The sequence below is a fragment of the Chiloscyllium plagiosum genome, unplaced genomic scaffold, assembly GCF_037043375.1.
Source record: "Chiloscyllium plagiosum isolate Xiang-an unplaced genomic scaffold, Cpla_swu_hap1 HiC_scaffold_38, whole genome shotgun sequence".
In the NCBI taxonomy this organism is placed as follows: Eukaryota; Metazoa; Chordata; class Chondrichthyes; order Orectolobiformes; family Hemiscylliidae; genus Chiloscyllium; species Chiloscyllium plagiosum.
In genome coordinates, this window is record NW_028270176.1 from 52627162 (window position 1) to 52699250 (window position 72089).

Sequence of the window (72089 nt, forward strand, 5' to 3'; positions counted from 1 at the left end):
CTGTCCCACACAGCAAACCCGGTCTGTTCTGAGCAAAGCAATACCCGCTGCGGGACAGATATATGGGTCTCTTGCCCCAATTGTTTTTCTCCGAGGGATTAGTTAGCTCCTTCACCACTCACGGCAAGGACTGGTGCTTCAAAATGTGGGGTGAAAGATAATAGGCACAAAAGTTTGGACAGGTTAGGTCAAGGGTTATTGTAAGCATCAGTGGAGTCCCTGCTTCAGAGTCTGAGTTTTAACCGCACAGACCTGGATCCAATTCGCATTCAGGAAATAAAGTTTTATTTCTCTTCTTTTGGTTTATCTGAATGAAAACTATTTCCTGCTTCCACACAGAGCACAGACGCGGATCTGCCAGAATCAATCCAGTGATTGATTGCATCCAACTGGAAGGATCATTGTGGCAGATACACGAGACATCTCTCACCGCAAATCGCCTCTAAGAATCTCGCCTTTCTCAGCTGAAACTATCTCACTGTTCCTTCAATGTCGTTTGTTTTAATTCTCGGAACTCCCTCCCGAGCGACATCATGGATGCATCTCTGTGCTGAGTACTTCCACGATACTGTAAAGTAACTTACTATCTCAAGCTCTGGAGTAATTATAGATGGACAGTGAAGCTGATCCCAAAAAGTGACGTTCATACTCCAGAAATTCGTTTCAAACGGCTGCAATTTCGAAGTGGAAACCCGAAAGTAGTCGGGAACAAGTGAGAAGTTTCGAAGGGGGAGTAGGATAAACTGAAAGTCAATGATGACTGGGAGACGTGAGGCAAGACTTGAGTTTGATGCTGTTGGTTCAAGGCTCAACGTCAGTGCTAATGAGTTAGCGCTTACTACCCACTGTTAACACCGACTCACACACCACTCCTGGCAAATTCACCACAATTACCCTGATCTTTTGGTATGAGATTCCTTCTGTGCATATTCACGCGTTTTATCGGCCCCGAGAGGATGAACGCATCCCCTTTACCCTGTCAGATTACAGAGGTGAAGACAATAGTTTGAAAGCAAAGCAAGAAGAGATTGCCCCTTTCGGTGCATTTTCAGTGAAGGAAGACCAGCTGTGACCTGTACTTTCCTGCATAAACGCAGATTGATATATATTCTCATCGAGCAGCTTTATTACTGCAAGGAAGTCCGAGTTACTGTGATCAATAGCTAATTAAATGCACAAACGGATTTGAAGAACACCATATGTGGCTTCGTCAGTTAAAGCATCTGGTAATAACCAGGCGAGTATGGTGTCAAATGCTCTGAAGTGTTCCGTACATTGAAAGTCCATTGCATAAACTTATTGTAGAAGCCGTGTTGTTGATCCAATATCGCGACAGTGAGGGCTCAGCATGCTTCTTGTGTTTGAGCTCAGCCCGTTGTTATTTGGTGAGAACAAGTCCTGCCGCCTGCTGTGGACCCATTAGTCAATGTTCTATCCTGCTCATCCAACGGCGAGATTCTGCACACTGTTCAACAATGGTCTCTCCATCGCTTCTACTTTTAGTCTCTCGCTGTCACAGCAAGTCTTTTTTTAAATAATGAAGTGAAGCAGGAGACACTGCACACTTGCCAGGAAATGTTGTGGGAATAACGCATCCATTGCGAGATGACAGCTCTCATTGTCTGTTGTCACCATTCATAAATTTTAGGCAAACTGCAATGACGTCATTGAAATCCTATAATTGGAGAGAAACTGCTTTTCTTCTGGTCGGTTAGGAATTCTAATTACAATTGTAAATGATCATATTTTGAGTGAAGAAATGTCACCTAACCTCAGACCTAAGTGACAGAGATATTACCTGGAGACTGTGAGCCCAGTTCTACACACTCTGGCCGGGGCGGGTTGGGGGTGGGGCGGGTTGGGGGGAGGCGGAGCTAGCCACGAAACAGGTATACTCTCAAACTGTCACCGAATGTCAGACTTTTCTAAGAGTAGGAATAGAAATTGAGGGATATTGACAGACAGAGAGTGGGAGAATGTAGAAGAGAGTGAGATGGTACAGAGAGACAAAGGGAGACAAATAGATAAGCATATGAAGGTAGACACTGAAAGCAGAAGCTCTCCATTCAACGTTGTTGCTCATGGACAGAAAGGACAAGATAAAGGTAATGAGTAAGGCCAGCCTTTCAGCAACTCAGGAGAACAGCAACAGCATTACAGCCGATATCACATTTTTCATTTTACAGATGACGCATGTCAGCTAATGAGAGATTCTGATATGTATGCTGATTCGTGAAGTGAAACTGGCAATTACCCTGGAATTAAAACAATAAAATGCACAAGTAACCTGATTCTGCGATATGAAACATTAAATCTCTTTGTCTGCACGGATGCTGTCAGGCCGGCTGAATTTGTCTGTCAATTCCTGTTGTTGATTCAGATTTCCAGGATTCGCACTTATTTGTTTTACGCCAGTCTGAATCGTGTTTGTGACAAACCTCCATCAATTGCCAGCACCATACAACATTCCCTGCTTTGGGAAGGCTGTCAACAAGATAACCGGTCAGAGGAAATCTCCCATTGCCACAGCAGTAAGAGTACTGAATCCGAACCACTAGACGTCCAGGGAAATTGAAATATGGCGCTGCATGTTTCCTTAATGAATCCCCTTTTATTTTTTTCTTTTGTGATCATTTTAGCTGCACATCAATTTCGTTCTTTCTTCCATTCCTTTCAGCGTGGAAAAGGCCTTTCCGCCTATCTGCAGTGCGGGAGACCGGATATTCATCTACTCTAGTCCCAGTTTCCAGCATGAGGCACTTAACCTTACATATTCTGATGTTTCCAGGGTAAATTTCAATGAGATACCCCCTGTGCTTTAAATGACACAATCGTAGGACTGAACGTTGACGTGGTCACATTCTATGGTAATCGCCCTGAGGAAATTATCCTCATTTTCATCCACACAGGTGGACAGACAGACAAATCCCCCGAGAGCAGGAGAGATGTCAGGATGAGACCAGTTTAACGTGCTTCACATCTGCCAGTTTCTCCGACCACCTCACCGCAGCATGTCAACGATTTCTGCAGCACAGAAAATGTACTTCGGCTGAACAAGTTTGCACCAGTCGAACACAAGTCTCTGACTGTTCTCGTCTCATTTTCCAACAGTTGGCTCACAGCTTCAAACGCAGTTGGTGGTCGAAGTGTACACCTCAATGCGTCTCAAATTTCTCTAGAAATTTCTGCTTGCTGCACCCTGACAGGCAGTGGGTTGCAGATTCCCACCATGCCCAATTTGCCCGTTTTTGTTTTTAAGCTGACTCTTCCAGTCGAAGTCAGAGAGCAATTTCACTTCGCAATTATTGGCATTTCTTCATCACCATCAGTAGGATTCGAGGCTGCATGGTGAAAGCCATATGAATTTCAATTCTATTGCCTTAACTACTCATCCAGGACGACAGGACGACACTGTGCAATTCACTTCCCAGGTCTCTTTCCTTGTGGAGCTGAGGAAGAGTAAATCATTATTGGGTTTGTTTGAATCCAATCATTTCGCAGCTTCCAAACGTGGAAAATTTCGGTGCGAGGTGAGGCTGGCTGCATCATCCTGTGGATGAAATGGGCATTCAGTTATAATAAAAACAGAACTTGCAAGAAAACCTCAGCAGGGCTAGCAGCATTTCTGGAGAGACAATAAGAGGCAATGTTTCAGAACGTCATCAGCGCTGTGTTTTCTCCCACAGGTACTCCCAAATTGGCTTGTTTCTGTAGCAGTTTCTTTTTGGTTTCAGATTCCCACAATTCACAGTTCTTGACATTAATCTTGACAGCAATGCGGAAATGTCATTGTGATTAGTCACACGATAGTGTTTCCATTTGGAAAATACCTGTTGACCTCATTAGAAAACGAAACAGTGCAGCAAAGCAAACAGATGCATTAAGTGCAGCAATCGCTGTCGCCCTGAGGGCTCTTGAATCAGCTATCTTTCATTCAGCAGACTAATGCGCTGACACGTGCAATCCAGCACATCGCACGATCCTCCAAAGTTGGCGGTTACTGAATCTGAACTTCAGTCTGCCCTTCCCAGAATGACAACTGTCCTCTATCAGATGTACTTTTCCAAAATAAAGCCTGGGACGCTCATTATGGAGACCTAGGAACAGTCTGTTCCCACTCACTGCAGACGTACCCATGTCACTGGGAAGCCTCTCTCCCACAATCAGGACAGTCTGGGTTCCAGCCTCTCAGTGTTTGTCTGGCCCGAGCTTTTTCAATGTCCTGGAGTCCTCATATACAAAAACGAGAAATCCTTCAATGTCTCAGACCAGTTCGTGTCCCGAGAACATCAGAGTTAATGTCCCGTCCCCTTAAAGAGGGGGAAGCTGTCTTGATAGTTTCTGCTCAGTCCGACAGTTCACCCTTGCTCATTCCCCTCCGATTCCACTTCCCAAAAAGTTTCTGAAGATCCAGAAAGCTGGAGACTGGTTTCCATGTTTTGCCTACTTAACATTGTTCCACTCTCAAATGTCAATATTTCCCCAAAATCTCTACACTATCCTCTGTCTTTCACCATGTCCAGGGATGAGAATTCCCTTTATGAGGAGAGAGTCCAGAGGCTGGTAAGTTTCACTTTGGAGCGAAGAAGGTGAACCATAGATTTCCTGAGCCTGTTTATAATGATGTGGGAGGGAGCGGTGGGGATGGCCGCTTTGACGAACAGGAAGAAAACTTGCCACCGTCCAGGGTCAGTACATAGAGGACTGTGATTAACGGAATCGAATGTAAAGTTGCTCTTTTGCACAGTACATTCAGAGGATACTGCAGAAACTCGATGTGTCCAGCAGTATCCGTGGGAAGAGAAACGGTCAAGGTTTTGATCGTGGTACAGTTCTGATTAAGAACTCAAGGTTACAAAATCAAATCGAACAACTGGCATGGTTTGTTGAGATTGTTTTTTTTTTCAAGTTTGAGCGCGAAATCGTCCTTTCGGAAATCATTGAAAACGTAGTCGGCAGAATTCGAAACTGCGTAGGGATTCCCAATGGATATCTAACCCATCACCTTTCCCACTCGGACGTGTCTACACATTTAACTTCCGTGCTTAATACATCTTATGAAATGAATGTTTCCAAAGTGAACCACTAGTATTTGGCTTGCCCTGTCCGCAGCCTGACCGCAGTATTCGCTGTCCCCCTCTCTTGGTTCAGAACGGAGTAGGATGCTGGGAGATCCAGTTGAATAACACGCGTTGATGAGAGATAATTGTGGCTCAGCAGTTAGCACTGCTGCCTCGCATCACCATGGTCCCAGGTTTGCTTCCAACGTCGGGCCACTGTCTCTGTGATGTTTGCACATTCCCCCCCGTCTGCCTGGGTTTCCTTCCACAGTCCAAACATGTGTTCGTCAGGTGAATTTGCCGTGGTAAATTGCCCTTACTGTTTGGTGCATTACTCACGGGGAAATCAGTCTGGGTGGGTTACTCTTCAGAGGGTCATTGTGGACTGGTAGGGCCGAAGGGCCACACTGGAGGGAATTTTACCATTACAGTGGATGGGAAGGATCCATTTTCATGTGCAGAGAGATTAATAAACATAGCAATGGATCGAAAAAATAAAAACGTTGTTGTATTGGTCCAGTGCTTTCATCGCCAGCTGAGTTACTGAGGGTTACCTCAGATTACAACAGGATCTGTACCAGATGGGTCAATGGGCGAGAAGTGACAGCAGGAATTTAATTGAGATAAATTCGAGGTGCTGTATTTTGGGAAAACAAATCTTAGCAGGACTTATGCCATTAATGGTAAGATCCTTGGGAGTGTTGCTGAACAAGGAGACCTTCGAATGCAGGTTCGTAGCTCCTTGAAAGTGGAGTCGCAGATCGATAGAATAGTGAACACGGCGTCTGGTATGCTTTCCTTTATTGGTCAGAGTCCTGAGTACAGGTGTTGGGAGGTCATGTTGGTGGCTGTACAGGACATTGCTTAAGCCAATGTTAGAATATTGCGTGCAATTTTGTTCACCTTCCTATCGGAAAGATGTTGTGAACATTGAAAGGGTTCAGAATAGATTTACAAGGATGTTACCAGGGTTGGAAGATCTGAGTTGCCGAGAGAGACTGATCAGGCTGGGGCTATTTTCCCTCGTGCGTCGGAGGCTGAGGGGTGACCTTCTCTAGGTTTACAAAATTATGAGGGTCATGGATAGGATTAATAGACAAAGTCATTTTCCTGGGGTGCGGTAGTCCAGAACTAGAGGGCATAGGTTTAGGGTTAGAGGTGACAGATTGAAAAGAGAACTATGGAGCAATGTTTTCACGCAGAGGGTGGTACGTGTATGGAATGAGCTGCCAGAGGATGTGGTGGAGTACAATAGCAACATTTAAGAGGCATTTTGATGGGCAAATGAATGGAAAGGGTTTGGAGGGATGTGGGCCGGGTGCGGGCAGGTGTGACTAGATTGGGTTGGGATATCTGGTCAGCATGGACAGGTTGGACCGAAATGTCTGTTTCCATGCTGTGCTGTGATTCTATGTGATCTTGAAGAAGATTCTCTTTTGGAAAAACTAATGTGCATTTCATGTCTGATTGTGTCATCAGAGGTCAAGATATGAAAATGTTTCAAATACTCACAGCTGGTTCTGCATAGTGAAGACCAATCCTCCGGTGTTTATTCTGCTCTGATTTACACCTGGGAAGATGTGGGACCAGTGGCCTTATCAAAGCGGATGGGGTCACACATGAATTTCTGTCAAATACTCAATAAGGAGCCATATAATAGATCATTGCACACTGAGAGAGTTCACGGTTTTGGGTAATAAATCAGCATTAACTGTCCACTGTCTACTCACAAAAAGACACCGAATCGGGATTATTGAACAGTTTTCAAGTTGAAAACATATAATTAGTGAAATCCAGAATTGTCAGTCATCGGGCTTCAATGATTTATCTGTCTTAATGACTTGAAGGAAGTGGCAGAGTGAAATGTGTCCCGTTCTGCTGCCGATACGCAATCAGTGAGCGGGCTTATTTTGATGAGGACGTACAAATCTGCAAAAAGATATCGATAGTATGAGTGAGTGGAGAAATCTTGCAGTTTCATGTTGTGTGTGTGCGGTCATGCACTTTGTTAGGAACAATCAAAAGACAGACTAATATTAATATGGAAAGAAACCCAATAAAAGTGTGGTTCAGATGGTTTCCAAGAAAAGACGGAAACTAAGTCGCCTGTAAAGTAATCAATGACCAAGATATGGCTTGTCTTGTTCTATGGGCCATACGTATTTTATTGATTATTGTTCTCCAAACATTCTTTACAAAACACCGGGAGTGGGAGAGGGGAAATTAAGATCACCCATGATTACTGCCATCTTTTAGCACTCACACACAATACTTTTTCTTGTACGTCTTATTTCTCACTCTGGTTACTGCGAGTGGGCTTGTCAACTGCACCTGCTGCTGACTTCTTTTCTCTCTGTTCCTTATCTCGACACAAAACACATTTTACATCCTTATTTCCTGAATCAAGGCAATCTCTAATCATTGCATAAATATCACTAAAATCTCGGCATTTCGCACGCCTCTGAATGTCATCTTCCAATATTAATTGATTTTTTACTGTGTTGTAATTGCACAATGTAAGAGAAAGACAAAAAAGACATTGGTGGACCTGGGCTTCACACGCGCGTTATTGAGGTTAGAACGCAGATTACTGCCCACAATCCGATCATAGATGCACTCACTTAATCTTCAGGAAGCACAGAATAAGTGCAGTGTTGTAGGGAATGTCAAGTGCAGCACCAGAAACACAACAGACATACTGCTCTGGGCTACTATTTTGTATGTATTTCTCAATGAGCAATAGACTTTTACATGTGTTCCATCAGGAGGTACTTCACACAAGGAAGTAACCAGTGCTGCAAACGGTCATATAATCCCAGTTCCAACTCCCGGGATCAGAGATACTCAGTGTCCTGCATATCGCTATGAGGAACAGTTGTCCATGGCATTTACGGGCTGGATGAACTTTATGAATGCAGCTCGCACGTTGTCAGCCTCATTCTCTTATATATTGTTTCGTGCAGTCCCTTGGTGGAATCTCGTCAAATACTTTGTCCTGCACTTGATGGGTCTTGGGTCTTGTGTACTCAAACCCCAACAATCGGAAGCAGAAACTATTGATTGAAACTAATTCAACTCATAACACTCACAGGACCGCAGCGTTTCACCGGAGCTTCAGCAGCGCTGAGAATGTCATCGAGAAAGGGGAGGAAAAGGCTGGAAACCTTCTTCCCAGCTCCGCTGAAAATTCCAACAGCAACTCCGAGGACCGGAGCTTCACATCTTTCTGCTCCAAAATTCTATGGTTTTCTGCCGCAGAGAATTGCACCCTCAACTCTCGCGTGCAAGGTGAGGATACCAAGCCCTACACTATCAAGGATGGTAGTTAGAGCGAGGGTAACACCGGTCACTATCATATGGACAGCCACAAACACACTCTTTTCATATCGAAGTCCATTCCTTCACACTCTCTTCATGTTACCATCATCCCAGAGATTATTCTGATAAAACAGCTCTGCACTGCCTCTGTGACAAGGAGACCATTGATTTAGAAAGGTCAGAAGGTCTGTCCACAATAGCCGAAATAATGCCTCAACAACACTCCACAACTCCTCCACATGATTCATTTTGTAATGAAGGCTGACATTTCATTTCCTGTCCTGGTTAATTGATGCCCTGCATGAATTCTGTTCGTGATGTGTGACCAAGGACATTCCGGTCCTTTTTGGCAAAAGCACTTCCCAACCTTTCACCTTCTAATAAATACAACATGAAAAGCAATGTATAAGTTAACAAAAAATAACAAAGGAAATTTACAGCCCAGCAACAGGCCCTTCGGCCTCCAAGTCTGAGCCGATCCAAATGTACTGTCTAAATCTGTCGGTCAATTCCTAAGCATCTGTATCCCTCTGCTCTCCATCTATTACATCTGTCCACACGCACCTTAAATGAATCTACCGTGCCTGCCTCTACCATTGTGGGTGGAGCAGAGATATTAGAAGAGTGCAGTTACACTGTTGGGGCTGTATTACAGTGAGCATGTGGTAGAAGAACAAATAGGTAAACAGATTATGGAAATATGTAGAGGCAACAGGGTAGTGGTGATGAGAGATTTTAATTTTCCCAACATTGACTGGGATATACTTAGCGTCAGAGGTCTGGATGGGGTGGAATTTGTAAGAAATGTCCAGGAGAGTTTTCTACTGCAGTATGTCAATAGTCCGACGAGGGAAGGGTCATATTGGACCTGGTACTGGGGGACAAGCCAGGGTAGGTGTTAGAAGTTGCGGTGGGGATTTCTTTGGGAACAGTGACCACAATTCTATAAGTTCTAGAATACTCATGGATAAGGAAGAGAGTGGTCCTAAGGGAAGAGTACTAAACTGAGCCAAGACCAATTAAATCAAAATTCGGCAGAAGCTCGGAAATGTGGAATGGACACAGCTATTTGAAGGGAAGTCCACATTTGAGACGTGGGATGCTTTGAAAGGTAGGTTAAGGATAGTGCAGGATAGGCATGTCCCGTTGAAGGCAAAGGATAGGAAGTGCAACATTCGTGAACCGTGGATGATAGTAGAAATTCTACGACTAGCCAAGAGGAAAAGGGAAGCATACCTAAGGACTAGGCAGCTAAGAACAGAACGGGCCCCTGAAGAATATCGGAAAAGTAGGACAAGTCTTAAACGAGGAATCAAGCGGGCTGAAACGGGTTATGAAATAACTTTAGCGTGCAGAATTAAGGAGAATCACTAAGCATTTTATTCTTATACAAGAAGCAAGAGGGTAACTAGAGAAAGGATTGGTCCACTGAAGGATAACGAAGGAAGGCTGTGTGTCGAACCTGAGAGAATGGGTGACAACCGGAAGCGGCAGGGACAGACCACTATAAACACCAGAGGAAACATCAAAGAAGCGCTTCGCAGGAGGCTCCCAAGCACTGATGATGTCGCCTAGCCAGGGGACGAAACGTTTGCAACAAAAACTTCCAGCTCGGCGAACAGAACCACAACAACGAGCACCCGAGCTACAAATCTTCGCACAAACTTTGAGATTCTGAATGATTACTTTGCATCAGTGTTCACTGAGGAGAGGAACATGTTGAATGTTGAGATTAGAGATAGAAGTTTGATTAGTCTTGATCATGCTGACATAAGTAGCGAAGATGTGTTGGGTAGGCGAGTGGTTATTAAGGTGGACAAATCCCCAGGACCGGATTGCATCTATCCCAAGTTGCTGAGGGAGGCGAGAGGGGAAATAGCTGGGGCCCTGACAGATATCTTTGTGGAATCCTTAAATACAGGTGAAGTGCCGGAGGATTGGAGGGTAGCTTATGTTGTCCCCCTGTACAAGAAGGGTAGTAGGAATATTCTGGGTAACCAAAGACGAGTGTGCATGATGTCAGAGGTGGGAAAGTTACTGGAGAAGGTACTGCGGGATAGGATCTACTTATATTTAGAAAATAATGGGTTTACAGTGATAGGCAAAATGGTTTTGTGCAGGGGAGATCGTGCCTTACCAACTTAATTGAGCTCTTTGAGGAAGTGAGCAATTTGCTAGGTGATAGAAGGACTGCACATGTCATATACATGGACTTTAGTAAGGCGTTTTATAAGATTCCCCATGGTAGACTAATGGAGAAATTGAAGTCATATGGTGTGCAGGGTATTCTAGCTAGGTGGATAAAGAACTGGTTGAGAAACAGGAGACAGAGAGGAGTATTTGAAGGGAGTTTCTCAAAATGGAGAAAGGTGACCAGTGGTGATCCAAAGGGGTCAGTGTTGGGGCAACTGTTGTTTGTAATATAAATAAATGATCTGGAAGAGGACACTGTTGGTATGATCAGCAAGATTGCAGATGACACGAAGATTGTTGGAGTAGCAGAAAGCATAAGGGACTATCAGAGAATGCAGGAGGATATAGAGGGACTGGAGATTTGGGCAGAAAGTGACAGATGGTTTTCAATCCAGACAAATGTGAGGTAATGCATGTAGGCAAGACTAATTCTAGACAGAATTATATAATGAACGGAAGAGCCTTGAGAAAAGTTGTTGGGCAGAGCGATCTGGGAGCGCAGGTCCATTGTACCTTGAAGGTTGCTTCACAGGTGGATAGAGTAGTCAAGAAGGCATATGGTTTGCTTGCCTTCATTGGACGGCGTATTGAGTATACGAGCTGGCAAGTCACGTTAACATTGTACAAGACATTGGTTCAGCCACACTTAGAATTCTGCATACAGTTCTGGTCGCCACATTATCAAAAGGATATGGACGCCTTTTGGAGGGTGCAGAGAAGGTTTATGAGGATGGAAGGTGCTGACTATGAAGAAAGGTTGAGTAGGTGAGGTTTATTTTCATTAATAAAAAGGAGATTGAGGGGGGACCTGATTGAGGTTTACAAAATCGTGAAGGGTATAGACAGGATGGATAGAGACAAGCTTTTTCCCAGGGTGAAGGATTCAATAACGAGAGGTCATGCTTTCAAGGTGAGAGGTGGAAAGATTAAGGGGATTACACGCGGCAAGTACTTCACACAGAGGGTGGTGGCCGTTTGGAAGGCGTTGCCAGCAGAGGTTTAGATTAGATTAGATTAGATTAGATTACTTACAGTGTGGAAACAGGCCCTTCGGCCCAACAAGTCCACACCGACCCGCCGAAGCTTAACCCACCCATACCCCTACATTTACCCCTTTACCTAATACTACGGGCAATTTAGCATGGCCAATTCACCTGACTTGCACATCTTTGTGACTGTGGGAGGAAACCGGAGCCCCCGGAGGAAACCCACGCAGACACGGGGAGAACGTGCAAACTCCACACAGTCAGTCGCCTGAGTCGGGAATTGAACCCGGGTCTCTGGCGCTGCGAGGCAGCAGTGCTAACCACTGTGCCACCGTGCCACCTCCATAGTGTGCTCCTTTAGCACAGCCGTGATATCGTCCTTGACCAGCAATGCAACTCCACCCCTCCCTTTTACTTCCCTCCCTGTCCTATCTGAAGCGTCTATATCCCAGGAATGTTTAAATGCCAATTTTCATGCCCTTCCTTCAACTAAGCCTCTGTGATTGCACCAATCCAAACCCTACGTTCATCTGCCTTTCACATTATACTCCTTGAATTAAAGTAGACGCACTTTAGGCTCCCAGTTTTTTTGTGCTCATCTACTCTCTGTCTACTCTTCCCTTTATGAATGCAATCTTCATAATTCTTACAGTCTCCGGTCTCCACATCACTGCCTACTTGTTTTCTCTTCTGGTTCCCAGTCTCCTGACACATTCGTTTAAATATTCCCAAATGCAGTAGCAAAACATCCACTAAGGACATCGGTTCCAGTCTGGTTCAGATGTAGACCGTCCATTTTGTAATAGTCCCATCTGCTCCAGAACCGGTCCCAGTGTCCAACAAATTGAGCCCCTTCCTCCTACACCATCTCTCAAGCCATGTGTTCAACCTGTCTTTTTTTTATGTCTGCACTGGCTAGCACGTGGCACTGGTAGTAATCCCGAGATCACTACCATTGAGGTCCTCCTCTTTAACTTCTCTCCTAGCTCCCTGAATTCTTCTTTGAGGACCTCATCTCATTGTCTACTTATATCGTTGGTGTACATAAGCACCAAGACAACTGGCTGTTCACTCTCCCCTTTTAGAACGGTCTGCAGCTGATCGGTGGCATACCTGACCTGAGCACCTGTGAGGCAACATACCATCCAGGAGTCCCATTCCGGCCACAGAACCGCCTATGTACTCCCTTCACAAGACAATTCCCTGTGACAATGGTCCTACGAGTCGTTTTACCGCCCTTCTGAACAGCAGTGCCTGCCACGATGCCATGAACCATGCAACTGCTGCCCTCCCCCGGTAAGTAATCTCCCCCAACAGCATGCAAAACGGTATACCTGTTTTGGAGGGAGATGACGGCAGGGGACACCTGCACTGTCTTCTTACTCTTTTTCTTTCTTTTGGTCACCCATTCACTGTCTCCCTCAGCAATTCTAAACTGTGTTGTGACCAGCTCACTAAACGTGCTATCCACGGCATCCTCAGCATTACAGATGCTCCACATTGAGTCCATCCGCAGCTCCAGAGTCGTCATGCGGTCAAACAAGAGCTGCAGCTGGACACACTTCTTGCAAGTGTAAGAGTCTGGAGCGTCAGCCACGTTCCTAAGCTCCCACATCAAGCAAGAGGCACAGGCCACGGGTCTAAGTCAACCATTGTTGTTTTGTTAAAAGGTTGACATAGTACAGTGGAAGTTTATAGTATCCATTAGCCTTACAGACATCTTACATTTCATGATTTTCCCTTATCCATGGTGAGTGTGTGTGTGCTTGTGTGTGTGAGAGAGAGTGACAGAGAGAGAGGGGTGCTGACAAGAATCCTCTTGTTATTTTGGTACACTCTAATTATATTCAGGGGTTCAGCCTTTTTTACATGAATGTTCATTACTTCGGTGTTTGTTTGGAACTGAGAATTAACCGGAGTTCAGAATGGTTAGGATAATATAACTTGAGCAGCTATGAAAAATAAATCTGTATCTGCTCAAATCTTTCAAGTATTGACTCACAGTCCATGACTCACGAAGGAATTAATATAAAGCTGACATCACAAAGAAATGCTAAAAAATAACTTCAGAGGACATTGGGGCGCTATAGAGAAATATAGGTTAAGTGAGTAGTCTAAGGCCTGACAAATAGACCTTTACGTGGATAAAAGTGAAGTTGTCCATTTTGACTGGAAGAAAAGCATTTTGTTTTGTTAGAGCGGAGATTCCATAGCTCTGACATGCAGTGGGATCAGAGTGTAACATTACCTGAATCACAACGTGCTAGCAGTACGTAATTAGGACAGTGAATAATTGTTTTCCTTTTATCATGGGGGAATTTAAACACAAAAGTAGAGAGCACTGTTGAGCTTGTACCTTGAATGCTCTAATTCTTATCGGTCATGCTGTTTATGGAAGGAAGTAAATACGTTGGAGGCAATTCGGAGAATGCTTACCAGAATAATACTTACTGAATGACTTGCCATACGAAGGGAATTCGGATAGTCTAGGCTTTTGTCAGTTTGTGGTTAGGAGAGGAAGAGGCAAATTAATTGAAACAAGATGTTTCCTCTGACAGAAGGGACGGGAATGAAGGATTGCTGTCTAAATGTCAGTGGTTGCCCATTTAAAACACATCCAGATGATTTGTTTTCTCTCAAAATGTGGAAACTCTGGCACGCTATTAAAGCAGATTTATGGAATATTTTAAAGGCAAACATAAACAGTTTATTGTTGAGAGAGAGATGGCGAAAGGTTTTCGGGGGAGGCAGGAATGTGGATTTAAAGTTGCAATTAATGAGACATATTCATGTTGAATATCTAACTCATGCCTGTTTGTATGGGTTGTGGCAGGCTGATTACACTGATAAATTGGAGTTTCAATGTAAAGATCCAACAAACAAGTTTATAATGCTGAAATCCTCCATCTTCAGAGCTTTTTCAATGGTTGAATTTTTCAAGTGTTTGTTTAAAATCACTTAATTTGTGCTGTAACACTAATTGCCGATGTGGAAACTGTGACACGTCCAAGGCAGAAGAGATTCCAGTAATGCATGCAATGATCACAAAGACAGTTTTAGTCCAATGTGTGACTTAATTCAGATTCATCTCTAACACAGCAATGTGAAAGAAAATTAGTGCCACTTCCTGTAAGTTCTATGGAGGGGCTTCTGTCTGAGTAATGCCACAGCAATGCAACAAACACCAACCTACGGCAGTCACATTAACAAAGTTGCTTTAATATGTCTATAATGTTTTCATTTTTCTGAGAGATTAGAGATTTTGTTTGCTTAAAAAATAGTTGCATCAATACAAAACCTTCAAAAGTGGTCAGTGGAAAATTGCTTGCCCATACAATATTCAGATTTCATTTTGTATTCGAACATTTAGATAGCTGAACTCTGAAGAAAGAATAAATATATTGAACAATTAGGTTTCCTATATCCTCTGCTCCCCTCATTCTGCCTGTGATGTCTTTCAAAGCCCCTATGAAAGTTTTAATGAAAATACCTACCGTTTTCCATTGTCCCACTACCTCTGGAAGTTGATCTACTTAATAAATACAGTTGATCAAAGAATATAATACTGAATCCCTGAGCATCCAACAATTTTATACCAGCCATCAGCCAATTGTGCATACAAGACCGAGCTTAAAATGTCTTCTTTCATGATTAATTTCAGCTGCGTATACTGTGAAGAACCGGGAAATCTAATTTCTCCAGGGACAGTTGCAGAAAATAAGTTTGCTCCAGTTTGTGTAGAAATGATAATTGATTCAGAAATCAAAGATGTGAAAGGATATTGCTGGAGAGCTATTGTTTAGATTGTTCAAGGGCTTCCTCTCGAAAGCATGTGACAGCAGTGCAACAAACACCTTTGCAGACCAGACCACAGCAATCGCACTAAATTTGCATCCCTAATGCTTGCTTTGTTCCTACTGATTGATGCTCTTATTTAACTAGAACAACAGAAAGCATCCAAATAAAACCCGAAAGAACTGCGAATACTGTAAATCAGAAAGAAAAACAGAGTTTCTGGAAAAGCCATTGCTTTAAAACATCCAAATCTCTTCAGTGAAACGTTTCCCCTTCATCAGCCGGGTCCTGAACGTTTTACCTCCCATTGACCTCTCTGGTCTATACTGCAAGGAAAAATTCCTGCCTCTCCCCCTGTCTGTGCTCTGATTTCTTGCAAACCAGTTATGTAAGTTTGACAAAAAAAATCACCAACTCATGCAGTCATCCTTCTGCAGTGTGAGCAGTTTTTAAAAAAAACAGCTGAATACGTGTTGTAATACTGAATCCAGATACTTCAGCCGTTCCAGCAGCTGGCACACAATTGTATATGCAGACAAATGCTGATTTCAGTGACTAAACTTGCCTGTTCAATTGCAAGCCTAGTAAACGTGACAACCTAAACTGCGATGGAGGTGGAAAACCATGCCTTCCAAATCTAAGGCGGTCTCGAAAAAGTATGTTTGATACGATATGTGACCATGATTTTGCTTCATTCAGAGTACAAGAAAGTGAAAGTAAGTTGCTGGTGGGCAGGCAGTTATGGTAAGATAACGTACAGACCCCTCATGAAAACACCACACAGCAGTGCAGAGATTACCACTCCCGACCTTAGCAATCACATACTGCCTCTCCATTATCCACATTGTTCTTTGGGTTGGAGAGTTCTTTTCAAAACAAACAGTTTTAGGAGAGGACATCAAGGAAGCTTGAATTTAAAATTGCTTGCAAATTTGGGTTACTTATTCGTGATCATTTTAGTCTCGTAAAATGAATATATTCAAGAAATATGTATCCCATCACACACTCACCCTTATCACCTGCTATAGTGTCCTATGAAAGGGGTTGAAGAATAAAATCAGTATTGATTTCAGTATCCGTCTGGATTGTAAGAAGTTTAACAAAAGCAGCTGAACTCAAGCTGCACGACTGAATCCAGAGTCTTCAGCCATTCAAGCAGCTAGATTAGATTAGATTACTCACAGTGTGGAAACAGGCCCTTCGGCCCAACAAGTCCACACCGCCCCACCGAAGCGCAACCCACCCACAGCCCTAACCTAACTCTACGGGCAACTTAGCATGGCCAATTCACCTGACCTGCACATCTTTGGACTGTGGGAGGAAGCCGGAGCACCTGGAGGAAACCCACGCAGACACGGGGAGAACGTGCAAACTCCACACAGTCAGTCGCCTGAGGTGGGAATTGAACCTGGGTCTCTGGCGCTGTGAGGCAGCAGTGCTCACCACTGTGCCACGTTCTGCACATCAATCATACTCAATAGCTGACACTCAATAGTAGCTGGAGGCAAATGCTAACATAAGGACTTAATTTAACTTGCCTGACCAGTTACAGACATGTCAAGTTTGACAATCCAAACTGCTTGGGAAATATAGTTCTCCAGGATTGTTTGCAATAACTGCAAAATATGTTTGATCTTTTATGTAATTCGTGCTTCATTTGATATTATATTCTCGAAGTCAATTACTGGAGAACAAGCAGTTCCTGTGAAGTTATGTAGATATTTCCTTCAGCATCCAGGAACCATATAGCAGGCCCGAGTTACCACACTCAGCTTAACACGCAAAATATGTATTACATCCAGAAGTTGGAAGATGGTGTTCTTTCTTACACAAGCCCTTTGCAGTCATAATTTTATGAATTCTGGTGAAGCCTGCTGGTTGAACTGAGAGCTGGATTATAACGCGATGGTTGGCAGTGCCAAGGGTGGCATGGTACTGACAGTAGCTAATACAGAAGTTGCTGCCTGGTCACAAACCATTATTGAAATAGCATGATTCCAGGAGCTAACAGCAATAACAGAGTGAAGGCAGGGCAACGACGTTTCCTTTGCTGTCATTAGTGATGGGTATTGCTGAGCCTGTACGAAAGAGATTTGCAGGCAAAAGCTCACTGTGGGAGTTGAGGAGCTCTATTGTTCACAACATAGACAGACATGAGTGGCTCTCAAATGGTGCCTTCATTTGCCCACCACTGACAAGATAATATAATGGTGCAGAAGGGATTGGGCTTTGCTCCTGAACTCCCCTCCACTTGGCCTGACTCATCAGAATCTTGGCAAGAGCAATTTGACGTGGAAAATTCAGCCCTGTATGTCGAGACAGTACCAAAGATCCTCATTGGAGACATTGTAAAATTAGTTGCCTCGTCTCCATTTGGGCCTGGAGCTCTTTAGTTGAGATATTTTGAGACCTTTCAAAAAGTATAAAGTATTGAAGAAATGAATTGGTTGCATCGTATCTCCCTTTCTTTGCTCCCACACTCCAGCCTCATTACCTTGTCTTGCAAACAGCCAATGAGGGTTTTGGGGTAATAAATCACCATCTACTGTAATTGTGCCTTGAACTTGTTTTACAAAACTAGCTGTCCATGGCTTGAAATACTTACTCAATGTTGCAGGTTAATAATGATGATTTTATTGTGGATGTAGATGTTCGCTTAAAATGACTGAATAGCACTTTTCTGACCATTAGCAGGCCACCTGGCAATCCATAGTACAAGGTCGATGAAAAACTGTACACTCCAAATTATATCATGAAAAAACTAAGTTTGAAAACAATATGTGATTAATGTTTTGTTTCATTCAGATTACACAAAATAGAAAGGAAATTACTTTTTAGGTACTTTTCAGGAAACATCACACAGCAGCACAGGGAACACCACTCCAGGCAAGAGCAGTTGCATTACTGTCTCTCTGTTATCTGCATTAGAATTAGGGCTTCAGAATTTTGGTTCAAAATTATTGTATTAGGAGAGGACATCAAAGACACTTCATTGTAAGTTTGCTTACATGTTGTTATTGAAGTTTCTAAACTCTGAATATGAATACATTCAAGAACTTTATATCCCCTTTCTGTCGCTAATCGTTATCACCAGCAACAAAGGTTTTGAAGAACGAATTCACCATCTTTTGCAGTCACCCATCTGGAGTGTGACCAGTTTCACTCAAACGGCTGAATGCAGGCTGCAATCCTGAATCCAGAATCTTCAGTCTTTCAAACAGCTGGCACACAATTGTGGGATGGAGCCAAATGCTTTTTTAAATAACTTCATTTATCTTTTATGACCAATTGCAGGCATGGTAAGTGCGACAATCCAAACTGCGATGGAAATGAAACCTATAGTCCGTCAGGAACAACTGAAGAAATTAAAGAGTCAGTTAGATCCAAAGTGCAATTTAATTCCTGATTAATATTGTATTTGGAATAAAGGTTATTGCTGGAGAACCAGCAATTCCTGTGAAGTTATGTAGATATTTCCTTCTCCATACATCCGAGAACAATGTCAAATACGCTATTCCAGGCCATAGTTAGCACATGACGGAAACTGCTGGGCTCTGCCTCCCAAGTGGGTATTTTTTATAGAAGTTAGATTGTGGTGGTTTTTCTTAAAAACAAGCCATTTGCAGTAATAATGTTGTGAATTGTGGTGGAGCCCTGCTGCTTGGACTGAGAGCTGGACCCAGCGCTGCTGTGAATGATGGTACCACGAATGTTGGCATGCTGCTGATGTGGACTGATCAAGAAGCTGTTGCTGGGTCACTGTCCCAAGAAGGAAACGGCCAAATCTAAAGAGCTGGTGGATCAATTGGAGCAATAGCAGAGTGGCAAACCTTTCTGTGCCACTATTAATGTTTGCAATTGCTGAGCCAATACCCATTGATGAGGAAAAGTCAATCCTGTATGTAGAACCAGAATCCAAAGCTCTTAAGTGGAGAAATTGGACAGTTAGTTGCCCTTTTCTAATTGCCCTAAGCACTTTACTTGAGACTTTTCTAGACTGTGCAACACGTGTAAAGTATTGAAGAAATGGGTTTGTCACATTCTTCATTTCCATGTTCCAGCCTGACTGTCAGTGGCTTGAAATCCTGACACTCCTATTCAAGTTTCTAAAAATGTTTTTATTCTGAACGTAAATGTTTGCTTCAATTGACTTAATGGCACTTGATTACCATTTGCAGCTCTGAAAACATCAACTGCTGAAAGTGCAAGGGAGCTGGTGTTGCTGCTTCTCCAGAAACTAAGAAGGTCATTGAAAAGTAAGGTGAACACAATGTGTGACTGTCTACTAACAGCTTGCAGATCTGGCTGCATTTGTGGAGTGAAAGCAGAGTTAATGTTTTTCGTTGAATGACTCATGTTCACAACTTCAGATCTCTCTGAAGAAGGGTCACTTGACTCCAGGTGAACTCTACTTTCTCTCCACAGATGCTGCAAAATATGTTGGGTTTCTCCAGCAACCTCTGTATTTCTTTCAGATTGAAAACTTCCACAGTTTGTTATTTTACATTAAATAAATTATTGACTGGCATGTAATTTTTGCTCTATCGTTAGTCTTGTAAAAAAACATTTTAGGTGAAGCTTGCAGTGAATGCTGCAGACCTGATGCTGGGACTGAAACCTGGAGGTTTTGGCGTATGCTAAGGATGTTATATTGCCAGCAGTGACCAATGAAGAGATTCTTCATTGATGAAGGGCTTTTGCCCGAAAAGGCGATTTTCCTGCTCCTCAGATGCTGCCTGACCTGCTATGCTTTTCCAGCACGATTCTAATCTAAAATGAAGAGATTCTTGCCAGGGTTACTCATCAGTTGACAGCGCAGCTTAGTTTCAAGAGTTGCTACTCCAATAAGAGGGAGGACAGATCAACACATTTCTGAGCCCTACTGTTCATACTGATCATTGCTGAGGCTACACAGGTGGGCACAATCAGGGAAATGACGGAGGCAGGCTTGAAAGATTATGGAGAATCAAGATGTCAAAGAGGACTGGTCTATGTCAGCATGGCTTAGCAATGAGAAGGTGCCAGAGTCCCGACCTGCCATTTTCTAAATCCTACCACCTCCCAGTTAAAAGCCAGTGAATAATTGAGCATGCATTCACACTAAGTCGTTCAATAATCATTTCCAGATCTTCAATGTTCAGGCCTTCAGTTGTTCACTTCAAAGCACTGGACTGTGCAATGAGGCTACACATATTGAAAACACATTGACTACCTAACTCTCTGCTTCCCAATACTATTATATCGGCCACCTCCCCTCACCCATCTCTTCAAAAAGAACTGGCCATGGTTCAAGTTGAAAAAAGGCAACATATATTGCAGTCATAGCTTTTGAAAGTGGCCTTTTTGAACAGAATGTAATGTGAACAGGAGTTTCTGGAAAGCAGGAATTTCTGTAAGATTTCTCTTGACAACATCTCCCAGTGCTATAGCAAATACCACCATTCCAGACTACAGCCCCTCCCAATTTGTGCATTACTCTGGTGAGTAGAATGATTCCTCTTTTTTTTAAACAAATGTTGTATCAGCTCAATAGAGCCTTTTGGTCTTCAGGGTTTATTTCCAAATGTTTGCAAGTTGTTTATAGGTGTAAGCCTTTTGCTTAATTTGTGCTTCATTTTGACAGACCAGATTGTCAGGAGGATGGGAATCAAAGTTTGCCAGACGTAAGGGCACACCATGAGGAAGCAAGTTTGATTTGATCTGATTTTGATGTGGTTTAATTATGCTTCATTTGGAATACAATAATGTGAAAAGGGAATGTTGGAGAACCACTGATTACTTTAAAATGTTTTGTGCAATGCGACAAATGCCAGTTCAGACAACAGCAGCTACATTAAAGAGGGTGCTAGACTGTCTCTCAAGGAATTTAATATTAGTGACAGAGTTGTCTTAAACAGTAGTACCACCACCCTAAATGCTGAGATGGGAAATTACTTGCTGATCAATATTGAGGTTCTGTTTCTGGCCATTGGAGCGATAGTGAAAATACTGAAGAATTGGGTTCCTCTCCTTCACCCCACCTCATCGCTTCTCTTTGTTTCTCTTTCCTGCTCATCCTCACTCCCTCCAAAATCATTGCCATGGCTTCCAGACTTTGGTGACATTTGATGAAATATGGCTATGGATTGGGACCAGCTCCTGGTCTCCTCGCCTTGTCTATCTCCTATACAATGTCGCCATTGAATGCTTCGCACTTTTTATAATTTAAGTTGACCAGACGCCATGTGTATCCACGGAGTCAGGCACATTCCCTCGTAATAGTTATTTGTTTGAATCAAACTTATAAAGTGCTTTCATGGTGAATTCAATACAGGCAGCATCACATCCACACCGTTTCACTGATGTCATCAATTAATCGAAGCCTAAATACTGAGGTTATTACACTGCTCTGGGTCAGAGACTTGTAATTACTTCTGGGTTTATTATGGTCAGATCTTGCAGTTACCTCCGAATGGATGAAGGAGCAGAAAAAGAAAAGGAATAAAATTTTCTTTTCAACAATACAGCCAATACTGACTAATATGACATGAACCTTCAGTGAATTTGAAAAATGAGAAATTACTATATTCGGATTCTGAATCAAACATTGAGTTACAAATTGTGCTTGTAAGGGTTAAATTAGCAATAGAATGTGAAGAGCTTGAGTTTCTTTTTCTTAGATCAGGAAGTTAAACTTAAATCCTTGCATTTGGGATGTTTTCCCTCTGTCCCAGTTCAGAAAGTCTTTATTTGACCTCTTTATTCCCGATCCACCAGCTCCTGCCCTCACAGCTAAAACTCTCGATGTTGATAAGTGCCAAATATTAACTTGGGGATCATGCACATATTTAAAATGATCCAACTGGTACTTTATGATGAGTTGCAGCTGTGAAAATGTTGACACCTCACACTGTGAATTAGGTGGAAACCTAAGTTTGTCAGAAACAAAAGGAAACAGATTGGCAAGTAAGTCTGGTATAATGTCAGGTTTAAATCTGCTATGTTAGGGATCCAATATTGTGAAAGGGGAGTGCTGGCAGTTGTTGTAAGATTATGTCAGGGTTCCCTCACGAAGGCATCCAATGGCAGTGTGGTGAACACTAACACAGATGAGAACAATCACAGAAAACAACTGCTTGACTGGTTCAGAAATGCTTGGCTTATTTTGAGAGACCAATCTTGGATCAGCATAAAACATCCAAAGTTTTTCAATGGTCGGTTGAACTTTGCTTGTTTTTTAGTATGAAGGTCTTGCATAGCCCAGAAATGGCTATAAACAATGTTGACATATTAAATAAATGGTTTTCTCTTCTTTTCACCCTGTACTGTCTCTTCCACACCCCAACCCCAGCATTCCCTCAGTGTGGTGTACTGTAGACATCCTGTGGAAGTCAAAAGAACCACATACCAACACGACCACGATGGTTCATGATGCATCTTGAAAAAAAATAATGTCCAAGCAACATTTTCCAGATCATAGGACAGCATTGCCAAAACACTCCAGGGGGATGGGTGGTGATGGCAGCAATAACTAATAACATTAGCAAGATTACAAGACTGGGATACAAGGTCTACTGCTTTGTCATTAGCCCCCTCATTAACTTCACCATTACAAGGCTAAAATCGGGAGCATTGGAATCTTCACTGCTCACCTGGTGATTGGTTTAATTGCAACAATAGTCAAGAAGCTTAATGTGATCAAAGAGAGAGCAGTTTAATTGACTGGCAAAAGAACTAACGTACCTAATTTCCACTCCCTTCACTATCACTGCGCTACGATGTTGGGCTACCTAGCACTTACACTCCACGGAACGGACTACAGCAGCTCATTAGGCTTACACTGAAAAGACTTTTCCTGTCTATAATCTCTATTTCTGAAGCGAACAACGATCAGCTAAAGGCCTGTTACACCTGATTCTGACTTTGCATGGATATCTCTGTTCTTTTCTTATCACTATGACAAAATAATGCGATTTATTAAAATTGCACAGTCATTGACTAACTTAAGAAAACTAGTCGATCAGGCTTGGAATATTGAATCTCAAGTCTGCGATTATTTTTTTTTGTTAAATTGCTTTGGACTTAATTCTGGATAAGGTTACTGATGTTAAATGACTGAATTTGTGCTCTTTGATGAATTGCAGTTCTGGAAACATTGTCAGTGCAAACAGTGAGGGAAATGGGAATGCAGGTTCTCCTGGATCAAGTGAAGTAATTGCAAAGTAAGTTTAGTTGCAGTCATGACTAAGTTAGTCATTATATCAGAATATGACAAACCATTTGGAAATAACTGGTGAGCTGGTAGTTTGTGCAATGTTATACAACGATCAATGGTAACAGATCGGACGCAATGATTTGATCAGCTCTCAAAGAGGAACTTGCCTATGTTCATTCCCAAGTCCTTTTACTATGTGATACTGCAAAACCTCTCCTTACGAAAATTGTAGATTCCTTTTGAAGACCTCAGTTGAAGCTGCCTCCTCCACTATACCATTAGACAGAACATTCCAGTTTCCGATCTATGCTGTTTTTTGTATTCCTTGTCACCATTGATTTATTTTGCTGATCATCTTAAATCAGTGTCCTTTTCTTCTCAAGCCTTTTAAAAATATAATCCGCACAGTATGGAAACAGGCCACTCGGCCCAATAAGTCCACACCAACCCTCCACAGAGTAACCAATCCAGATACATTCTCCTACCCTTTACTCTACTCTATGCAAATCCCTCATGATTTTGAACACTTGTATAATGTCTTATTTATCTTCAGTTCTCCAAACAGAGCAGCCCGTGCTTCTTCAAACTATCCAAATAGTTGTCCAGTTGCTCATCTCTGGTACAAGTTTTGTGTACCTTTTGTGCACCATCTCAAATCACTTCCTGAAGCGTGCTGCATAAACACTAGACATGAGGGAAAAGCAGGACTGTTTATAACCATTTGTCATAATTTCCTTATTTTGCATGCCACGGTCCTATTTATAATGTTCAGAATCCTAATGATATCTTCAATCTGTATTGCCAACTTCATAATTTGTGTGCATACACACAATATGTATAAAATGCATTAAATATTAGACTGGGATCATTTAAGGAGGCACAGATACTTGTATCGAAATAATTTAGCTTGTGTATAAAATGAACAAGGAACAATACAGAAAAGTTCTGAGTTGGAGGAGGGCTGAATTCAATGGGCCAAGAGGGCATTTGAGCACAAATCTGGGCAATGTTCAGCTTCAGCTGTACAGTACAGCTTAACATTTCCACAAGCAGGAAATGGTGGCAAAAACAATACTCTAATTCCCTGCATAATGTTGCAAAGAATATGGATTATTGTTAACCCCAGTGAGAACCATACTAAAGCGAGACAATTCAGAGGGAAAATAAAGATTAAGGGAGACTGACAGCTAACTTTAAAACGGAATCTAAAAGTAATTATTAGTCACAAACAGTGAAAGGGTGGCAAAAGAATGAGTGGGGCCAATGATCATGAATCCTCTGTTTAAAATTCACAGGTGCAGGGGCCTGGTTGTGGTATTATGAAGAGGAAGTTCATGCCCAGTTCATGGTGAAAAAAAGTAGTTGAGACTTGGATGAGATGAAGTTTGACAGAATTTTAGAAAGGCTAAAATAAATCAAAATTGCAGATGCTGGAAATCTGAAACAAAAGTGAAACTGCTGGAGAATCTCAGCAGGTTTGGCAGCATTAGTGGCGGGAAAGCAGCGTTAATGTTTTTGAGTCCTGTGACACTTGAGCATCTCCAGCTATTTCTGCTTCATTTAGAAAGGCTGATTGTCATTGAGTGTTGGTAACTGACAACAACTGAATTGGAGACACCTGAGGATACAGAGAAGAGGAGCATTGAAGCTGAAGTGATAATATCCACAACAACCTAATCCTGTTCAAACAGAGGCATGGAATCAGAGACTGGAGAATCACAACATTTAAAATATTTTGGTTCAAAATTGTCTGGATAAATCCAGCAACCAGATTCATCTTAGTGGTGGGGAAGCTTCTAATGAACTGTAATCTCAGCCTCAAGCAACAATACTGGGAACTCATATGGACTAACTTTATATGCTGACTAGAAAATCTAATGTGTAACCTGTTTACCTAAATCATCTGATGACGGCTTATAATTCTGAATCTTCAGATTTCTTGGGTATTTAAGCCGGTTTAGAAACGTAGAAAATAGGAGCAGGAGGAGGCAGGAGAATGGCAGAGCTTGCTCTGCCATTCATCACGATCATGGCTGATTGTCCAACTCAATAGCCTGATCATGCTTTCGCCCCATAACATTCGATCCCATTTGCCCCAAGTGCGATATAAAGCTGCCTCTTTAATTGTAGTTGAAAGTGCTTGCTTGAAGTATCTTAATTTGTCCTTAGGTTCAATTGAAGCTGAGAAGCAAACATGGAGTCCAATCTCTGGCCAAATTCTGAGGAAGTTGACAATTTAAGTTCACGAGAAAAGAAAGTTACAGTCAAAAAGTAAGTTTGATCCAATGTACGACCATGTTATGCTTCAGCATGTGTTCAGTCTCTTTCTGAACCTGTGCCAACCTTCAAAGTTTAAGCCTATAGGATGTTGCTTGATTGGAACAGCATTTCCTCAATCAATATTATGTGTCGTGAGATTAGTAATTCCCAGTTTATTCCCACAGATCTCCCCATGTGATTATATTAACTCTTTCAGGTCATTTCGATTTTCATCTGGAAGTAACTCAGCAGTTTATCCCAGTTTTCCAGACCTCCCTCATTGTTCAATTTAATTTGAGGAATGTCTAATTCACAATCATCTTGATTAGCTTTTGAACAAAATACATCTCTTCAAGCCACAGAATGGTCACAGAAATAGGAGGAGCAGTAAACCATTCAGCACCTTAAGCATGTGGTGCTGTTCAAAATGATGATGGCTGATTATCCAACTCAGTACTCTGTTCCATCATTCTTTGATCCCTTTAGTCCGAAAAAAAATCTATTATGTTTTGGACTCAATCAATTTCTATGACAGTGAATTCCAAAGAGTCACCACTGTCAGGGTGAAGAAAAGTTTCCTCATCTCAGTCCAAAATGCCCGAACCAGTATTCTTCGACCGTGAGCCCTGGTTCGGGACTCCCCAGCCGTGGAGAACATCCTTCCTGGTTATCTAATTCTGGGCATAAACACTGACTTGTGCTCCATTTTGTGATCTTCGCCTGGGTCATGTATGAGGAGGGTTGTTCTCTCTGTTGCCACACTTTGACAGTGCAAGTTAACATCTTGCTGATAGTAAGCTGGAAGCAAGGTAGCCATTTGTTGCTAAAAAAAAGATAGGACTGAGTGATCACTGCCCATATTCAAAAGGGAAGAATGACCTACTGAGGAGAGATATTAGAGAACTTTTTGTATCTTTAACGGTGGACACTGACAGAAATTACTGACTCCAGTAGAACACACTGGGAATCAGCAAAGGTGACCCAAAGTGCTGATTCCTAATTACACATATTGCACTTTCCAAATGACAACAGCCCATTGGTTGAGAGGTTTGCCTTTTATCAAAATTAAAATGTTCAGCGATGTATGACACACCTCTGGAGTAGGTGGGACAGGAATCCAAGTCTACTAAATCTCATTTAGGAACTTAAGCCTACTGACCAAGGGTAGGGAGACTATCATTCTATCATCAGAGGTCTGTTTTGCATCTCATACAGAATTGATGCAATTGCCCTTAATTGCTTAATTAATCCCTGGGGATGTAAATAAAAAACCACTTATCAGAGCATTGTGTGTTGCTCAGGTGCCACTGAGTATAATGCTGATCTTTGAGTCGGAGGGTTCAAGATCTACCCTCGGGGTTAGAATACACTAATTGATACTGACACGGCAGTGCAATCCTGAGATAATCCTGCACATTAGACGTGTATGAGGCATTAAACCAACCAAAGCCACTCTGCACTCTAAAGGGACCCTTATTATTTTGAATTAAAGTGAGATTATATCTGGGTGTCCCGGCCAATATTTATCGCTCAATCCCGATGAGCAGGCGATCTGGTCATCATCTCCTTCCTGCTTTTCTCACGGTACACAAATTAGATATCACATTTCTGACATGTGACTACATGATCAAAAGTACTTCGGTTGTTGTATCGAACATCTCTGATTGAAAATTGGCTTTGTCAGAACCTGCATGTATTATTACTCAACTTGGCCGTTCATTTTTCACTCTCTCAACACTCTCTGTTGTAAGAAAGCGCTCCTTTCCAACTTCCACCAAAGGAGAATGAGACAAACTCAGTGCTGTAACATTTCACTTTGTACTAACATCTGGATCAAACTGAAATACCATTCAATGCAAATATAAAACGAACTGAACCGGTTTTAAAGGATTAAAACAAATTATATTTTTCACCAAAGGAGTGTATTGAAATATTTCAATAGTTCTCATTGTGTCAAGTACAAGCAAATAGTGGAGTCTGTTGCAATCTATTTTATCTTGTCTAAAGAATAGGCTGAGGAAAAGCATTGCAGGCTCTTTGAATTCGAGAATGAGGAAAGGAGTACAGTGTGGAACAGTAACTAACAGCAGGAAAATTATTCTTCAGATTAGAATAGATGTGTAGTGGAATATACTAAAATGATAGAATGAGAGAAGCTAAAGTGGGATATTGTCAGCAGAATGTTTTATAAGCTTGTTAATGTCGGGTCAGTCAGGATCTTATTGAATGGTGGAACAGGCTCGAAGCGCCAAGTGACATATTCTCATTTACTGTTCATACCTCGAAACAATTTTGTTAGTTACTCGAGCGTAAGTATTAAACACATTTTAAACTGTTACATGGGCACATGCTGATATTGACGTCTATGATTCCCTGGGTTTGATAGTATGTAGTTGACAGTGGCCCCAGGGGCTCTGCGCTTGCTTCAGAGATCTGGAAAGAGATGTTTAGGATACTGTGAGGTGGCATTAAGATGTTATATAAATGCGCAACTTTTCTACTCTGCTAGGGTAGAGAGGGTTTTGCTCTCTATCAAACCTGTGCATCATTTGACTTCAATCTGCTTTTCTTTGTTGCATTATTGTATGGAGTTTATTCTCTTAAGTCAATAGCCTGGGCTTTGCACAAAGTTTAAGAGGTTTTTACTCACATTGGTGAGTTTCTGTCTCCCATGAGGTAGATTCATTGCAGTCAGTAATTGGAAATATAGCAGATCAAATATAATGTTGTTAATTGTTATTACATCTTTTAACATGGATAACTATGTTCTATGAACCTCAAGATTTAAAAGCCTTTTCAGTGGTGCCACTGCTGATTTAACCAATGCGCTATACTGGTGAACTCACTGATACTGAAACCTCTATAATCTGGGACAATGATGAAATAGAAACTGACTGGAACTGCAACTTATCAAGAAAACTAGGGATCAGCGAGAGGGTGAGGCCGAAGCTCAGAACACAGAGGCACTGCAAACCCAAACACCCATTGACACAGTTTCTCAAGATGAATTATGATGTGGTTCTGCATTATTCGGTTCTGATCTCCGTGGTTTGTGGAAAAAAAATGATATCTGCTAGAAGACAACTACAAAGCTCTCTTGCGATAATGTGACACAGAATCAAGTGAAGTTTGGAGTTCTCCTTATGGGGCATCTTTCATCCTTTCAAATGGCAGCTGAATTTGGTGATCAGGTATCAGTTACTATCAAATTGGATGAAATATTGATAGTGATTGCTTTATTTACATTTCCCTATCTCTGAGGTTTGCCCCATTTCTTTATAAAAGGGCCAATGTGTGTGAGATCTCTTTCGTGCTGTCCATAGGATAGCCGTGCTCCTGCCACTGTGCAACTTCATATTGATATCTGCCTTTCAAAACAATCTGAATCTATGGTCCAATACTGGTGTCGGAATTAACCAGGGTTCATAATATAATTACTAATTCTTCAACTGCTGCAAACCAATATGGGCTAGATTTTCAAACTGTCATTATCACAAAGGTGCTTTTGGTGCCACATTCAGTATTCAGAATACAATTAGGTTTTCTGTTAGTGCAGAATTTCTCTCTATTACTTTAAATAATAGTGTGCTGTGTGTGTGTGTGCATGTGGTTTGTTTCTATTTCTTTCTGTTCCTCAATGGCTTTGAAATTGTTGTTGTATAGGATCAAAGACAAAGTAATGTCTCCACAAGGACATTGTTGCTGGTTTTCCTCTGAGACCAGTGTTGAACTTTACCAGTTCATTGTAGGCCTGATACATTATAGTTAAGTTTCACCTCTGCCAGCTGGTACAACATGGAAATTTGAGTATTGATGAAAATAAAGTTTTTTTATTTAAGTCTTTAATATTGTACTTAGCAGGACACTCTCAAGAATTCCAATGGAAAGGGAGAAAGCATTTACTCTGTCTGGGTAATGAGTGCAGATTGGTAAAGGCATGAAGAGTGGATCAGGTGATGGTTGGCAGTTAACTGCCAATGCTTGTTGTAATTCGGCTAAATTGGTGATGGCCATTCTCTGTCTCATTTGGCATGACAATACCTTGACCACTCAGGCAACCTGCCAATTTAAAACATAACAAAGTTCAGTTGTCAACTGTCCATCACCATCTGACCAGTTCATGTTTCCATTGGGAACATCTCGATAAATCATTGTGCACTTCCCAAAGCATCAGAACTCTTTTCTTGTTCAGTATAAAATGTTGTTTCCCTTTATGTCAAAATATTTCTGTATTTGCAAACAATCGTTTGAATTTGGGAACCTTTTGTTAATGGAGTATCCAACATCCAGCTGATATGATTAAAATGGAATCTAGTTTTCGAATTTGAAATGATTTAACCCCCTGACAAGCCCACTTTGTTCATGAAGATCCTCTTTGAATATTGTATCAGTCTGGCTGTTGAAAGACAGCTTTGGAAAGTTGTTTACTTTGGTCAATTTCAATTTAATGAATTGCTGAAACGGTGCAAAATGCATTCTATTGCATTTACAAAACTAAGATATCTTGTGAAATCAGGAGATGTGCACAGTGCAAATAAAAATCCCATTTACTGCTGGCCTGGACAAGACTGGTAAACTTAAACTTGTGCTTATACAGAAAGGACTGAGATCTTAACTGGCTCATTATCATATAATGTATTGAGTTTAAACTTATGTCTATCTCTAAATTCTTCAAAGCCTTGATCCACGCTGTCTTGTACCCCTTATATACGCACTCTGTTCTTTGGTTCTCTGATTACTTTATATCTTTTTGTCCATGAGTATGGCCAAGCCCCCTTAATTAGCTATACTTTACTGATACACTTCCTCAGATGCCCTCTGGTACTCATTCTCTCTTTGAAAGCTTGCGTAAAAGCCGGTTTCATGTTTTTGGTCTTGGTCCTAACTCTTCTGATACATGCCAATAAACTTCTCCTGTTTGGCATTTGGTGCATCCTTTTCTAGTTTGGAAGGTCGGACTCGAATAAATATAGGGTTAAAGACAGGATTCTTGACAGTGTGGAGGAACAGAGGGATCTGGGTGTGCAGTACATAGATCCCTCAAAGTTACCACCCAAATGAATAGGGTTGTTAAGAAAGCATTTGGTGTTTTGGCTTTCATTAACCAGGGGATCGAGTTTGAGAGCCGCGAGATTTTGCGACAGCTCTCCAAGTCCCTGGTGAGACCACACTTGGAATATTGTGTCCGGTTCTGGTCGCCCTACTATAAGAAAGATGTGGAGACTTTGGAGAGCATTCAAAGAAGGTTTACCAGGATGTTGCCTGGACTGGAGGGCTTGCCTTATGAAGAAAGGTTGAATAAGCTCAGACGTTTCTCTCTGGAGAGAAGGAGAAAAAGAGGAGACCTGATTGAGGTCTACAAGATAATGAGAGGAATAGATAAAGTCAATAGCTGGACACTTTTCCCCAGGGCAGGATTGACTGGTACAAGGGGTCATATTTTTAAGATATTAGTAGAAAGGTATAGAGGAGACGTCAGGGGTAGGTTCTTTATGTAGAGAGTTGTGAATGCATGGAATGCATTGCCAGTGGTGGTGGTGGAAGCAGAGTCATTAGGGACTTATAAGCAACTGCTGGACATGCACATGTTTAGCAGTGAGTTGAGGGGTGTGTAGGTTGTTATTTTACATTAGGATTAAACCTCGGCACACCATCGTGGGCCAAAGGGCCTGTTCTGTGCTGTACTTTTCTATGTTCTTTATTAAAGCATCTCATAGATGTGAGTATTTAATGTCCACTTTAGCAGATTTAATTGATTCTAATTGGAATGTATCTGCCAAAGCTTTAGCAAAACTGAATCAGCAAACTGATTCAAACTGTGCACACATCCATCATATAACATTGCTGCTCCACATTAACTTTTCAAATGCACTGCTCCATTCCAAATAGCGGACCACCCGTTCCCATTCATAGATATTTGTTTCTGATCGATGGAAGTGGTTGTTTCGGTACTTCTGCCATTTTTATTGAATTCATCTCAAGTTACACTTTAGAATTTAACACTCAGGACAAGACTGTTTGTGTTAAGCTTTATCAATTTTGACCAGTCTGCCAGCTCTTCATGTTCTTGAATATTGGAATGGGACTGGGTTCTATCAGCCCTCTGGGGACAAGCAGCAAGGTGGATAATAATAAGGGAAGGAAGGAGTTTCAGTGGCTCTCATATTTCCACCTCCGTAGTATTTTATTGATCCCAAATTCGGGAAAGGATGGCCACTCAGGTGGTCAGCGTAGAGTCTGTTCCCGCCAATGCTGGCGGTTTGTTAGCAGTATGTGAGTCCTCCATTGTGTGGGAGACCTCCTCCTGCATCCTAGAGACACGCCTGCAGGATGTCCCTCGTAATGAAGTACGTTATGGCTCATAACAGGGCATCCCATCTGCATATTGGAACAGTCTCCTGTCCATGGTCGCGATCATTACGGGAACTGGAAATCAGAGTAAGTGAGTGAAAGAAGCCGTGAGGGCTAGAGTGTTCACAACATTCCCAGGACCAGGTTGGCAGGTCCTACTGAGACCATTAATAAGTCATTAAGATCCCCCAATGGAGCATGGACACTGGGTTACTCCTACTCCTAGTAAGAGTACTGTGATTACTGCTGTTTCAGTGCTATCAAGCAAATAGTGAAGTGTGGCCATGTGATAAAATCATTTACATTCAGTGCTGAATACTTGAGACTTTTTTGTGAGAAACTTTAAAAGTCTTCTCGATGTTCTTAAAGGACATTTTGTTTCATACAATGGTGATTTTCTACATAGGAGTACAGAGGAAAAACAGACCATTTGGCACAATCAGTTCATGCCAGCGCTTATGTTCCACTCAAGATGTTTCACATCTTTCCTCATCTAAATCGCCCATTGTAATTCTCTATTCCCATCCCTTCCAAGTGCTCGCCTAGTTTCCTTGAAATACATCTAAATTATTGATTTCAACTATTCCGTCTGGTCACATATTACCCGTTCTCATCATTCTTTCAGTGAAGAGGTTTCTTCTGAATTCTCTTTTGGATTTCTTGAGGTACCGTTTTGTATTGACAGCCTCTAGTTATGTTCTACCCCGTAGTGAATTTTTTTCTCTGTACCTTTTCTTTTCAAAACCTTTCATAATTTTAGTACTGTCAACCTTCTTTTCAAGAGAGAAGTGAACAGCGCAACAATTCTTCCTTGATATACACAGCCAGAAACTTGTGTATCATTCTCATAAATCTTCTCTTCACTCTCTCTCATACATTCTATAATATGTCAACTCTTAATTATAGTCAACCAAATTTCTTTCGTAACCCTACTTTCACAACTATCCCTTTAGATATAAAGTTTAGAGTCTTGTTTGCATTTTTATGGCCTTTGGAACCTGTGGTGAAATTGTTAGTGACTGATGTAATTGTCTGAAATCCCTTTGTTTGTCTCCCTCACTTAGACGTGCATCTTTGAATAAATGACCTGCACATTATTTCTACCAAGATGTAACACCTTACGGTTATCTGTGTGGATCTTCATTTGCTAATTATTTGAACATGCCGTAAATTAATTAATGATCTCTTGCAACTTCTTGTAGCCTTCAGAATTGGCTTCATTTCAACATTCCTTTCCAATTTGGTGTCATTGAATTGCTAATTTTTTTCTCGTAATTAGATGCAATATTAATTTGCAGTCTTACTTTATTTTGTTTTGAATTTTTAGAGAGGTGCAGTAATCCACACGGTAACTATAACAACTAAATGTAGAATGACAGATAGATGAAAATTATTGCACACACAGGACTAACTAATAGACTCTATTAACTTCAACGTCAAAATAGGGAATTATTTTGTACACGAATGATATGGTGAGATTATCCGTAGTGCAATCACTTTTGTCCATTTCTTCTTTGTTGCAGTTTATTTCCCCAGGTCTTTCTGTGCGAGTGGTATGAAATTGAAAAGGCACCCATCCTCCATTTTAAACTAAATGATAATAAAAAAAACAGCGTTTATATAAAATGTAACATGATTTATGAAACCATCCCACTAGGCTTATACATATTCACAGCCATGTAGAGTTATATAGGGAGAGGCTGAATGAGCTGGGGCCGATTTCCCTGGAGCGTTGGAGGCTGAGGGGTGACTTTATAAAGGTTTATAAAATCATCAGAGGCATGGGTACAGTGAATAGACAAGGCTTTTTCGCTAGGGTGGTTGGAGTCTCATCTAAACCTATACTCGTGAGTATAGGTTTAGAGTGAGAGGGGAAAAAGTTGAAAGTACCTAAGAAGTAACTTTTTCATGCAGGAGATGGTGTGTATGGAATGAACTGCCACAGGAAGCAGTGGTGGCTGGTGCAATTTCAACATTTAAAAGGCATCTGAGTGTGTCGACGAATAGGAGGGTTTAGAGGGATATGGGCCAAGTACTGGCAAATGGGACTAGATTAGTTTAGGATATATGGTCAGCATCGGCGAGACTGAAAGATCTGTTTCCAAGTTGTACATCTCTATGACTCTATGATCTACCCCTTTGCTCTTAATGTACTCGTTGAATCTCTTTGGATTATCTTTAACATTATCTCCCAAGGCTACCTCATTTTCCTTTCCTGCCCTCCTCATTTCCCTCTTTACAATGTCCCTGCACCTCTTGTACTCTTCGGGATTCACTTGATCTCATTTCTCTATATCTAATATACGATTCATTCTTAATCTGAACCAGAGCCTCAATATCTTTATTCCTCCAGTGTTCCCTCCTCTTACCAGCCTTATCTTCACACCAACAGGAACATCACGCCTCCGAACTCTCGTTATCTCACTTCTGAAAGCCTCACTCTTGCCGGCCGTCACTTGAGCTGCAAACAGTCTACTCCAATCAACCGTTGAAAGTTTTTGCCTCATACTATCAAAATTTGCCCTCGTCCAATTAAGAACTTTAACTTATATATAATGCCAATCCTTTCCATAAATATTTTACAACTAATTGAATTATGACCCCGGCCCCAAAAAGCTCCCCTACGAACCATTCAGTCACTTGCCCTGCCTTATATCACAAGAGTAGGTCAGGTTTGTTCCTTCTGTGAGAGTTGCATCTCCATATTAATGAAGAAAATTGACTTTAGCACTTACCAAATTCCTCACCATCCAAGCACTTAAGACCATGGCTGTCCCACTTTATGTTTGGAAGGTTAAAATTTGCTATTATTCCAATCCTATTATTCTCACGTATAAATAAGATCTTTCGACATATTTGCTACTCAATTTCACTCTGACAACTGGGGGGACTGTTACAATCGCATCAAAGTAATCATGCTTTTCTTATTTCTGAGTTCCATCCACATAGCTTCACTAGACCATCCCTCAGAAATACCTCGCTTTAGAACAGTAGTAATGTTTCACCACAAGAAAAATTGACTCCAATCTCCTTCTAGTTCTTCCTATTTCTGCCGTACCTTTGATGATGGGAGGGGCTTTGAACATAAATTATTCAATTTATTGGTGATGGTTAGTAGCTGAAAATAAAGATACTATGGGTGACTTGGGTGATGGGAAATAAAAGGTTACATTGTGTGGAAGGAAAATTCTGGATAGAAACAAGAATTTTAAAAAACGAACTCCATTCTGTCTGTCCAGGTCTTGCCTACACCGCTCTACCTCTAGAGTCCTTTCCTTTTTGTACTTGTTAACCATTTGTTAACGGGTGTTTGCTGTTTCAGAATGTAGGTTGCCTTATCGTGTACGTTCTCAGAGTTCAGTGTTTGGAATCCTTGTTGGTTCAACCTGTGCGTTGGTCTATAATGCAAAATTACAGAAAAATATTAATAGCAATTTAAAATAAAATGTTAGGATATTGGAAGAACAACTAAAAGCTTCAAACCCTGTGGGAAAGGCTTGTGGGAAAGGACGTGGAAAGGAGCAGGGTTTCCAGAACTTCTCATCTCTGCCTTCCCTGATCGAAATCAACCTGTGATTTATAATATTTGAGGATTGTTATTCATTGATATCGGTGTGTCAGATAGATCTCAGTCTCAGGGAGATGTGACGTGCTTCTTTGTTTTGTGATGAACTCAGGGGAACATACAATAGTAAGGGGGTAAACCCAAAGGGGTGCAGGAGCAGAGGATGCCCCGTGTGTATGTGCACAAATCAAGGAATGTACCATGACACGTGGACAGAAGAGCAAATAAACCCTACTTCATCACCCTACGCTGTAGAAATAAACACAAAACAATTATGTTAAACTGAAATAAAACAGTCTCTTGTCTCATCTAGTTTCAGGTGCCACGTTTTTGAAAAAAAATGCAAAGTTATGAGATTGAGTGCGTAACTGATTCACAACACTATTCCCGGGATGATACGCCTCACCAACTCTGAGAAATTGAGAATGTTCTCCTCTGCTGATAGTTTCCAGACTCTGTGAACAGCTGCTATGATTGGTTCTCAATTCTATCTTGCGTCATATAGATCTCAATAGCTGAATATTTCAAGTACTCATGAGCTCTGCCTTGCCTGATCTCAGCGACCTCTGATTTAAGATTTTTTGAGGGTTGCTGTTCCGTAATATCCCTGTATCAGACAGATCTCAGTCTCATTCCCTGGGATTTGACAGGTGTGGTGTGTCAAGTAGATCCCAGGAATTGTGCTCCATGAGATTTATGTGTGAGAAAATTCCAGTTCTGAGAATAAGCCCTTGGATTGTGCACGTGTTGTGTCTGAAAACCTGACTGAACGTTGTCATTTTTGGCTGATGAATGTTTCGTTGGGCGCTTCAGGTGGCGATTTCTGTATTACTAACCCAGGCTGCCCTGACATTGGGAGTACTTTTAGTTTAAACAGTGTAGAGTAAACTTTCAAACTCCGTTGGCTGCCTTTTATAAGTTTCTGATGGAGCCTATAAAATTATCATTAGGTGACCCGAGGCCGTGACCCTTGGTGCATAAGCGGAAATGTTCTCTAATCATTCTGCCTCTGGAGTGTTCCATCAGGCATATCCTGTGAAAGATGTATTTACATTAGTGGGCTGCATGGTAGCGCAGCATTAAACTAAATGACTGGATGAAACACAACCAAACAGAACAAGTGAAAGTATTTGGCTGGGAAAGGAGTAGAATGTGGGAAAATGTATTATTACTGACTGGCCTTGAAGAAAGAATTAAGCAAACTCAAGGTTAGTGCATATTCATTCGAGATTTATTAACCATTTCAGAAAACATCTTTATCCAAAAAGTTGATGTAAAAGCTAACAGAAGTGAATATAATGGCTGGATGCCACATTGAGACGAGAACACATGCGCTGTGAGCTCGGAATTTTCTGTACATCAGTAACAGTCACAAGAAAGGGAATACAAAGGCTCATCAGAAAGGGTAGGCAACCATTCTGAGTAAGGAACAAATAAAAACAAAACAAATGAGCTTCAAACTGGGAAGCGAAAAATTCTTCCAACCACACCCATCTCAAAGCTATCAAAGTAAAAAGGAAAATCCATCAATAATAGTCTCAGTTACACGCTGATAAACTGAAGTAATCTCACTGTTAGAATCAGCAACAGGACAGATTGGAGATTGGGAATTCAGAGACCTTGATAAGCAGATCAGGAAAATCAAAGGGGTCCACAACTCATTCACTTAACCTGGAAAAGAGAGAGAAAGCAATGACGCAGATATTTATGATCAGGGACTTTCAGATATAATGTTTATTCAATGGCACACTGAGAGATTTCACAAAACATATTGGGCTGCTTGGCGTGAGAAAGATGTGATTATTCTCACCTTCACCAGAGTGACGGCAGCGCTGTAGAAAATACTCAGGAAGAACAAGGTGATGAACGTGGACACAGTTGTCCAGATGTTGCTGTTATCATCCTCATAGTCTTCAATCCAAGTGTGATCTATTGAATCTATGAATATAAAGCCGAGAGAACACATTTAGATTGTTTATTGATCCAGATCGATCTATCTGCATCCAAGCCATGTAATTGGAGACCATTACATATTCATAAAGCAGTCAGGTATTTCTCAAGTGTGACTCTTATCTGTATCTATTAGTACGTCATTGACTCTCAGCAAGAAATTACAAATACTAACTGCACATGTTCTTTCTTCATTGTCCATGTCAGAACGTTTTGAATTATTTTTCTTTTCATCTATTATTTAAGGATATTATTATTTGAGGAATGCTTATAACAAATGATGATTTTAATTATATCATTATATTTTAAATATAGGCTGTGACAGCACTTTAGTTGAAAATTGTGGCCATCACTGAATAAAAGTTCAAGTGTGATTCTCATCTTTTGTATTGGTGACCAATTGCTTGGCAAATCATGAATATAAGTGACATCACAGTCAGGACATTGCTTCATATTTTTGTTTGTAGGATCTGTATATTTAGGAATATGTTTTTATGCGTGTGTCCCTTAATTTATTTGATCTACTGCTTGGTGTGTTTGGTTTTCCTTTAATGTTTGTGTATGTGGTTATGAGAGTCTCTTACTTCACTCTTGCCCATGTTGGAGTCTGTGAATGAATAAACATATTCTTGTTCCTTTACTGCTGGTGTGCTCATGTGTTTGTGCACCTAAAATTTGGTCTTTTCACATTGTGTAAGCATCATCATGCTAATATGCCACTTCGTTGCTGCCTATGCTTATCTTGTAATGTCTTTGTGAGTGTTCACTTTTCATTCGTGCTATCTAAAATGTGTGCTTATGTGTCTGTTTCAGATCCTACCTGAACTAGGTTATTTTCATGTCTATGCTTAATAAATGTTAGCATGCAATGTTATGTTTTGATGGATGTTTATATTTATATGATGATGTTTGCTTGTGTGGCAATCTTTCCCAAACCATCTCCTGATCAGCTTGTTTGTGCTATTGTTTGTGGATGCTTGCTGATCCTTGTGCCCATTATCCTTATTTAATAAACGCCCCTCTATTTGTTCATCTATGCACTTGTGTGTCTGCATGAGAGACTCTGAATTTGTGTGTGCGTGTGATATTGTATACATGCTGATCAATGTGGTTTAAAAATAACTAATTAAGCTGCTTCTGTCATCGTATGTTTGTGATTCTGAAAATGGGAAAATAGTGATATTAATGTTTATCTCTGTGCACTTACGTGCCTGTGTGAGTTGACATGTGGGAGGACATTTTTCGGAATTTGTATCTGTGTGTTCATGCGTGTATTGTGCTGTACGCATTGTGCTGTATGAATGTATATGTATTCATGCCCATTTGTGTGTTACCGTGTGTCGATGTTTCTCATGATTATGTGTGAGTACTCCTGTTCATTTGTGCAAATGATTTTCTTTCGGTGTATGTGAGTTTTTGTATGAGCTTAGGTGAGTGTTCAAGTACCACTTGCATGTGTGGCTCTGTGCGAGTATGCGTGTGTGACATCTTATCTATATACACATTTGAGTGTGCACATAAATATGTGTCTTTAGGTGAGAGCCCGTATATGTGTCATTACGTGTGTATTTGCGATCATCTCTCTGTATCTGTTCTTATACCAGACTGCAATGTTTATTATTCTAATTTATTGTTCTAATTTTAATTTATTGCCCATAATTGGATTTGACCTTGGTGTTGTAGGAAACATTTCCCATCGTCCTGGAGAGATAAGCGTTTTATGAGCAACTCTTCTGTTGCAGTGATAGAACTTCTGTCTCTGAGAGAAAAGGCGTGAGTTCAAATCCCCACTGCCCCAGAGATAACATTTCTGAATATGTTTATTAGAAAATGTCTACTTGTGTTCCGTATGTGAAACAAAATGATATCAGGTATTCGAATACCAGAATTGATCCCATGTGCTCCGGAAAACTGAGACAAAACTATGGAATTCAAACTGGGACGATGCAAACACCAGTTTTGGATAATGGGAATCAATGTTAATCATTTGTTAACAGAGCCAAGCGTGTCTAACATGCTTCAAAGGTATTGTTTTGCATGGAAATGTTAAATCTTTGGACAGTAAGCAAGAAGCTGACTGTTCCTGTTAGTAACTGGGTTACATTACAGAGGACATCCACCATGAAAACTCTGCACAGGGAGCAAGAGGACAGACCATTCATCGTTCCCATTCCCTCTGCTCCACAACAACTTATCTGTTGATTCTCTTTGGTGTGAAAGTGAAGATACATTCTGTCAACTCATACGCTGGCGCAAGATCCCTGGCAGTTCCCCAGAAACAAAGGTTACATTCAAACTGTTCTGCACTATTTACGATTGGTATGTTCCAATCAAATTTAATTTTAAAGGGTCTTAAATTTACATTTCCAATTGGTGTAATTTGGACAGTTTAAAACTGACATGAATTTTGTTACAATGTCCAATCGGGGGAATCAAAAACACCAAGTTAAAAACTCGTGCCCTACCCTTGACATAAAATGGACATTGTCAGATTTTGTCACAGAGGGATTTAGGATGGATAAGGTACTTGGCGGAATCCTGCAATGAGTGAGCTTTACTTTATCTCTGACCCAGGGTGTATCTTAACGGAGAACATTAACTGCAGAAGACACTCGTCCTAGACCTGTTAATAATCCACGTTAACTACACAGATGGAATGTAAGTCAGAGTGGGAAACAACTAATTCAGTATTTAACTCACAGCTGGAGGGAAAAAAAACACTTCATTACTTCTGTTGAATTATTAAATGCAACTCTGAGATTTTTATTGACATGAATTAACAGTGTCCATAAGTGCAAGTGAAATGTTTACGAAACTCGGTTTACCGCTGGATTTATCGACTGTTCTGTTGATGATCTTCAACGGAATCGCTTCATGTCCCACCACACAGGAGTAAGAAGCACCGCTGGCCCACTCCTCCGCTGTAATGGATAGCAGGCTGTAGATGAAGAAGGAGGTGTTGTCGCTCTCCGCCATCACCTCGGTGTCCTTGTAGTTACTGGGATTCACTGGCTTGTCATTGTTTGTCCACTTGACGAAGATCTCTCGGGGGGAGAAACCTCTCACTAAACAAGTGAGAGAGAGAAACCTCTGAGCGGAGATTTCTTCTGCTGGTGGCAGGAGGACCGACACTGATGGCTCCAGCGGATTAATCACTGCAGAATATTTGAGACAAATATACATCAACCCAAAAAATCCTGAACCAATATCACAATTTCACTAAATATTAAAATACGCCATGTTTAATTTGGGATTTATTCACTTTCGTTTTTTAAAGGAGCTGTATGGTACACATACTGTTCAGTAAAAAAAGGAAAGTTTAATGTGAAAGTTGCCTCCATGTTTCCAGCCCACAACGAGGACATTGTGTCCAATTGTCATTGCAGATGGTGACGTCACAACCCAGGCTTCTTCCCACTTTATCTGACTTAATCAGAATACAATATCCTTTGGTCCATCTTTGTCTGAATCAGCTACTTAGCTATCCTGCCTTCAGATGCATCATTAATGCTCCCAACGGTGTTGGTTCATTACCAATCAAAGCCTGCCATTGATGGAACTGGATCTGGATTACACATGGGATCCTTTGTGCTTTAATCTCACCGCTCACCTTTCTCCTTGTGGATGGAGTCTCTCAGCGGAGTCGGTAGATTCTGATGGTACTCCACACATTCAAAAGTAACGCCACTCAGCCAGGCTTCAGTAGAAATGTCTAATTTGCTGATCACGCTGTCAGAATTCTGTCCAGGCTGCTCAGCAATCTTTGATTTCAGAGGCTTCTTTTCTTGTTTCCAGGTCGCATTGACTCCAGAAGGAAGATTGGACACAACGCAGGCTAATGTCACCGTCGCATCCAGTAAGACTTGTTCTCCTGGCGGTGGGAGGATTTTTACGGTGTTAGGGTGGCACTCGGTATCTTCTATGAAACAAAAATCAAAGTCAATGAAAAATGCCCCTTTCTGATACAAACAGCCAATCCTCAGATTACTTCTTCACAGGGTGAAGACACCACCTTCAAAATGGCAAATCCAACTATTGCTGAAACGATGCTTACTATTGTTGATGTATTTTGATCTGTGAAACATTTGTGATTACCTATAACATACCCTGTGTAATTATTCCTAAAGAACACTGGCTTTGTAACAAGTGAAACCTATGAAAAAAGTAAAATCATCGAAGATACCATCATGTAACCCGTGGAATTATCTTTCTTTCGGAGTTTGTCTCTCACTTAAGACCATCTATTGATACTTGTGACAAGAGTAATCTGAATATAATGAGTTCATTTCAATGTTCATAACCCTTAGGTACAAATGCTGCTGGTCACACTGGCAGCTGGTCACACTGACTGCCAAATCACACCCCAAATTTTGGACAAATTATAATAAATAAAAATTATTATCTTTGCAGAGTTCTAAAGTGTTACAGGAGCGGTGAACGGCCATGGAAATTCTGTTCATTATATTTAACGTGATCAAAAATACTTTGCGTTATTGGTGTGATGTCATTCTCTAATTTTTGTTATTGTTCCTCGTGGGCTGTGTTTGGAATAGATCTGAAAACAAGACATTGAGTACAGCATTGGATATCGAGAAGGACACCCATCTCCTTAAGTCTTTCACTCCATTCAGTTAGTTCATAACTGGTCTGTACTTTCACTTTATTTACCAAGCTGCATTTTTTAAATTTCTTCATAGAGCAGGGGAGAAAAAAAACAAACAAAAGCGTCTTAAATTAATTTACAAACGCGGTGGAAATGTCACTAATTTTATAGACATCCACTACTCACTGTGTAAACATCACCACCCCAAACCAGGATAAATCAGCCTGTCTCGAGTTCATCGTTCATTCATCCCTATTGTAGCATTCTTACCAGAATTTATTCTCCTGCCTCATCCACTAATTACAGAGAGCATCTTAAAGAAGCTTAGTGAGATCACGTTTATCCCAGTTCATCAAATGTGATACCCACTTGGTCTGTGGTCTGATCCCATAAATGAAGTTAAAGAGCTCAGTACCAGATAAAAATCGATGTCGTGCAGTGTCCAAGGCAACAGGTCATTCCTGAGCAGGGAATGAAGCATTGAACGCATTATGATTTATTTTCAATTAAGGGTCACTGCATATTTTAACCACGTCATTTTGAGACCACAACATCATAAGATAGAGGATCAGAATAAGGCTGTTCGGCCAATCCAGAGTTTAGATCAGAATGATGTTGGAAAAGCACAGCAGGTCAGACAGCATCCGACGAGCAGGAAAATCGTCGCTTCGGGCTAAAGCCATTCTCCTGCCTTCTCTCCGTACTAAACAAGAGCCGATCTATCTCTGGCTTGAGTACACACAATGGCCTGGCCTCCACAGCCCTCTGCAGCAACATGTTCCACAGACTCATCACCCTCTGGTTGAAGAAATTCCTCCCCATCTCAGTTCTAAACGGTGCCTCTTTGACCCTGAAACTGTGCCCTTGGGTCCGAGTCTCGCCTACCAGTCAAAACACCTATTCCACATTCACTCGACCTCAGTCTCTCAGTATTTTCTATGTTTCAATCAGATATCTCTCCAATATCCCCCCTCCACCCCAAACATACCCTTGAAGCGGCTACCAGGCAAGGATTCAGCACTCTGAATGCCTCTCCCAGCATGATCAGGCAACAAACTATTTAACAAAGCTCACTGTCTATATATCTATCTTCAACAGAGAGGAAACATGCTTTTCTGACTTGCTAAAAGGTTGAATTATGAGCAATGCTACTGTAACACTCAAACTGAAATGAGATACGTGGCATGTTGGGAAATGAGAAACTGTACCGTGCTGTTTACTACGCCTGATAAATTAGTGTGTTTGATTCACATCCGAGTTCAGAGTGATTTGTAGCTCTGTCAGTATGTGTCTCTTACCCTGGAGTGCGGTGATGTTTTTACTTTGAGTGTTCTCTCCATGATTGACCTGGCAGGTATAGACTGCGCTGTTGAACCATAAGGGACCATGAGCCGACTCGTCACCGAGAAGTTCCCGTTCGCCTCACACACGGGAGACGTGAAGAAGCCAGAATCCAAGGGTCGGCCATTTTTCAACCAACTCACGGAGATTGACTTCGGATGGAACTCGATAATTGAACAGACGACGGTTGCAAACTTGCTGCTTGCGATGTCTTCACTGGAGCTCACAGTTAGGAGAAGGGTTGGTTGGAGAATGTCTGGACCTTTAGGAAACACCTCGCATACATTATCCGACGAACTTCATAACAAATACAATCAGTTCTCATATATCAAGGTTTCTTGTGGTTAATTGATACAGGAATCATAATTGTGCAGAGTGCTGGAGAAGCTGGGATCCACACAGAAAGATCAGCAGGACAATGTGAAAGGCTAAACTTAGAGGACACAGCAAGGGAGTCAAGGAGGCATAGAAACTATAGGCCGGTAACATCAGAAGGGAGATATCAACGTTGGATGGCATTCGTTTTAATGACAGAGTCTGATGAACAAGGCAGACGAATTACTGGCATAAATGAAGAAATGATGCCGTTGTTATCACGGAGACATATTTCGAGCCGGGCAGGAGTGGCTATTCAATATTCCAGGATTTAGTGCCTTCAGGCGAGACAGGGAAAGATGGAAAATGATGGGGGCGGGTGTGTGCGGTACAGAATGTTGTTTCTGTTGCAATTCTGACAAGAGTATTTTAGGCTGGAAAGAGAAATAAAATCATGGATACCTCCTTGAACAAAGGCAAATGGACAGTACTTCAAAACCAAATTACAACAAACATAACTACTGGGTGAGCACCAAAAGACCAAGTGCAAATACATGGGCAAATTTCAGAGACATGTAAATTAAATAGGGGAATGAGAAAAGCGGATTTTAACTTCCTCAGCATAGGCTTGGATATTCATTTTGTCAAAAATTTAGAGGGAGCACAATTCTGAAAATGCCCTCAGGAGAATATTTGAACAAAGTTTGTGTTTAATACAGAGAATTTTAATCCAGACCTTGCAAGAGAGGGGTGAACCTGAACTTAACTTTAGGGAATGAAGTCGACCCAGTGGGTAAAACATCAATGGTGGAGCACTTTGCAGACAGTGATCGTGAATCAGTTGGATTTCAGATTGTACTGCAAAGGAATAGAAATTGGCCCAAAGTTCTGAAAAGGGGAAGGACAATTTTAATAAGATCAGGTAATGACTTGACCAGAGAGGACTGGAAGCTGACACTTATTAGTAAATCTGAGTCAGAGCAGTGTGACACATTTAAGAAAGAGATAGGAAAATCACAGGGTGGACATTTCCCAGGAAGCCACTGCGTAGGACCAAGAATGTAGTGGGCTCTGGACACCAAAGGGCATGTAGGGGGAGATAAAGAGAAACAAGGGAGGCTTCCGGTCTATACTGAAATCTCAAAACAATATGGAGTACAGAACGTGCAAGGGGGAGTTTGAAAGACAAAGGAATTAGAAGAGCAAAAGGGACCATGAGAAAATAATAGCATTCAAAATAAAGGAAAATATTTTTAAAAGTTACAGGCTCATTCATAATAAAAGAATTATTCGGGAAACAGTAATGCCCATTAAGTGTTATTATTGGAGTGGAGCCGGAGGATTAGGTTGTGGTCAAAACGAATGTGTTGTGTCAGTGTTCACTAGTAAGAGGGACAATGTGGGGACAGAAATCATGGAGGGGTGTTGTGATGTACTTTCAGAAATTAGGACACATGACGTGATGTTCTGTGTTGTCTTGCTGAATGAAAAGTGGTTATATTTCCAGGGCAGATGAAAAGTATACCAAGCGGTTGAGCGATGCAAAGGATGAAATAGTTGGGTCGCTGACAATAATTTAGAATTCCTGTCTGGCCACAGCAGTTGAGCCAAGTGAGTGTAGATCAGCCAACGTTGCACTGTTATGCAGGACGAAGGAAGGGATAAATAATGAAAACACAGATCTGTCAAGCTAGTCTCAGTGGTAAGGAAACTATGGAGAAGTGAAATTAGTCTTCAATTGGAAGATAAATCAACAGTTTTCACCACGGTTTTATTGAGAGGAAGTCATGTGTAACAATTTGATAGTAGTTTTCATAGAGATAACTCGATGTCCAGATGATAGCAATAATCAGAGCCAATGAGATCCGAGTTAATTTGACAGATTGGATCTAGAACTGGCTGAGTGATGGGAGCAGGGGATAATAGTCATTGGGTGTCTGCGTGACTGGAAATCTATGTCTCCTGGTGTTCTGTAGGGATTAATGTTGATTTCCTTGCTATTTCTCTTACATACCAATGATTGAGACTCAAATTTAGGAGGATTAACCAGTCAATTCACAGATGAAATGAAAACTGTCATGTTGGTAAGTCATGAGCATAATGGCTTTGGATTGCAAGAGGATATACAAGGGTTGGTTGTATGTAAAAGAAAAGTTGCAAATGGAAATTATTCTGAATAAATGTCGGGTGATGTAATTCGGCAGAAGAATCTGTGAGGTATGACGTTTTGAATGGTGGAACCCTGGAAAGGCCTGAGGATCTTTGGTGCATGTACCCACCGATCCCTTACAGTACTGTGTCGTCTGGATAAAGAGGCTAAGAAACTGGGAGGATATTTGCTTTTATTAGCCAAGACATTGACAATGAAGAGTGGTGAGATGATATTGGAACTTAATAAAATACTGGTTAGGCCATATTGAAGCGTTGTGTGCTTGTTATCGAAGGAATGTGATTACACTGAAGGCAGTATTGATGAGATTAGATTATGATTAGATTAGATTAGATTACTTACAGTGTGGAAACAGGCCCTCCGGCCCAACAGGTCCACACCGCCCCGCCGAAGCGCAACCCACCCATACCCCTACATTTATCCCTTACCTTACACTACGGGCAATTTAGCATGGCCAATTCACCTGACCTGCACATCTTTGGACTGTGGGAGGAAACCGGAGCACCCGGAGGAAACCCACACAGACACGGGGAGAACGTGCAAACTCCACACAGTCAGTCGCCTGAGGCGGGAATTGAACCCGGGTCTCTGGCGCTGTGAGGCAGCAGTGCTCGGGTCTTGCCTGGGTTGGAGGGTTTTAGTTATGAAACTAGTTTAGATAGACAGGGGTATTCCTTGGAGCAGAGGAGAATTAGGGAGAAGATTATCATGATGTCTAGAATTATTTTAGGCATAGACAGGGTAAACTGGATGAAACCTTTCCCCTTGATGGAGAGATCAATGCCTCAGGGGCACAGGGTGAAGGTAAGGCCAGGAGCTTCCAAGTGGATCTCAGGGGAAAAAAATCAAACAGAGGGTGGTGTTAGCCTGGAGCTCAGCACCTATAAGTCATGTAGAGACTGAGCCCCTCATAATAGGTATGAAGTATCCTTGCAAGGGCAAGTCACACAAGGCAATGGATCATGTGCTGGCACATGAGACTGGAATAGTTAGGTGGCTGTTATTGATAGGCGTGAATTGGGTGGATCAAAGGGCCTTTTTCCTGTGCTGTATAAGGTGATTCTGTGAAAACGGTTATAAATAATGCCTTATTCATGTTAATCACAGATGATCTGTTTACCTCAGTTCCCACAACACGTACCTGGACATGGCATTTCTTTGCTCTTGTGTGACACGCTGTGTTGAACCTCACAAGAGATTTTGCTGGGGCAATCTACCGCTGACCGGGGCAGGGTTAATTGGCTGCTCAGGGTGTAGGTTCCCTTCTTGTTTCTCACTGATGGGTAAGTCTTCAATCCAGTCGTGATTAGCTCCCCACCTTTCTTCCAGGTTACCTTGGTGACGTCAGGGGAATAGTCCATTGCCAAACAACCAAAGATCACAGAACCGGTGTTGTGCTCCTGACAGGAGGAGACCAGGCCATAAAGCGTGGGGGGAGACGGTGTCTCTACAACAGAATGACCAATTGAGCATGTTAATTTCTGTTAATTTGACCTTATCAGTTACTCAAATGTATCCTTAGCTGTAAACTTTTGCCAGTCTGCTCCTGCTGAAGTCTACAGCATAATTGGGGTTTATTTTTGTTTCCTACCAGTTGCTGATCATGATCATTGGTTCCCCCTTTAGAAACATGCCCTGGACCTTGACCATTACCACATAATTTAGGAAGAAGAACATCCTGATCCCACCCCAGTAACTGTTTGAAGATCTCACCAACTGACACTTTCACTGGATTGCTGTGAAGAGCAGAGACGTTTCACAAAATACAAACCAAGGAAATGCAGATTCATCGAAATTCTACAGTGTGTGCAAACAGGCCATTTGGCCCAACAGGTCCACACCCACCCTCTGAAAAGTAACACATCCAGACCCATTCCCCTATCCTATTATGCTACAGTTAACCCTGACTAATGCACCTAAACTCCCAATCACTGAACACAACATTTGCAATTCCCCCAGCTGGCACATCTTTGGATTGTGGGAGGAAACGCACACAGACATGGGGAGAAAGTGCCAACTCCACACAGACAGTCACCCGAGGCTGGAATGGAACCCGACCCCTAGCACTGTGAGGCAGCAGTGCTAACCACGGAACCAGCCTGCCAGCCCACTAGGTACCGTGCTGCTGGAAATACCCAACAGCTGGCACTACCCCCGGAGAGAAATCAGAGTGAATCACAGAACATAGAACGTTACAGCGCAGTACATGCCCTTCGGCCCTCGATGTTGCGCTGCCCTGTCATACTAATCTGAAGCCCATCCCACCTACACTATTCCATGTACGTCCATATGTTTGTCCAATGACGACTTAAATATACTTAAACTTGGCGAATCTACTACCGTTGCAGGCAAAGCATTCCATAACCTTATTACTCAATGAGTAAATAAACTACCTCTGCCATCTGTCTTATACCTATCTCCCCTCTCTTTAAAGTTGTGTCCCCTCGTGTTAGCCGTCCCCATACTTGGGAATCAGGCCCAGTGAGCCTTCCTCACTTATCAATGCAAGGCAGAATGTTCTCTCTGGGAGGAAGGTCACTGCAGCAGCAGCACAGGCAGGAGCTGAGCACTGGGACGGGGAGGATGGCTGTCACGGCTGAACTCATGCCAATTGTCTGGAAGTTGAAACATTTCATTTACAATTATTTGAATTCTGGAGGCCTCTGATAAATGGAGGACCATTAAGATTCAGAGACTTTGGAGTGTTACAGCTGAGTATTTACGTAAATATGATTTGAGAAATGAACAAGCAATCTTTAACTTTAATAACTATCAAACTGACACGCAGTTCACCAGCAAACCTCACCTTTCAAACTAACCACTGCACTTACTCTGTCTAGACCTAAATTCCCACTCACATTGACAAAGCCTACCCTGCTACACACCCATTCATGCCCGGAACACACAACCCCGTTCACACGAAACACATCCAAGGCAATCCATATTGGTAGTGTCGCTGAGCAGAGAGATCTCGGTGTCCATGTACATAGATCCCTAAAAGTTGCCAGCCAGTTTGATAGAGTTGTTAAGAAGGCATACTTTGTGTTGGCTTTCATCGGTAGAGGGACTGAGTTTCAGAACCACGAGGTTAGGCTGCGGCTGTACAAAACTCTGGTGTGGCCGCACTTGGGAGTATTGTGTACTGTTCTGGTCACCACATTATAGAAAGAATGTGGCAGCTTTGGAAGACTTCAGAGGAGGTTTACCAAGATGTTGTTTGGTATGGCGGGAAGGTTTAATTAGGAAAGGATGAGGGTCTTGAGGCTGTTTTTATTTGAGAGAAGAAGGTTGAGAGGTGACTTAATTGAGACATAAAAGATAAACAGAGGGTGGACAGTGAAAGTCTTTTTCCTTGAATAGTGATGGCTAGCAGGAGAGGACATAGATGACAGATGTCAGAGGTTGTTTCTTTACTCAGAGAGTAGTAGGGCCATGGAACACACTGCCTGCAACAATAGTACACTCGCCAACTTTAAGGGCATTTAAAAGGTCATTGAATAAACATATGGATAAAAATGGAATCGTGTAAGATAGATAGGCTTCAGAATGGTTCCACAGGTCAGCGCAACATCGAGGGCTGAAAGGCCTGTACTGCACTGTAATGTTCTATATTCTATATTCCAGATGGTCATATGATCTCAATTCCTTTCACTCATTTACACTCCTGCCGCCCTGCACCTGGTCCATGGTGAATCTGGCCCTGACTGGACCTGGCACCATCATTTTCACAACCTCGGACAAAAGCCCACGACCCAAGAGATCACCTCAGTCCTTGATCACTGACCTCTCACCTTACCCAAGTCAACCTGTGCACATTGCATCCCAGCTCCTTTCGCATCTGTCCTTTACAACCGACCATTTTGCCAGACTCCGAGCTTTGCATTTAGACAACACGTCCCCCTGTCACTTCATTACAGTGACCTTCCACCCCCGAAACATCCTGGCACTCTGCCCACCTCTACACTAACCAGCCTGGCACACTACCCACCTCCACACTAACCAGCCTGGCACACTGCCCACCTCTACACTAACCAGCCCGGCACACTGCCCCCCTCTGCACTAACCAGCCGGGCATCCTGCCCACCTCTACACTAACCAGCCTGGCATCCTGCTCACCTCTCCATAAACCAGTCTGGCAAAGACAGACCTCCTGCATTTCAGCTCAAACTACCCCTCACCTACCAAGCACAATTCGACCAAATTATCCTGTGATCATTACCCATTTACCTTGATGCCACCTTGCCAGACAGAGTGCATGCAAGCTTACCCAGCAGCCAGCCAACACCTCACAGCCTACCAGCCCAAACTCTCCCACATGCCCAATCTAGCACCTCACCTGCTCACCACCTTCCAACTTTGAGCCTACTCCACCATAAAGTCAGTGAGTCATAAAGTCGTACAGCACAGAAACAGTTCCTTTGGTCCAGCTCATCCATGCTGACCAGAGTTCCCAAATTAAACTAATTCCACTTGCCTGCCTTTGGCCCATATCCATCCAGACCTATCCAGTTCCTGGAGCTGTTCAAATGTCTTCTAAATGTTGGACCTATCTCTGCATTTACCACTTCCTCTGGCAGTTCATTCCAATGTTTTGGACAGTTACAACATGAAGCCCCAACTCCTGCACTCGGTGCTCTGACCAATGAAGGTACATGTGCCAAACACCTTCAACACACTAGCTATTGAGACAACGCTTTCAAGAATCTATGAGTCTGAACCCTCAGGGCCCTGTGTTCAACATCACTATCCAGTGCCCTACCATTAACTCTGTAAGTTGTGACCTGATTTGTCATCTCAAAAAGCAACACGTAGTATTCATTTAAATTACACTCCATCCGCCACTCCTCAGACCATTGGCCCAGCTAATCAAGATCTCATTGTACGTTTAGATAACTTTCACTGCCAATTATACCACCAATGTTGGCGTTACGTGCAAACTGACAAACCATGTCCCATTCAATGTTTTCATGGCTTTCAGCCAATATTGTACCCTGTTTCCCTTTTTCCCACATATCCGGAGCATTTTTTAAAGGATTGATGGAATCTATCTCCTTATTGAAATCATTTCAAGTTTTGTCCCTAATCAATTTCTGTGGTGGAGAATTCCAAAGGTTCACCATTCTTTTGCTGAACAGAAAACAATCAGGTTCAATGTTAACGGTGTGTTGGGAAGACTGGTGAGCAGCAAGATTAATGATGATCCCATGAATGGAGTAGCATTCCAGAGGGGCCGAGATGCCTTCTTCAGATTCCATTTTGCATGCTGACATGTCCCTTCAGCAGCATGTACCAAAACTGTGATCCTTGAGGATAAGGGCGCACATGCGTGTAAATGCTTCACCTGAAAGCTCTCCTCCACATTAGACTTCAACTTGACTCTCAACTATTTCTCTGCCGTTTCCTCTTCCTCAATCACAGCCATGGGACTCACTTCCGAACAGCGCTGTGAATGTGCTAATACCACACAAACTTCAGCAATTCAAATAGACTGATGACAACTGGTTTCTCAAGGCGATATAAAAAGTCTGACACTTCCACACCTGTCTAGAGATTCAAACAACCACTGGAAGAATTGAAAATTATTTGAGGCACTTGTGTGTCTACACAAGATAGCATGGTTTCCTTTTGTGTGATTTAACTGTGTTTTCACTGAATGAACAGAGCTATTTCTAAATCATGTAATAGGAATGAAGCTTCCCTCATTTTTAGCAAGGCAATCACACATTATATTTCTTTATTCCAGGGAGGTACAGTGTTAAATTAATGAAATATGATGATTGGGATGTTTCAATTGGAAATTGTCAGAGATTTAAAGTTTACTTTCATGAGCAATTAATTCCAGCCTCATTGTGTCACAGTACTCACAGGAATGTCTTTCAGAAATGGTGTCTCCCTTTGTTACGGGCAGTGGAATCAGTAAATCTGGGATAGTTTTTGCTTGTTAATCAAATGTGTTGAAGAGTTTTAGCCAAAGGGAGACCTGTGGATTTAGCTCACAGATGCTCCATGATCTAAGTAAGTGGTGGAACAGCTCGAGGGACTGAGTGCCCTCCTCGTGCTCCTACCTTCCTGTCATTGTGTCATTCATTAAGCTAGCACTGGCGGCGAACACTTTTTATTAAAATATTTCAACAAATTAATTGTTTCACACATGCTTTCGAAAAAACCTTCTGTTGATTATTTGGAACGGGATCATTGACATTCTCTATTTGAGTGATCAAAATAACTTCCACCCAATTACAGCAGTCACTGCACTCTGGAGTGTGTTGTTACTTCATAATAGTTTCTTGTGAAACTACACTTTAGATCAGGGCGCTCCAATTCAATGATTCTCTGATATTTAATATCTCTGAACATTCTCAATTTGTTCAAATGCATCTTTTCTCTGAAGAACGTGTTTCATCGAACACAACTTTTTTCAATGAAACAACAAACTTTAAATGCTAGAAAATCAAAATAAAGACAGAAATTTCTGAAGAAACTCAGCAGGTCTAGCAGCTCCTGTGGAGAGAAGGCAAGGTTAACCTTTCGCATCCAGAGACCCCGCCCCTTCACCAAATTGTTTTCATGTTTTTGGGACAAGAGCTCACACCTGTTGAGATAAACAGTGATTACGCTGGCTTGACTCCTATTGGAAAAAGAATTCTTAGCAGAGGTACTGGATGGTCTCAGATAGCAATTGAAGACCAACTGAAAAGCTATCACCATCTGCATCAAGTATTGGATTCAGAGGAACTCCCACCGTACTGAACAATCAAATTCAGCTACAGCACTGGTTTAATATAAAGTAAAACAGCCTAAGGATAATCTCATCAAATATGCTTCGAAAATGATTCATTCTGGATTAGTTATAAATGATATTGTTAGAACAGCAAGTCAAAAGCTGGGATTTCTTTGAGCACTTACTCCATTAACCCAATCTAGCGATACCCAACAGCTTGTGAACAAATATTGATCTGGAAAAAGCTGCTAACCACCAAAATTCTGTTTAATATCTAAGAGACACAAGTCAGAACAGCAATTGAATAGATTTCATTGGCCTCTGTGAGTGGAATTCCAACAAACACCCAGACATGTCAATCTGCTTTCTTGCACTGAAGTCACCTGATAAGAGATTGTGTTACATACCTCTCTAACAGGTTGTAGGTGAACACAGGCCACCTGGCACAGAATCAGGGGCTCTAATACAACATCACAACAGACCTGAACACAATGAGCTTGACACTATCACGGAGAACACAGCCCACATGTTTTGACAATACATAAACCATGTTAGTTATTATCACCTTCCAACAACCAGGGATAGTTCCAGAATGTTTGTACAATGAAAGTAACATTTCAACATTTATCGAAGAATGCTTTGACAGCAGCTCCAAATTGTTCAAACTCTATGGGAACTACAGAGGAATAAATCTAGGAATTGCATTGCCATCAATTCACTGTCACTGGATTCCAACCTAGTACTCCCTTCCTCTTTCCCCTGTGAATGTTGCTGCACCAGACGGTCTACTTAGTTTGGAAAAGATTAAAATGTTTTGAAGTGTAATATGACCATTGCCAGTGACATTAAAAGCTGATAATAGGTTTTCAAATAATAAGATGCAACAAAATTCTGATTCTACATTGTGCCACGAAACATGTCCTGCATAACTCAGGCACAAAGAAAATATGCAGCATATTTCCCTCTGCCTCGCTCAATCAAATATCTCTTGTTGCTAACAACCAATTTCAAAACTCTTGCTATCTGCCTTTTGTTCCTGAAACGTTCGTTCTGATTGGAACAACTTAGTCAGGGCTCTCAATTCTGAGGCACCTAATCGAATATTGTATTTCTGGCAGATAAAAGTGGTTTTGAAGGGCGAGATGAAATTGAACTGTCTGAGATTCAGGTATCCGAACTGGACAATTTACGAATGGTCAGGACCGTTGACAAGTTAGTTGGAGATCGCACTGAAACAAACTGCACAACAGACTTAATCCTAGAGGATACATTGCTCAACTCCTCACGTCAAATATATTCACTGTGATGAACATTCATCAGAGGAACTAACCAGTGGATTGATGTGAATGAGAATGTGTTCACAATGAACATAAATAACCACTGGGTTAATAAACTTAATAAGTCATTGCATTTAACAAAATTATTGAGGTGGGAAATATTGCCAATTAAAGCACAGATCCGGAGGAAATGGATTATTCTCTAAATTATTTTTACATATTCTTAAAACGTTCCTTGAACTGTGGAGATTTTGCATGCACTGCATACAGTCAATGCTGCATTCCAGTGTGGAAAGCATTTCTGTTGAAGGTATTAGGGCAAGGTCATTTTCTTGTTAACTGATTTTAATGAACGAAAATGTTTAAAAAGGTATGAATTGAAAACATGCTTCTGTCTGGAGTTGCCCACTTTAGCGGATGTCTAAGTAAATGTGGGCACTGCTGCCTCACAGATCCAGGTACCCAGGCTCGGTTCCAGCCTCAGGTGACTGCCTATGTGGAGTTTACACAATCTCCCCTGTGTCTGTGTGGGTTTCCTCCCACAATCCAAAGATATGCATGTCAGGTGAATTGGTCATGCTATATCGTCCATTGTGTTAGGTGCATTAGTCAGGGGTAAATATAGGGTAGGGGAATGGGTCTGGCTGGGTTACTCTTCAGAGGGTCGGTATCGACTTGTTGGACCAAATGACCCGATACACACTGCAGGAAATCTAATCTAAATGATTGTCACACTTAACTAATGTGAGCAGATTCCTTCCGACCGCTACATTGCAATAAATCGGTCAAGTATATTTAATAAAATAAATATTACTCTATTTTCAGTGTCTGAATAAACAATGTGCTCTGTTATCCTCTAGTTCATGTCTTCTCCAAATTTGTGAACTCTGCATCCGTCTGAACACATCGATGCAAAATGAATTCTCTGCATTTGCAGCAAGCATTCCTATGGTTTTAAGAGTAGGGTTCCTACAGTATGCAAACAGGCCATTTGGCCCAACAATTCCACACTGACCCTCTGAACAGTAAGTAGCCCACCCAGACCCATTCCCCCAACTTATATTTACCCCTGACTAATGCACTCTAACCTACACATCCCTGAGCACTGTGTGCAATTTAGGACAGCCATAATCACCTGACCTGCACATCTTTTGGACTGTGGGAGGAAACCAGAGTGCCCGAAGGAAACCCACGCAGACACAGGGAGAATGTGCTAACTCCACACAGGCAGTCAACCGAGGGTGGGATCGAATTTAGGACCCTGGCACTATGAGGCAGCAGTGCCAACCACTGAGACACCATGCTGCCCTGCGAGTTCATGAGTGGATTATTTTAATTAATTCGAAATTTGGCCTTGGTCACATAATTCACTATAGCAGTTGTTTCCGAAAGAATGACTCTTCAGTTGATATTTTGTTGTAAAATGTAACTATTTATTTAAAATGCACAGATTGGAACACCTAAAGCACTGTGCAGATTAAATAATTCAATTAATGTTTTATTATTATCCTGTAAATCCAGTTTAATCAGGGACATAACAATGAATTAACTCAAGTTACGTGTGAAACTGATCAAAGCAGTGAAACTGACCTGTTCTTCATAGAATTGAGCAGAATTTCCAAATGGTCTTTTCCAATGATCTTTTCCAGCCAGAAAAATATGTATGTAGTGTACAGTGGAATTGAAAGGTGTTTCTTGATCAATTATAACACAGTCATGGCATTTTTGCTCAAGAGCAAGAACTATTAGAACATTAGACTTTTGAAATGCTATTTATATTTCTCTATGACTCGTAAACTGTTTAAAGACAAACCTTGTGATTGAACTAGATAGTGGAGTTCTGAATTTGGATTGTAAAGCATGGATTATTTTAATCCTTAATTATTACTTTTAAGTAAAAATGGCGCCCGAAGGTATCTGTTTCCCCTTCATTTCTAAAACCTTTGCGATTTGCCTTTCACTTAATAATAGGCTTTATGAAATTTCACCTCGCATGCTGATTGCACTGAATGAGGAACCAGGAGCGGTTCACTGTCACCAACCGTATTAACATTGCAAAAACAATGTAGAAACCAAAAACGGTTTCCCAAATATAACATATTTAATGTTACCCAAGCACAGGTCAATGATCACCAGATCACAACACGGTGTGTCTGCAGCAGAACCAGCTCTGCAAATATTTTCAACAGAACCAAGAACATGATGTAACCTCACAAAACAAACCCAGATTGAAGTCTAACAAAGCTGCTCAGAATCCAGCAAACTAATGATTAAATTGAATAGAAATAACAAGTCATAACAGCAGCCTTGTTTGTGAGGGGACTTAACACTTAAAGCTGTAACGTTTCTGGCAACAGTTCAATGTATTTCCAACCTGTACACCCTTCTTGATCGTGACAATCTTGTGCAGCGCAAAGTAGAGCGGTTGAAGGCATATATTGATTAATCACTTCATTGTCAAAACAAAATTATTGAATGGACAAATATTACCACATTATAATTTTAAGTTAGTTTCAATTACATAATCTGATCAATTCTGCAGTTTCAGATTTTAGTCCCAAATTTTATTTTGAATGAGGCTACTCAAAACAAAATTCAGTTCGTTTACAATTAGAACTGAGTTTTTTTGTTAAAAGTTAATGCATTAAAAACTTTTTTTTTTCATTTCTCACACTTCCGGGTTTCTGCCTAAAGTTGTTTTTCAGACCGTTACAAATGGATGTAATGTTTTTAATCAAGCAGAGAAAAATGTGTCATATAAGTTTAACAAATGCAGAAATGATTCATGAAAAACAAAAGAACTTCACAAATATTGGTAACGAAAAGTAATCCAGAGAGACAATCTCCTCACCAGAAAGAAAACACCAATTCAGAAAGCATGAAAACGCTGATCAATTTCACAAACTGAATAAGAATCCAATCAACTCAATTCAACAGAATCAATGAAAATAAAATCAGAATCCAATCAACTCAAAACAACAGATTTGAATGAAACATAATCAGAAACCAAACAATTCAATTCAACAGAATCAAATAAAACAATTTCAAAAGCCAATCCACACAATTCAACAAAACCAAGTAAAAACAAAGTCAGACTCCAATCAACACAGTTCAAACCGAATCAACTAAAACAAAGCCAAAATCCAATCAACTCAATTCAACAGAATCAAGTAAAACAAACTCAGAATCTAATCCACAGAATGCAATATAGCACCGCAAGAAAATTTTATGACAGTTTCTAACCTGCTTGCAATCAACAAAATTAACAAAATACATGAGAAAATATAAACAGGGTAAGAACATATATTCAAGAAGTGAATAATGATATTTTAGCATATTTTAATCATGTTTAGTAATATCTCGAATATCTTTGAATTCTTAGCGTTTGTTATTGATAATAAAACTCACAGTCAGGATGCCACTGACATTAAACATTATTTATAGCTGACTGATTAAGAGACATTAGATGTTTCAAGTAACCCAGCCACACAGAATGCCCATCTGATCAAAAAAAAAGAGATACACCGAGTAACTGACTCGATCATCACCATTGTAACTATTTGCTGAGCCTTAACTGAAGTCTATTATCAGTCTGAACAAAAATCAATCCGAACCAAACCAAACTCAGCAAAGAATCTGAGTTTAATTTAATTCAGAAATTTGTCACATGAATAGAAAGTTATTAAAAAGTCACTAAGAAAGTTCAAGGGTCTTACCTGAAGTCACTGTTACCATGGTCCCTTGGCCCCAGTAGCCAAGATCGTAACCCCAGTTACCCACTGTAGTATCACAATGATGGAGACCAGTACACGTATTCTCTGTTCTTTACTCCAGGTCTCAATTTTCATTTGAAAGAGCCATTTAGTACTGATCATGTTCAGAATTAATGCCATAGTTGACATAACAATTAGCAGTGATTTCCTGAGCTGTCAGATATATTAAAACTAACATTTTTTTCCGAGCATTTAATTGATGGAAGTGTTAGCAGTACATATGACATGCCCAAAACATTGTCCCATTGTGTCAGCAGTTTGCTAGTTTAAATGGTACATTTCCTCTTTGATAGTTTTGTAAGAGGCAGCCTGAGGTCTGCTTCAGATCGCAGTTGGTATAATTGCATTTAAAACTCGTACTGACCGTCAGTTTATGATGGAATTGACAAAATGTTCCCTCAAGCTGTTCTTGAATGGGTCCAGCCCTGGTTCCTCTCGCTGTGGTCTCCTGCACAGTAATAGATGGCGGTGTCTTCGATCTTCAGGTTCTCCATGTCCAACGCGAAAATGTTGTTTGAAGTGTCTTTGGACGCAGTAAATCGACCTGTAATCGCTGGTGCATAGTAACTGCTGGATGAAGTATAGTAGCTAACCAGCCACTCCAGACCCTGTCCGGGAACCTGTCGGACCCAGCTCATGTAGTAGCTGCCAAGATTGAACCCGCTGGTTTTACAGGTCAGTTTCAGGCTGCCTGCGGGACGGCCAGTCTCTGCCTCTGGCTGGGTCAAAACAACCTCCGACTGGACACCTTTAAAAAAGAAAACAAATAAACCATGAACATTAATGCTGATGAAATGATGGCTGAGTCTTTTTACATTCCTGCGGTAGATTAACATTGAGACAGAAACAAAGAGAGACTTGAACAAAAAACACTCACATGATAAGAAAGTCAGTAACAAACTGAGAAAAATTGTCGACACAATCATTCTGATAACTTGTGGGAAACGGTTCTGTCAAGATCTTTCTAAACAGAGCCGACCCAGGAGTGTTGAATTACTGTCCAGTGCCCAGGATTTATATGGCCATCAGAAGGGGCAGGCTTACAGCTTCCGCATGTTGGTTTCCTGCTGGAGTCTGAGACTGGATCCTGATATCAGCTTGCACAGCCCGAACACATGGGGTCATGTCTTTACATGAGGTTCTGCTTAAACATGGACACATACACATCTTGGGATATTGGTTTTGCTGAATAGCTTCTTTGGAAGTAAATTTGAGTAGCTTCAGGTCTGTTTCACATGATAGTTGCATGTATTTTGTTAAAAAAAAACAAATTCAACTGGAAGTTAGCTCCCTTTATTTCTACATTCATTCACAAGCAGATAAAACTAAAATTAAAGTTCAAACATATTACTAGCTAATAAAACAGTTGAGCTTTCCTTCCCTGGATACTGAAAGTCTCTGTCGCACTACAAAATAACATGTAATTCATACGAAACATTTCAAAATTCAATTTAGGCAACTGAATACAGAGCGTGTCCAAAGTGATTATATTTAGAATATTCAATTAGAAGTTAACTCCCTTTCATCCTACATTCCACCACAAGCAGAAAAAGCTAAAAAGAACTTCAATAATATTATTAGCCAACAAAATGAGTGACTTTATTTTGCTGTCACTCAAAGTCTCTCTCACATTACAAAACAACATACCATTTCTAATCTGCGTTTCTAAATTCAGTTTCGGCAACCTAATGTGGAGCATGTCTAAAGTGATCATGTTCAGAATGTGAGTGTATGTCACTAAACAGTTTGGACCTGGAGATTAGAAGCATCTCCTTACATTGCAGAATGTTTCTCCTTGCATCTTTTTTTTTTTCAAATGGCTCCGACACTAAAATGCATAGTTAAGGAAAGCTGTGTGCTTGAGAAACAAAATGTGAGTCCGCAATGATACATAACACCTAGGTAAACTTTTGAAAGAGCATCTAATGAACTAGAACAAGCCAGTCCATAAGTTTTTTTTTGAATCCTCAACGTCTAAACCATTGCATGTAACAGTCTGGGTACATCAGGAATGTTTGGTCAAATTAGAGAGTATTCAACGCAAGGAGTATCAGAAATAAGGTGGGTGAACTTAAGGCGTGGATCGGTACCTGGGACTACGATGTTGTGGCCATCACGGAAACGTGGATAGATGAGGGACAGGAATGGCTGTTGGAGGTTCCTGGTTACAGGTGTTTCAGTAAGATTAGGGAGGGTGGGAAAAAAGGAGGGGGTGGCATTGCTAATTAGAAATGGTATAACGGCTGCAGAAAGGAAGTTTGAGGGGGATCTGCCTCTGGAGGTGGTATGGGCTGAAGTCAGAAATAGGAAAGGTGCAGTCACCTTGTTGGGTGTTTACTATAGGCCCCCCAATAGCAGCAGAGATGTGGAGAAACAGATTGGGAAACAGATTTTGGAAAAGTGCAGAAGCCACAGGGTCGTAGTCATGGGCGACTTCAACTTCCCAAATATTGATTGGAAGCTCTTTAGATCAAGTAGATTGGATGGGACGGTGTTTGTGCAGTGTGTCCAGAAAGCTTTTCTAACGCAGTGTGTAGATTGTCCAAACAGAGGGGAGGCCATACTGGATTTGGTACTCGGTCATGAACCGGGACAAGTGGTGGGCTTGTTAGTGGGTGAACATTTTGGTGATGGTGACCACAATTCTGTGACTTTGACCTTGGTTATGGAGAGAGATAGGTGCGCACAACAAGGTAGATTTTATAATTGGGGGAAGGGAAATTACGATGCTGTAAGGCAGGATTTGAGGAGCATACATTGGGAGCATAGGCTGTCAGGGAAGGATGTGGTGGAAATGTGGAACTTTTTCAAAGAGCAGATACGACGTGTCCATGATATGTATGTACCTATCAGGCAGGAAAGAAATGGTCGTGTGAGGGAGCCTTGGTTGACGAGAGAGGTTGAATGTCTGATAAAGAGGAAGAAGGACGCTTACATAAGGTTGAGGAAACAGGATTCAGACAGAGCAGTGGAGGGATACAGGATAGCCAGAAGGGACCTGAAGAAAGGGATTAGGAGAGCTAAGAGAGGGCATGAAAAATCGTTGGGGGATAGGATCAAGGATAACCCCAAGGCATTTTATGCGTATGTGAGAAACCTGAGAATGACGAGAACGAGGGTAGGTCCGATGAAGGACAGTAGTGGGAGACTGTGTATTGAGTCGGAAGAGATAGGAGAGGTCTTGAACAAGTACTTCTCTTCAGTATTTACGAACGAGAGGGACCGTATTGTAGAAGAGGAGAGTGTGAAATGGACTGGTAAGCTAGAAGAGATACCTGTTAGGAAGGAAGATGTGTTGGACATTTTGAACAACTTGAGGATAGACAAGTCCCCCGGGCCTGACGGGATATATCCGACGATTATGTGGGAAGCAAGAGAGGAAATTGCAGTACCGTTGGCAAAGATCTTCTCGTCTTCACTGGCAACGGGGGTGGTACCAGGGGACTGGAGAGTAGCGAATGTTGTGCCCCTGTTCAAAAAAGGGAATAGGGATAACCCCGGGAATTACAGGCCTGTTAGTCTTACTTCTGTGGTAGGCAAAGTAATGGAAAGGGTACTGAGGGATAGGATTTATGAGTATCTGAAAAGACACTGCTTGATTAGGGACAGCCAGCACGGATTTGTGAAGGGTAGGTCTTGCCTTACAAGTCTTATTGAATTCTTCGAGGAGGTGACCAAGCATGTGGATGAGGGTAGAGCAGCGGATGTAGTGTACATGGATTTTAGTAAGGCATTTGATAAGGTTCCCCATGGTAGGCTTATGCGGAAAGTCAGGAGGCATGGGATAGAGGGAAACTTGGCCAATTGGATAGAAAACTGGCTAACCGGTCGAAGGCAGAGAGTGGTGGTAGATGGTAAATATTCAGCCTGGAGCCCAGTTACAAGTGGAGTTCCGCAGGGATCAGTTCTGGGTCCTCTGCTGTTTGTAATTTTTATTAATGACTTAGATGAGGGAGTCGAAGGGTGGGTCAGTAAATTTGCAGATGATACGAAGATAGGTGGAGTTGTGGACAGTGAGGAGGGCTGTTGTCGGCTGTAGAGGGACTTAGATATGATGCAGAGCTGGGCTGAGGAGTGGCAGATGCCAAGTGTGAGGTTGTCCATTTTGGAAGAACAAATAAGAATGCGGAATACAGGGTTAATGGTAGGATTCTTAGTCAGGTGGAGGAACAGAGGGATCTTGGGGTCTATGTACATAGATCTTTGAAGGTTGCCACTCAGGTGGATAGGGTTTGTAAGAAGGCCTATGGAGTATTATCGTTCATTAGCAGAGGGATTGAATTCAAGAGTCGTGAAGTGATGTTGCAACTGTACAGGATTTTGGTTAGGCCACAGTTGGAGTACTGTGTGCAGTTCTGGTCGCCTCACTTTAGGAAAGATGTGGAAGCTTTGGAGAGGGTGCAGAGAAGATTTACCAGGATGTTGCCTGGAATGGAGAGGAAGTCGTACGAGGATAGGTTGAGAGTTCTCGGCCTTTTCTCGTTGGAACGGCGAAGGATGAGGGGTGACTTGATAGAGATTTATAAGATGATCAGAGGAATAGATAGAGTAGACAGTCAGAAACTTTTTCCCCGGGTACAACAGAGTGTTACAAGGGGACATAAATTTAACGTGAAGGGTGGAAGGTATAGGGGAGATGTCAGGGGTGGGTTCTTTACCCAGAGAATGGTGGGGGCATGGAATGCGCTGCCCGTGGGAGTGGTAGAGTCGGAATCATTGGCGACCTTTAAGCGGCATTTGGATAGGTACATGGATGGGTACTTAATCTAGGTTAGAAGTTCGGCACAACATCGTGGGCCGAAGGGCCTGTTCTGTGCTGTATTGTTCTATGTACTATGTACAGTAATAATTACCACGAATGTAGGTTATAAACAGTACATTCCTCTGCTCACTAATCGCTCTGACAGGGCAGTTAACTCATAAAAATCAGCAAAAAATCGCTGTTACACTACACCAGTGTTAACCATGTATAAAGGACTCACTCAGTTTTAATGAGATGCTTGAATCAGAGAATGGTGTAACAAGTGATGTGAGTTTGAACCAGTTCAATTTTGTTAATTTACTTTGAGATGATAACAAATGTTACTGCAATGTGGGATTTTGAATCCATTAACTTCATATTCAGGAGCTTTAAAGATACTCAGTAAACAGGCTGAACTAACTAGAACGTCATTGCATTCAATGTCCTGTTTTCTGATAGTCATACAGCGAATGCTGTATTCACTGACTTTCCTTTTTAAAGAAGAAATGCCAAGTGAAATGTATCCAATGTGAGTAAATGGGAAAATATAGTATATTTCGTAGGATTTTACTTTAGTTGATTCATTTTCCCTTTAATCGGCCAGATACAATAGTTGGCAGCAATTAAGCTGACTACAGAAAAGGTCCTTGAGTTCCCAGTTTCATTTACTGGAAGCAGGTGGAGTTTCTGCAGTGGATCAAAGATATTTTGTCTCACTGTTGACCAGTTGGTGGAAAGCAAACTGCAAAACATAACCACTGCCTCCGCAGAAACAAATCAACTCAGCAACAATGCTGGAGGAAAGTTTATTTTTCAGTTATGTAAATTGGAGAACTAGTCCCTCCTCTCATTGAAGGAAATATTCGCAGAGTCTTAGACACAACCTAAACATCAACAGCTCATTCGAGGATCACTACAGCACTGTTTAGTATTGAGAAAAATTGACAAATAGTCATAGAAAATGGAGTGATACAGCATGGTTACAGACCCTTCGGTCCAACCAGTCCATGCCAGTCATAATCCCAAACTAAACTAATCCCACATGTGTACACTTGGCCCATATCCTTCCAAATATTTGATAGTCATTTACTGATCCAAATGTCTTCTAAAGGTTGTAAGTATCTACCACCAGATCATGCCACACACAAACCATTCTCTGTGTAAAAGGTTGTCTCTGATATCTTTTTAAAATTTTTTCTCCTCTCATTGTAAAAACATGTTCCCTATTGTTGAAATTCCCCACCATAGGGAAAATCCGCCAATGTCTGGGTCAAACATTGAAAACAATCCCAGCTCCAAACATTTACAAAATATCACTATGGATCTTCCTTGAGTCCAAAAAAGATTGTCCCCTTTGATCAATGATTTGTAAAATTTATTCGCGTATCTAATGCGATGGACGTTTTCAAATAGCTTCTGAAATGCAAATGTATCACATCAATCGTAATAAAGTAACATTCCGTGTGTTACTCCACACACACACACACAAAAAAAACAAGTTTGTTGACATGAGTTACTCTGAGGAAGTCTACGATGAATTATTTTATCAAACAAAAACATTTCCAGTGTTGTGAGGGCTCGTCTATCTTCTGTGTAATGGTCTGAATCTAAGTTGTGTCTGACTGCAGATGAAACTGGCTGATCTGGGTAAAAGTACAGTTTGTGCCTTTCACATTGTTAATGTATATTACTGACTTTAGTTGAATAAAGGGATATTGTCCCAGGCATCGTCTGGCACCATTAATTAGACCATTAATTTCCACATCGCTAGCCAGTGAGTCAGGTGGAGTTTATTGATATGTGATATTTTTTAAATGAAAACTTCGTACATTTCCAGTATGAATCATGTAAATTAGAGCCATTCACCTTTCCACTCATGGCTTTATAAACTTATATGAGGTCACCTCCCTCAACCCCCACCCCCTCCACCCCCCCCCCCCCCCCCTCGCCCCCGGAGCTCTCACCGTCCAGTGAAACAAGTTCCAGTCTATCTGGATTTCCAACGGTAACTGTTTTCACCTCACATTCTGCTGTTAAAGATCCTCCTGCCACCCCAGGTCCATAGACAGTACAGATAGTCCCTTGATACTAGTACAAAGAAATGAAAGGAACTTGTCCCACCATATTGTTCAATTTTATTTGGCTTCAAACACCATAAAAAATTAATTGTTCATGCCATTGCTGATTTATGGGAGAATTCCGTGTACACAGTATCTGCCGAAATACCTGCAGTACCATCCTGAATGTGGTTCGCAGGTTCATCTGTTGCTCACAAATGCAACCAGATATCAGGGAACAGTGTGTGGGATATAGGTAATGTAGTGTTACTTCTGCAATTATAATTACTTATACAAAGTAAATGAACTCACACCAGTGTGTAATTGTTTCAGCCAAGAGCTGAGTCAACAAGAATGGAAACTACATGGAGGAAATACATAATTGTTTTGTATTAGCTAAAATTGCATGCAAGAATGAAACGTGACTGCAAAACAATGGTAGATATTACAGACGAATAGATAAGATGCTGCGAGGGGAGCGAGTTATGCTAGATATGCCTGTACAAACAGTAGGTATAAACATCTGTTTCCCACTTTTACAGAAACACTGGAACAAACCCCAATTAAAAGGGTCATAAGGATCAGTCTGGTAGGGGAAGGCACAGATGGAGGGAGTAGATAATGGTGAAGAAAGGATATGCCTAACAATGACCCACAGCGGGATGAGGTCATACGGCCTTGTGAGGCCAGAATTAAGCATTTTCTCACAGACAAGGCCGGATAAGGCAAGACATAAACAGGAGTAATGGGTGCTGGTCTTAGGGAAGTGGAAGATGCAAACTGGGAGGAGCAATAGGATATAAAAAAAAACAAAATTACATAAATATTGTGTATTAGTTGAATTCAGTGTGTGTGTCCCTGCCTTGTCGACAGTGGACATCACACCCTCTTGCAAGAGTCATATAAAGGGCACTACTGATTCAGATTTTGTCTTGGACTGAAACTATTGAAGTGTGTGAGCTTTGTTTCTCACAAGTGAACATCGTACACACCTACCCCTCCACCCTTCCCTTCCGTACTTTTCACTTTGTGAAATCTGTGTTGTCAATAATTAGTTAAAAAAAAGATTTTTAAAAACTTTCTTAATTCATGTTGCTGATCTTAACTGAGTAAAGGTATGTTGCTGTCAGCATTTCTGGGGAACATGTCTGCATTTTTTTCATGTAAGTTTACAATGCTATTAAGTCAAAAATTGTCAAAATGTCCTGAGAAACAACGTTTAGAATGGGTCTATTAGCTCCTCAGGGCTGTACCAACTGTTTGAATATTGATACAGTTCTGCCCCTACTTTTTCCCCCATCAGCCAGGACCTACAGTATTGGAGATCATATCTATGTTGATAATGGATTAGACCCTACACAATATTCCCGAATGTTTACTTCAAGTGCTATCACCTGCAGGGTTATGGACAACATGCTATAAAGTGGGTGTTGGCTGGCAGGTTCTGTTTTCAAGTGATACAGGTGTGATGGGCGAAGTTTTCTGTCGTGAAAACTTCATTTTTTCCTAAATTCATCTTTCCTACTTTGTCTCGTTCAGAGGCTCTAATTCACATGATTCATACCGGAAATATTCCAAGCATTCGGTTCAATGATATCAATAAAATCCACCTGACTCTCCGGCAAGCAATGTGGAAATTAATGGTCTAATTAATGGTGCCAGACGATGCCTGGGAGAACATCTCTTTCTTCAACTAAAGTCAGCAATATACATTAACAATGTGAAAGGCAAAAACTGTACTTTTACCCAGAGCAGCCAGTAACATCTGCATTCAGACACAAAATTCACGCCACTGCACAGAAGATAGACGAGCCCTCACAACATTGGAAATGATTTTGTTTGATAAAACAGTCCACCATAGACTTGCTTTGAACAACTCGTGACAACAAACTTGCTTGATTTTTTTTGTGTGGAGTAACACATGAAATGTTACTGTATTCCGACTGATGTGAACCATTTGCACTTCAAGTTATTTGAAAACGTCCCTCACAACAGATACGTGAGTAAATTTTAGAAATCATTGATCAAAGAGACAATGTTGTTTGGCCTCAAGGAAGACCCATGGTGATATTTTGTAAATGTTTGGAGCTGTGATTGCTTTAAATTTCTAACTAAGACATTGACATAGAGTGGATAACATCACAATTTGCTGTAACATCAAACTCGCAACCACTGTGAACCATCGCCTGATGGTTCAGAATTTAACAAGGACCTAGCAAGGTTCGTGGAGTGGACCGACGAGGTGATACATGAAAATTAACAAAGGCATTTCTGAAATGATTAATTTAGCTAGGAAGAATGTAGAGACACAAATTCACATCTCTGTTTGCATTTCAATATACTATAAATTACTTTTCTATTACATCCTAAAATACTTGTGTCTTTGTTCATATTTAATACACTATATCTTGTTCCGGGGTTAAGATAGTTTCTTTATTAATTTCACTCAATACTGTATGCTGTATTTTTGCCTCAGTATTAACCAAACTCGTTTTGGTGCCAGCTTATATCGCTTGAGCTGCTTTTTCAGGAAGTGAATCTCTCCACCTGTAATGTCAAAATAATCTATTCATGCTTAGATCAAAATAAATTCTGTTAATATCATCCCAAATTCAGTCTCGGTTATTTTGTATTTATTCGTTGGAATTGAACAGGAATATGATCGTCTGTTCTTGATGGAGTGGGAGAGGGATTTAAAGTGTTCAGCCATGGGGCCATGGGGTTGGTTGGCACGGGTTTCCCAGAGATGTTCTCTGAAATGATCTGCAAGTAAGTGTCCTGTCTCCCTGATGTAGAGGAGACCACATCAGGTGGAACAAAGACAGTCGATGACATTTGTGGAAGTATAGATAGGTTTCTGTGGGATGTGGAAGGATCATTTGGGACCTTGTCGGAGGTGAGGGGGAGGTGTGGGTGCAGGTTTTTCATTTCCTGTGGTGGCAGGAAAAGGTGACAGGGATGGAGATTGATCTGGTGGGGCGGGGGGGGGGGCGCATGGACCTGCCGAGGGAGGGAATGGTGTCTCCGGAATGCGGATAGGTTTAGGGAGGGAAATATACCCCGAGTGATGGGGTCTGTTTACAGGTGGTGGAAGCAGCGGAGGATGATATGATGTATGCGAGATTGGTGTGGTGGAAAATGAGGACCAGGAGGGATCCCTGTTGCAATTGGAGGGATGGGTTCAAGGGCATTGTCGACCACGTGGGAGGGGAAATTGTAGTCTTTGGAAAAAAAAGATCTTGGATGTTTTATGGAGGAACGAATCCTTCTGGGAGCAGATGCGAGTGGAGGCAGAGGAATTGAGAATAAGGGATGTCATTTTTACAGGAGGTCGGGTGGGAGGAGATGTAGTCCAGGTAGCTGTGAGAGTCAGTGGGCTTGTAGTAAATGTTTAGTTGGTCACTGGAGATAGAGGTGGAGAGGTCTAGGAAAGGGAGGGAGGTGTTCGAGATGGTCCCTGTGAAGTTTAGGTCAGGGTGGAAGGTTTTAGTAAGTGTGATGAACTGTTCAACCTCCTAGTGGTTGCATGAGGTGGCGTTGATACAGTCATCAATGTAGCGGTGGTAAAGGTGGGCAAAGATACCGGTGTAGCTGTGGAAGATTGACTGCTCCACATATCTGACGAAGAGGCAGGCATTGCTGGGGTCCATACAGGTGTCCATGGCTACCCCTTTGGTTTGGAGGAAGTGGGAGGATTGATAGGAAATGTAGTTGAGATTGAGCATGTGCTGCTTGGGTTGGCATGACAGGAAGAAACAGAGGGCTTCGAGGCCTGCATCATGGAGTTTGGATGTGTACAGGGCCTGGACATTCTGTTCTCTCTGGGGCTTATCAATAGCTTGCAGTTATTATGGAACTGCAAGGGCAATGGCTGGGAACTCGGAGAAACCAATGTTTAAGTCTTCTGCTTGAAGCAAATTTTGACCAGAACATTTAAACAACACAAAGCTCACTGTAGGAAATGCCAGTGCTGCAACTTTTAATAATATTTGAAACTTTGTTAAAGATAGGGATTTTTAGTCATAGTTTCTGAAATAATCAAGAAAATAATTAACCGTTAGAACAAGCTCTTTCAAAGAGAGAGGATTTGCAAAGTTTGAAACCACACAGTGCTGTGGTTTATTTGAATTCAATGTCGGTCAGAGTTAGATACAGCCAAGGTGATCTCCCCATATATTGATTCTGTTAATCTGACACACCAACATACCTGTCTGTACAAAACTGTATTATTTGTTTAGTTGATCAAAATTTAGGAAACAGATCAAACAGAATGTATTCGGCTGGGGAGGTGATGGATACAGAAGACAGAATCAAAAACTGGGAACATTAAATCTGAAGAGAGAGTAACAAGTAGTACAAGATGAAAGACATGAAAAGGTGCATGTCGAAATGTTCCAGACGTTAGTGAATCGAATGAGCTTGTTAGGTGGTCGAGAGACTCGTCCAATGATGTCCTGGAATCAGACCGTGAAACAGAGATCGAAAGGTCGATTTGCAAATGTCACTTCAATATGATCGCTTCATACTCTGTGTCCTGATATAGGCCACATTGGCAGATGTTTCCACCAGAGTGCAGCCCCTGGGTTTATTTTATGATCAGAAGTGAGATATGTGGCTTGCTGCTGGCACATAGAAACAGGAAGTTGTGTGCCAGCTGAGAATGATACACCAGGCGCTACTTTCCGTATTATCAGCACAAACAGTCTTCCTATCTCTGAGGGTGAACACACAGTGAAAGTGTCAAGAACAAACGGGCAGATTGTTGTTGGTCTCAACATTGAATTCAATTCCATTCCCATTTTCCAGAATGAAACAGAAGAGACACAAGATTATTTCAGCTAGAGTAAATTATCCGTCAGAGAGATAAGAAGAGTTATCATCGGGTGAAAGGAGCTAAATGACAATGTATAGTTTCACTCATAAACCTATGTTTAAAAATAGAAAGCTTGAGGGAAGTTAATAGATAAATCTAAGAGACAGCATTCATTAAAAATTGGAATTGTAAGGTTTAAGCAATAAAATTCAGCATGGCTTTGGTGGAAGTGATATCATATCGGAAGTGGTTGATTCTGTTTTCCGGAGAGGCAATGAGATGTAACATCGGGTGTAAAAAGTGGATGTAATGCTTCTTGAAATTAATCCAGTTTTTGACCAGATCTTGCGTCTTCAATATGGTAAGGGTTCATGGGATCTGGTGCAGTTTGGCAAATGCATCGAAGGTTTATTTGTTGGCAGAAGGTAATGGTCGAAGGTAGTCATTGTGAAGACATCTTATGTCCAGTGGCTTACTATATGACTTGGTGCTGGATCCTTTGCTGTTTGCAGCGTATATGAACGATCTAGTCAAGAATGTAGCAATTTTGATCAGTAAGTTCAAAGATGAGGTGAAAAATGTTTGCTTTTACAATTAATGAGGAGGAAAGCCAGTGTGACATTGACGACCTTGCCTGTCGGAGAGAAGAATTGAAAACAGAACATTATATCCTAAAGTCTGTGAAGTAAAGCATTTTCGAGACTAACAACTTAAGCGAATATACGATGCATTGTTGGGATCTACACGATACAAAGGATAAGCGATCTTCTGTTGTGAATATCCACATCATGGAGTGGGTGTTGGAGTTATAGTCTGGAGATATTGTGACTGGACCATTAATTCAGGAAACAGGAGTCTGAGCCCGCAGTGCTGCCACATCAAGTTGTGAATTAAAATTAAACAACTCATTGAAGGAATAAGCTCCACAGATATTCCCTTGCTCTGCTTTGGAGAGCACAGCACATCAACGCAAAAGTTAAGGCTGAAGCATTCACAGCAATCTTCAGCCAGAAGTGCCAATTGTCTGATCCATCTCGGCATCTTCCATAGATCACCAATATCACAGATACCTGTCAGCAGGGAATTCGCCTCTCTCCATGTGAAATCAAGACACTGTTGGGCGGGGGTGGGGGGGGAGGGGGAGCAAGGGTTACTGCAAATGCTATGGAGCATGACAAAATTCTGGCAATAATACTGATGATCTGTGCTAGCCAATCAATCCCAGTACAGCTAAAACACTGGCATGGACAATGTGGAAAATAGGCCAGCTGCGTCCTGCGCACAGAAAATAGGTCAAACCACCCTGGCGAATTACTGCCCCATCAGTCCATGCTCAATCATGAGTAAGATGTAGGAAGGTGCTATCAAGCAGCACTAGCTCAGCAATAACCTTCTCGTGACAAAAAATGTGGGTTACGCAAGGCCTTCTCAGCTCATGGCTGAATTACAGACTTGATTTAAACATGGACAAAGAACTGAATTCCAGAAATGAGGGGAGAGTGACAGCCCTTCACATTAAGGTCACATTCGACAGAATGTGATATTATGGAGTCGTAGCAAAACTGGATTCAATGGTATTAGGCGACAAACTCCTTGCTGCGTGCAGTCATATCTCACACATTCGAAGATGGCTCTGCTTGTTAGAGGGCAGTCGTCTCAGCCAAAGCAAATCTCTGTTGGAGTTCCGAAAGAAAGTGTCCTTGGCCCAATCATGTTCAGCTGCTTCAGCAATGACCTTCCCTCCATCAGAAGGTCAGAAGTGAAATCTGTATTAATCTAGCACTTTATTGTGACTCCTCAGTCCACATTCAAACGCAACAAAATCTGGACAATATCCAGACTTGAGCTGACAAGTGGCACATAGCATTCACACTAAAAACTACTAGACATTGACCATTGACAATAAGAGACAATCTAACCAAAACCCCTTGACATTCAATAGTGTTACCATCACTGAATCCCTCACCATCGACACCCTAGGTTTTATTGTTCATTAGCAATTGAGCTGGACACTCCACATAAATACAATGGTTGTACGAGCAGGCGAGAGACTAGGAATACGACAGCGAGTAACTTACCCTCCTGACTCGCAAAGCCAATTGACTGTCTAAGAGACAGAGGTCAGGAGGCTAATAGCACAGCTCACCCCTTGACTGGATAGGAGCAGCTTCAACTGCACTCAAGAAGCTTGACATTGTCCAGGACAAAGAATCCCACTTGATCAGTAGCATATCCACAAGCGTCCATTGCCTCCAAATCGGATTCTTAGTATCTGCCCTATGCACTATCTAAAATACTACACTGCAGTAACTTACCCACTTCCTTAGACAGTACCTTCCCACTGCCACTTGCATCTCGAAGGACAGGAGCAGCAGATACATGGGAACAGCACCACTGTAAGCCCCTTTCTAAAACACTCGGCATCCTGACATGGAAATATCCACCGATCCTTTACTGTAATTGGGTCAAAGTCTGGAATTCCCTTCCTCAGGCCATTTTGGAACATATTATTTCAGAAAGGCAGCTTACTGCCATCTGCTGAAGGACATCTACGGACAACTAAAAGCAAGCACCATGTTCCATGAGTCAATAAAAAAATCGTTGAAG

At 41.5% G+C, this 72089-nt stretch overlaps 1 gene segment (V, D, J or C); it reads right to left on the reverse strand.

The window, feature by feature from the left end:
• Nucleotides 1–37000: 37000 nt before the first annotated feature.
• LOC122545217 (Ig heavy chain C region, membrane-bound form-like) lies at nt 37001–58037 on the reverse strand. The segment is given in 5 exon segments: nt 37001–37392; nt 37532–37659; nt 40497–40826; nt 41282–41590; nt 57815–58037. Coding segments are annotated over 5 exon segments (795 nt in total).
• Nucleotides 58038–72089: the final 14052 nt, after the last annotated feature.